The sequence below is a fragment of the Bidens hawaiensis genome, unplaced genomic scaffold (assembly GCF_021521415.1).
Source record: "Bidens hawaiensis isolate Kalapana, Puna unplaced genomic scaffold, B.hawaiensis_p1.1 tig00031165_1, whole genome shotgun sequence".
NCBI classification, from domain to species: Eukaryota; Viridiplantae; Streptophyta; class Magnoliopsida; order Asterales; family Asteraceae; genus Bidens; species Bidens hawaiensis.
The window spans coordinates 150-72,238 of record NW_027495239.1 but is presented as its reverse complement, the minus strand read 5'-3'; the positions used below and the strand labels follow the sequence as shown (position 1 = coordinate 72,238).

The 72,089-nt window shown below is 37.9% G+C and overlaps 2 protein-coding genes and 1 pseudogene across 3 annotated transcripts; 2 read left to right on the top strand and 1 right to left on the bottom strand.

Moving 5' to 3' along the window:
* The first annotated feature begins 35,003 nt into the window (after positions 1-35,003).
* Positions 35,004-35,630, top strand: LOC143581749 (uncharacterized). The gene has a single exon (XM_077064462.1). It carries the CDS (start codon positions 35,004-35,006, stop codon positions 35,628-35,630), a length of 627 nt encoding a protein of 208 aa, XP_076920577.1.
* A 19,457-nt stretch (positions 35,631-55,087) lies between these two features.
* Positions 55,088-55,417, bottom strand: LOC143581753 (indole-3-acetic acid-induced protein ARG7-like). Its single transcript, XM_077064463.1, has one exon. The coding sequence runs from the start codon at positions 55,415-55,417 to the stop codon at positions 55,088-55,090; it is 330 nt and encodes a 109-aa protein (XP_076920578.1).
* A 7,488-nt stretch (positions 55,418-62,905) lies between these two features.
* Positions 62,906-70,196, top strand: LOC143581751 (protein MICRORCHIDIA 7-like; annotated as a pseudogene). The gene is made up of 20 exons (XR_013143880.1): positions 62,906-63,289; positions 64,571-64,645; positions 64,731-64,765; positions 64,853-64,931; positions 65,010-65,102; positions 65,176-65,260; positions 65,369-65,444; positions 65,832-65,960; positions 66,068-66,166; positions 66,255-66,356; positions 67,689-67,850; positions 67,940-68,035; positions 68,125-68,176; positions 68,272-68,383; positions 68,499-68,563; positions 68,640-68,908; positions 68,984-69,060; positions 69,159-69,246; positions 69,479-69,601; positions 69,965-70,196. The product of XR_013143880.1 is annotated as a protein MICRORCHIDIA 7-like (transcript).
* The last annotated feature ends 1,893 nt before the right edge of the window (positions 70,197-72,089 follow it).

Sequence of the window (72,089 nt, the reverse complement as noted above, 5' to 3'; positions counted from 1 at the left end):
TAATAGTTAATATATTATTTATCTGCGGTAGGAAAATTTACTTGGATTAGTAGATAAATAATTAACGAGATATGGGTAATGGACTTGGATTAGAGATGAAGGAAGATAGAACATGGGCTCAAGCCCATGACCCATAATATATAAACCATTTCCTTTCCTTTATTTCATTCATTCACCCATTCCATACACCACCCAAAACACACACTTAACTCTCTCCCATCCTACTTTCTCTCTCTAGCTGATATCACCAAGAAGAATCGATTCCCGACCCGAGGTAATGATAGTATGATATTGTAGAGATCCATACCCGTTAGATCTAGTCGCGAAACGACGAGCCGACACCTTAAACCGTTAAAGTCACGAGATCCGGATGGAATCGGGTATAAACCGATTAAAAGATGAGCTTAAGGATCACCCTAGCTCAGATATGGATCGAACAGGATGAAAAACGATGAAAAAGGTGGTGAAACAAGTGAGATCTCACTTTTACGGCAAGATCCCGGTATTCCGGCTAAGGCAGCGCACAGGTTGAGTCACATCAAAGAATGTCCTGATGTGACATCTGACGAGATGTCAGAATCCTAACCCTAATTCGTTGACGAGAGAATAACGAATTAGCAAGCAATTCGTTATGTCATTCGTTAAGATAGAATAATGAATTAGCTTCACTCGTTAAGTAATTCGTTATGCCCATTCGTTAAAGAGAATAACGAATTAGCAAGCAATTCCTTATGCCATTCGTTAAGAAAGAATAACGAATTAGCTTCACTCGTTAAAGAATTCGTTATGACCATTCGTTAAAGAAAAATAACGAATTAGCAGCAGTTCGTTATAGAGGCCAGTTCGTTATAAAAGATCAGTTCGTTATAAAGAGTCCAGTTCGCTATAAGGGTTAATCCGTTATAAAGGCCAATTCGTTATGTGGCCATTCTTTAAAGACTAGATAACGAATTAGACCTTGATAAAATGAAAGAAAGGCCCCTGGACTTGGAAAGAATGATTTAATTACATATTAGCCTCTGGACTTTAATAATTAATGAAAGATACCTTTTAAAAGTTAACGAGTAACAAGTAACTAACCGGGTAAAGATTCAATGAAGTAAAATCGGCTTAGACGCTTAAGATTAATTAAGTAAAAAATGAGAATGGCTAGAGTAGTATTTAATATTGTTTTTATTAAACAATTAGTCGCACAATTAAAGAAAAGGGATAACCATTAGCGGCGAACATAACCGAGTTCAGGTGAGTTTCTAGACCCATTCCTTGTTATGTTTTAGGGGAAGTGTGCATACTAGATGTGATTAGTTAATACACTTACCTTAAGTAGTAAGTGTATGCCTCGGATGATTACTGTATGAGTGAATGCTTAACAGTGCTTGAACAATATTCGGATATTGCATGTACCGCTAGGTGATAGTTTGAAGATACAATTGTTATGCCAAATATGATTTATGTATGAATGAATGCTTAACGGTGCGTAAACGATCTTCGGATATCGCATGTACCGTCAGGTGATAGTTTGAATATATGATTGTTACATATGATGTGTAAATGATGTATGTATGTATGAAAATTATAATTATGAATATATCGAAACGTATGGTATGGTTGTATGAAATAAAGGGAGACCGGACCCTAAAAATATCCGAGGATGAAGGGTGACCAGACCCTAATAATATCTGAGGATGGAGGGTAACCGGACCCTAATAATATCCGAGGATGGAGGGTGACCGGATCCTAATAATATCCAAGGATGGAGGGTGACCGGACCCTAATAATATCCGAGGATGGAGGTGACCGGACCTTAATAATATCCAAGGATGGAGGAAAACCGGACCCTAATAATATCCGAGGATGGAGGGTGACCGGACCCTAATAATATCCGAGGTATGTAGAGCGAAATGCTCTTTATAATTTAAGGTTAGATATGCATGTATATGGAAGAATAATGAACATGTTAAGTAGGTAATGTGTACCTTCAGGCATGTATATGTGTATGTATTGTAAGCTACCTGATTAACTAGAACTCACTCAACGTAGCTAACTTTTAGTATGCATGCAGGTAAATACTCTTGAAGAGCTAGCATGAGGATGGAACATGGCATGAATTGAACAACTGGCATCTGTTGATGAAAGAAATGGTGTTTTCAATATGATGTTTTATGTTATGGTTTTAACAAAAAGTTTGTATAGCTTGTATGGAATAATTGAAGTTAACGTTTCCGCAAACGGTTTTAATTAACTCTGATTTGTAAGAACTGTGTTTATGAGTAAATCCGACGTTAAAGTAGGGCTACCGGGTCCGGGGCCTTACAAGTTGGTATCAAAGCAAAGTTCGAGGGATTTAAGCATCCTACATGCTTAGACTCGAACAGAGAATGGGATTTAAGTAAGAAGATGCCAGTTCAATATAGCCATGGGTCACTCAAGAAAGCTCGGTAAAGGTAAAGTGTATGATTAAATAGTGTATGATAACGTTAGCTTAATTGTTAAAGAAAGAACATGTAAATGATAGGGATAGGATTTATTGATTGTTTGATTGATTAACTGTTTAGAAGTAGAAACTAGCACAAGTGAAATCATAAAGGGAAGTATGTAGAACTTGAGGAGTAATGCAAATAGTTAATTACACTTGGCCACTATCATTAACTACTTACCTTACGAATCATGTGCTGAATAATTCCTATAGTGATAACGTTTGCGTTTCCTTATAGAATACGTATGGCTAGAGAAAGAAGGTTTGCTGTTCAAGGAGGTCACACGGGACGTTAAGGTAGGCCACGCATTATCCGGGAATCTTCTATAGAACCAGTTACTACCACGAGAGAGGAGAAAAGTGAAACTCTGCAAGGACCAAGCAATGATGAAGGGTATCAACTGAATCATGTTGTTCAATTTGCCATTGCTCAAGCTGTAGCTGCTACAGTGAAGAAATTACGTCCTGGCAAGTCAGCTGAAATGTCATGAAAGGGCCACTGAGAAGGCAAAGGAAGACGGTAAGAAGGCTGATGATAATAAGGGAGGTGCGAAAGGAATCGAAAGATCTACAAATATCGTGGAGTATGCGGGGAATAAGACACCAAAGAATGCAGACAAGGAAACATGCAAAGTGTGCAAGAAGATGCACCTAGGAGAATTCAAGGCTGGTTAAAACTGTGCTACCGATGTGGGGAGAAGGGACACATCTCTCGTGAACGCACCGAGGACCAGAGATGTTAAAAGTGTGGTGAGACGGGTCACATAGCTAGATATTGTGGAAGAGCCATAGTGGTGGAGGAAAGGAAAGATGAGAAATGGGCTACTCCAGCTAAGCGGTCTGGTGATATGGTAACAGCAGCTGATGAGAGAAAGACTAAGGTTGGAAACAAGGCTGCAAGTAAGACGTGTGGGCAAGTGCACCAGGGAGAATGCAAGGCTGGGACGGATAGGTGCTACCGGTGTGGAAAAAGTGACCATTACTCTCGAGAATGCTCTGATCGCCCGAAATGCTTCAAATGCGGTAAAGCTGACCACATGGCTAGGGATTGCAAGGAAACATAGGCGGAAGGTGCGGAAGGGTAATGACTTAAGAAACTGCAGAGAGGAACGCTCAATGTAGGAATAATTGCTTACGTAATAGTTTTATTTCGTTTTAAGTATGATTGCCTAAGAACTTGTTTTGTGTTAAGGTTTAAAACTTATGCTTAATTATGACGTGTGAAATATTTATTTCGGTTACGAATGGTTATTTATGATATGATAAAATTTCGTTTTAGACAATAGTGTTAAATAGTGTGAAACGAAGTCCCTTGGAAAGACGGGACGAGACCTGGTACATCAAGGGCCTCATGGACAAGCTACCTTAATAGCTAAAACACATGAACACCACTCGATGACTGCAAAGTCAGGAGTACGAAGGATAACCTAGAAAGCAAAGACCATCCAAGAAAGTGCGTGAATACGGGAATTTTAAAAGGAATAGCTAGGTTTCGGGTACGAAACCTCTTTAAGGAGGGTAAACTTGTAACATCCCAGAATTTCTAAATAATAGTAAATATATTATTTACCTGCGGTAGGAAAATTTACTTGGATTAGTAGATAAATAATTAACGAGATATGGGTAATGGACTTGGATTATAAAGGAAGGAAGATAGACCATGGGCTCAAGCCCATTACCTATAATATATAAACCATTTCCTTTCCTTTATTTCGTTCATTCACCCATTCCACACACCACCCAAAACACACACTTAGCTCTCTCTCATCCTACTTTCTCTCTCTAGCCGATATCACCAAGAAGAACCGATTCTCGACCCGAGGTAATGATAGTATGATATTGTAGAGATACAAACATGTTAGATCTTGTCGCGAAACGAAGAGCCGACACCTTAGACCGTTAAAGTCACGAGATCCGGATGGAATCGGGTATAAACCGATCAAAAGATAATCTTAGGGATCACCCTAGCTCAGATCTCGCTTTTTCGGCTAGATCCCGGTATTCCGATGACGACGGCGCCGGAGGTTGAGTCACATCAGAGAATGTCCTGATTTGACATCTGGCGAGATGTCAGAACCCTAACCCTAATTCGTTAACGGGATAATAATGAATTAGTAAGTAATTCGTTATGCCATTTGTTAAGAAAGAATAACGAATTAGCTTCACTCGTTAAGTAATCCGGTATGCCCATTCATTAAAGAGAATAACGAATGAGCAAGCAATTCGTTATGTCATTCGTTAAGGAAGAATAAAGAATTAGCTTCACTCGTTAAGTAATTTGTTATGCCCATTCGTTAAAGAGAAATAACGAATTAGCAGCAGTTCGTTATAGAGGCCGGTCCGTTATAAAAGATCAGTTCGTTATAAAGAGTCCAGTTCGCTATAAGGGTTAATCCGTTATAAAGGCCAATTCGTTATGTGGCCATTCGTTAAAGACTAGATAACGAATTAGACCTTGATCAAATGACAGAAAGGCCCCTGGACTTGGAAAGAATGGTTTAATTACATATTAGCCCGTGGGCTTTATTAATTAATGAAAGATACCTTTTAAAATTTAACGAGTAACTAACAGGGTAAAGATTCAATGAAGTAAAACCAGCTTAGACACTTAAGATTAATTAAGTAAACAATGAGAATGGCTAGAGTAGTATTTAATATTGTTTTTATTAAACATTTATTCGCGCACAGTTAAAGAAAGGGATAACCATTAGCGGCGAACGTAACCGAGTTCAGGTGAGTTTCTAGCCCCATTCCTTGTTATGTTTTCGGGGCTGTGTGCATACTAGATGTGATTAGTTAATACACCTACCTTAAGTGGTAAGTGTATGCCTCGTATGATTACTGTATGAGTGAATGCTTGACGGTGCATGAACGGTCTTCGGATATTGCATGTACCTCTAGGTGATAGTTAAAAGATACAATTGTTATGCCATATATGATTTATGTATAAATGAATGCTTAATGGTGCGTGAACGATCTTCGGATATCGCATGTACCGTCAGGTGATAGTTTTAAGATATGATTGTTATATATAATGTGTAAATGATGTATGTATGTATGTATGTATGTATGTATGTATGTATGTATGAAAATTAAAATTATAAATATATAGAAACGTATGGTATGGTTGTGTGAAAGAAAGGGAGACCGGACCCTAAATATATCCGAGGATGGAGGGTAACCGGACCCTAATAATATTCGAGGATTGAGGGTGACCGGACCCTAATAATATCCAAGGATGGAGGGTGACCAGACCCTAATAATATCCTAGGATGGAGGGTGACCGGACCCTAATAATATCCGAGGATGGAGGGTGACCGGACCCTAATAATATCCGAGGATGGAGATATCCGAGGATGGAGGGTGACTGGACACCCTAAAAATATCCGAGGATGGAGTGAAACCAGACCCTAACAATATTCGAGGATGGAGGGTGACCGGACCCTAATAATATCCGAGGTATGTAGGGCGAAATGCTCTTTATAATGCAAGGTTAGATATGAATGTATATGGAAGAATAATGAACATGTTAAGTAGGTAATGCGTACTTTCAGGCACGTATATGTGTATGTATTGTAAGCTACCTGATTAACTAGAACTCACTCAGCATAGTTGACTTTTAGTATGCACGCAGGTAAATACTCTTGAAGAACTAGCATGAGGATGGCATGTGGCATGGATAGAACGGCTGCATCTGTTGATGAAAGAAATGGTGTTTTCAATATGATGTTTTATGTTATGGTTTTAACGAAAAGTTTGTATATCGTGTATCGAATAATCGAAGTGAACGTTTCCGCAAAAGGTTTTAATTAACTCTTATTTGTAAGAACTGTGTTTATGAGTAAATCAGACGTTAAAGTAGAGCTACCGGGTTCGGGACCTTACACAAACCACGGCCTAGGCGTATGACACATATGTTGATACCACATTTGTAAATAAATCAGAGTTACGTGTTTAAAGAGGAACTTATAATTATGTGGATTAAAATATTATATATTTACTTAACAAAAGATGGGATTATAAAATACCTATTAATGTTACAAAGATTACTTGTTTATCAAAAACCATCATTTATATATTTAAGAGTTTAACGAAACAAGTTTTATCCGAGCCATCGGATAACAAAGCACTTCGAGCATTCCAAGCTCCTAATATTGATTACTTGCAAATGTTTAGAAAATACGTCAGCAACACATGCTGGTGAATAAGCTGACACATAAAATATTTTTCTTTACTTGATTACCCCTCGAGACATAACTTAGGTCCGGCCCATCGTGGCTTAGGAATAATCAATGTTTAAAATAAAACACAATTATAAACTTAAGTTTTGGGTCTATACTTGATGGTTTGTACTTAGTTAGGCTTGGTATTGGGTTTTGTATGTAAACCGAGATCCTTATGGATCTCGGTGGGCGTTGGGCTTTTGTTGGGCTAGTATGTTGGCTACCTTATATATAGAATCCATTGTATAGGGTTTAGGGATTGGTTCAATATTGTTGGAAATTTAGTTTGTTGGTGTAACACGAGTATTGTATTGCTTAAGCATCTAACGTAATAAACGTATGTTTTGAAGGATCCCACCGTGTGTTTAAGTATTATTGTTCTTTGTTCTCGAATCATCTTGTGTTGGATTTCCGCACCAACATCAAGTTAGTTGAGATATTATTGAAAGATCCGTCTTTAGACCATACAATTGGTATCAGAGCCTTAGACCTATTCAGGCTCGTTATTGTGATATCAACGGATTCAAGATATAAGGGTTTGGTGGTTTTGTTGATTTCCGGCGAGTTCAATATCGGAGAAGAAGGAAACTATGTTTTGGTCAATGATTTTCTTTTATTTGGAAACAGTTTTAATCCCATAAAATCAGGGACTTAGTTCTTACCAGAATAAGATCATAAAAAGCGGTATTTTTGGGAGTTCTCGGCTGTGTTCCTTAGTTTTCATAGAGTTTTCGGCCAGACTTGAGGGTTCTCGGTCAAAATCCTCAGTCGGTAAAATTATACCAGTTCTCGGTCAACTATAGTGGTTCTCGGTCAACTATACTGGTTCTCGATCAACTATATTGGTTCTCGGTCAACTATACTGGTTCTCGGTCAATTGTCCCTGGTTTTCTGTCCACGTGTTCAATTCTTGGTCAACATTCCTAGTACTCAGTCAGCGCATACAGTGAACTCAGTTGGGCCTAATCCATCAGACTTGGGCTTTTGTATTGGACTTTTAGGGTTGTTAGGACTTAAATTACTTTTGGACTATTTTAATTAAAATGGATCAATTAATCAATAGCAATGTGTCTTCAAATGCTTCACTCCATCAAGAGTTGGATTCCATAATGGGGACCACTACTCGCGTGCCTCGTCTGCTGTCTCATGAGGGTTTTAGCGAGTGGAAGTTTCATTTCGAGAAGTATGTCAAGATGAAAGATGCCAAAATATGGAAAAGCATAGTTAGTGGTCCTCAAGTCATCACTTACCAACGTGAGAACTCTACTGAAGTTGCTGTAAATCCTGTTGCTATGTATGATGATGATGATGATATTGCTAAAATGGAAGAGGATGAGAAGGCACTTTCAACCTTGACTTTGGCACTCTCACCTGAGATTGCCTTGGGTTTTAGAGAACTGCAATCTGCTAAAGAATTGTGGGAAGCATTGATTGAGGTATATGAAGGAAATGAAGACATTAAGAGAAGATCTACTACGACCAAAATTCAATATGTTCAATCATGTTCTAGGAGAGTCGTTAGAAACTCAGCTTCAGATGTTCATAGCTCTTGTGACTGAGATAAGATCTTCCAGCATCAACTTAACAGCTGCTGAGACAAACAACAAGTTGGTGAACTCATTACCTCAAATTTGGGACATGAATGTTGTTGTCATTAAGAAAACGAAGGATCTCAACAAGTTAACAATGTCTGAGGTTATGGCCATCATCAAAGCATGTGACATGGACGACAAACAACATTCCATAAATCATGCAAATTCCTACAACGCAGCTGGTTACAATGTGGCTCCCAATAATGCACTCATCTCACAAGACAACTTCTCCATGTTCAAGACTACTCAGGGACAATAGAAATTTCAACCTCAAGCCAACTTCTCAATGTTCAAGTACTCTCAGGGTCAGGTTCAATATTCTCATGTTTCACCACAACCTGCACAAGTGTTCTTTGCCAAACCTGGTCAATCCTCTAGTGCTAATGCTCAGCTTCAATCGTCTGGTGTCTCTTCCAGTCCGAATTCCAGTCAAACTCCCACTATTTCAAAAGAAATTCAAGAGAACATTGCTCTAACGGCGGATTTATGAATTGTTACAATGCTTTTCTTGCGGGGGATTTGGTCCAACCTGTAGTGGCTGCTGAACTCGATCAAATTCATCCTGATGAAGTAGAGGAAATGGATATCTCTTGGCAAATCACCATGGCAGTGTTTAGGGCCAAGAAATTTACTAAGAGAACCGGAAGAAATAATTGGAATATGCCGAATAATCAGAAGGTGGGTTTTAACAAGGACACTCTGAGGTGTTACAATTATCACGAGCTGGGTCATTTTGCTCATGAGTGCAATAATTTAGCCAAGGAAGGAAATATGGAAAGGGCGCCGGTTCCCGTGGGTAATGCTAGAGAAGTAGCTGGGGGTTGCTCAGGTGATGGTGAAAGGGGTTTGGTTTCTCAACAGTTCTCATGGGTTGATTAGATGGCTGCTCTCAACATAAACAATCAAACTGCCAATTTTGCTCCGGTTGAAGAGTCAGAAGAAGAAAATGCTACTGAGAATCAAGTCAAGGAACTTTAATTTGCATTTATGGCATTCACGTCTCCCAACACTTCTGAGGTAAGTTCTTTTCTATGTTCTCAAGCTTGTATTGATAAATTAGATCTTTACAAATCTCATAACAGTAACTTGATTAGAGAGATGGAAGTAGTAAAATCTGAAAACTTTAAACTTAAGAAAAATGAAAAGGCTTATTTGGGTAAAATAGAGGCACAGAAAAAGGACTTTTCCAAACTAAAATCTGAGTTCAGTTTGAAATTTTTTCACCATCTTGATGCCAAACAGAAAATTGTTGAATTAACTACTGAACTGGAAGCCTCTAAGTTAGAGGTCTTTAATTTAACTAAAAATTTTAAAAAGGGCTGAATTGGACTTTAAAATATTTGATGTTTCCTGTAAGGTAGTTACTTCCATGATTGAAAATCAGTTATGGTGGTAAGAGAATGAGGGTGAGGGTATAGGATATAGTCAGGTACCCCCATCATATAGTGACAGCTATTCAGATCTTCCTTTTACTAAAGAGCAGGAAGAAGAGGTTAAAGATATGAAGTATGGTAAACCTGCTAACAGTGAAAAGATCGATTCAATAGAGACTATTGCATCCACTTCAAAACTGAACAACTCTATTGGGCTTACTTCGTGTGCATAAAAGTAATCGTTGAGGAATGGACTGATGAGGATGATGACTCCAGTGTTTCTTTTAATAAAGATTTTAATTCTGATGTTTCTTTAAAACTACCTGTTTTGAATTCTGTTATTCCAACTGTTTGTGTGGGCTCCGTTTTTAAGAGCAAGGATTCTTGTGTGACTGATTACGTTAAGATTTTGAATTTTGATAATGTGATTTTTAATAAGTTTAAAAATTCAAAAAATTCCAACAAATATGTATCACCTAAGTTTGTTAAACAGGGATGCTCTAATGACAAACAGGGTGGTAAGTTAAATAATGAGAAAAATGGTAAGCAACAATTTAAGAAAACTAGTCCACACAACCAGTCTAGACAAGGAGTTGTCCAAAATAATTTTCTTGTAAAACGTCAAACATGTTTAACTGTGGCACTCCCGGTCATATTGCCAGAAATTGTCCACATCGTCCATATGTTCCCTATTATGGATTTTATCAGAGGAATATACCTTATATGCATCATAATACCTACAGGAAAAAATTAAGGCATAATCAGGCTAATCCCTCTGACGATGATTGGAACATAAACAAATCTGGTGGTTTAGTCCTCATCAGACCAACCCTAACATATTTCGTAAATAGGGTAGAAAAGGTGCTTCGGTTTCAAAAACGAGCACGAGTTCTAAACCAAAGCAAGTGGAAAAGACAAAATCGTCTGTTTCTAACCCTCAACACCGGAGATCAAGTCACATATCCGTAAACATAATGCGAAATCTTACAATGGTAGACATAAATGGTTGTCTAAATCTTCGGTAAAAGAGTCTTTAAACTCAATGTTAGACAATCAAAAGGACATGTCATGGCAACCTGTGACAATCTTAGATGAGTCAGGATCACCCAGTGTAACTATGGACTGGGTACCAAAGTCTAATTAATCTCGCACATTGTGCAGGAACAACTATGGAGGAATATCATCAGACCTTGGTATGTTGATAGTGGATTTCCATGCATATGACAGGAGACATTTCCCAGCTACATGACATTCAAATTTTTAATGGTGGGTATGTGTCCTTTGCGGGAGGAGAAAAGGGGAAGATTACACATAAGGGTAATGTGGTGTTCTAAAATTTGAAAATGTTAATTTTGTTCCAGAGTTGAAGCACAGTTTGTTGAGTGTGTCACAAATTTGTGATAAAGGGTTTTCAACTCATTTTACAAAGAAAGAGTGTTTGATTTTGAAGCCTGGTATCATCATACCAGAAGACTAGATTCTAGTTCGATCACAAAGAAAAGATAATGCTTATGTGATCGACATAAACAAAAATGTTCCTGATGAAATAACCTGCTTGTTTTCAAAAGTGTCAGATCATAATCCCATGCTTTGGCATCGTCGTCTTGGTCATGCTAATATGAAAAACTTAAGCGTGTTGCTAAAAATAATTTGGTACGTGGTTTACCTATTAAAGATTTTGTTACTATTAAAAAATGTGCGGCTTGTGCTTTGGGTAAACATCATCGAAAAAACTCATAAGCAAAAATTGATTAATACCATTTCATCAGTCTTTCAATTGTTGCATATGGACCTTTTCGGTCCGGTTCATGTTCTGAGTCTTTCTCGCAGTTCTTATTGTCTCATTATTACTGATGACTACTCACGTTTTACTTGGGTGTTTTTCTTGTCAAAATAAGAGTGAAACTGCAGAACTGATCAATAGATTTGTGGTTCTTATGGAGAATCAGTTGAATCTGAAGCTGAAAGGAATTCATTATAACAACGGTACGGAATTCAAGAATGCCTCATTGAATTATTTTTGATCAGAAAGGGGGGGTACTTTGTTAGTACAGTATAGCTCACAAACCGCAACAGAATGGTGTGGCTGAAAGGAGAAACAGGACTCTTATCGAGGCAGCAAGGACTATGTTGTGTGACTCTAAGCTACCACTATTTTTCTGGGCAGAAGCGATTAATACGGCATTCTACGTTCAGAATCGGGTGATAATCAACAAGTCTCAAATGAAAACTCCATATGATATTGTTTTATGGTCACAAGCCCACAGTTGCACACTTCAGAGCGTTTGGTTGCCCATGTACTTTACTGAATCTTGAGTCAACTCCAAAATTTGGGGCCAAAGCTGATGACTGTTATTTCGTTGGTTATGCTGGTCATACTGCCTACAGAGTCTCCAATAAGTCAACCAAGCAAATTTTGGAATCGTATGATTTTCGTTGGTTGGAAGAAAATGAGACTGATGCCCGTGTCGGTCCTGACTGGCTGTTCGATTACATGGAACTCTTCAAACTGTTCAATGTATTTCCGGTTATTAACACAGAATTGTCAGGTGATACTACCGTAGATGCTGAGAAAGAAGATCCACATACAATATATCACATATCTCTAATTCTGGATGATGATCTCACAGAGCCACTTGATGTTACTCCGCCCGTCTCCTCAGAAAATGCTCCGACAGTTGAGGGGGAGAGTCCTATTCGTCAAATTTTCGAAAGCACTCCGTTTCCCGATATTATTCCTAATGAATACATTGCCAACACTTCGTACCAACACAACACGACGACTTCTGGATGGAAGAATCCTCTCACTGAAGTTGATGAGAATTTATCAAACCTACCTCCTACCGGAGTTGTTCCCGTGCAACCGATTCCAACAAGAACTCAACGAAATCATCCAATAGAGAATGTCATAGGTCCTCTTGAAATAGGTGTGTCCACCAGAAGTCAGACTGGACACATAAATAGTTGCCTATTCTCTTGTTTTATCTCTCAGATTGAGCCAACGTCGGTAGAAATGGCTCTTCAAGAACCAAGTTGGGTGGATGCTATGCACGAAGAGTTGAATCAGTTTGATAAATTGAAAGTGTAGAGATTTGTTGAATTACCGGAAGGTAAAAAGGCGCTAGGTACGAGATGGGTTTTCCGAAACAAGCAAGATGACACAGGGGTCATTGTTAGAAACAAGGCACGGTTAGCTATTCGTGGTTTTCGTCAGGTTGAAGGTTTAGATAACACCAAAGTATATGCTTCGTAGCTAGACTTGAGGCCATTCGGATTTTTCTGGCTTATGCGTCATTCATGGGTTTCACGGCGTATCAGATGGATGTTAAGACCGTATTTCTGTATGGCGAAGTTAAAGAAGATATTTACGTGGATCATCCACCGGGGTTTGTGGACTCATAGAATCCAAATCATGTCTACAGATTAGATAAAGCTCTGTACGGTCTTCATCAAGCTCCTCGGGCATGGTATGCTACATTGACGGCACATCTTCTGGGTCATGGTTATAGGAGAGGGACCATCGATCAAAATCTGTTCCTTTAAAACATTGGGAAACATTTGATTCTGGTTCTAATTTATGTGGACGATATTATCTTTGGGTCTACTAGTGCTGAGTTATGTTCAGAATTTGAAACGTTTATGAAGAAGAGGTTCGAAATGAGTTCGTTTGGAGAAATGACAACGTTTTTGGGGTTGCAGGTTCGTCAGAGTTCGACAGGAATTTTGCTGCATCAAGGAAAGTATGTTGAAGACATGCTGGCCAAATTTGAATTTCAAAATTCCAAGAGTGCTACTACTCCTATGGTGGAAAGACCTCTCTTGTCGTCTGATTCTGAAGGGAGTCCCGTAGATCAAACACAATATCAATCGATGACCGGGTCCCTAATGTATCTCAGCGCCAGTCGTCCTGACATCATGTTCGCAGTCTGTCAATGTGCTCGTTTCCAGGCTAATCCTAAACTCTCTCATTTAATTGATGTTAAACGTATTTTTAGATAATCGGAAGGGACAACCGAAGTTAGGTCTTTGGTATCCCAAGAACTCAGATTTTGATCTTTATGCTTTTGCTGATAGCAATTATGGTGGAGATGACATTAACAGGAAATCCACATCCGTTGGCTGCCAGTATTTGGGCGATCGTCTCATATCACGGCAATGCAAGAAGCAACAAACGGTATCTACATCAACTACCAAGGCTGAATATGTTGCTGCATCAGCTTGCCGCTCACAGGTTATCTGGATGCAACATCAATTGCTGGATTACGGTTTAAACACTCATATTTTCTGTGATAATGATGTTGCCATTGCAATCATTAAAAATCCGGTTCAACACTCAAAAACCAAGAACATTGATATTAAAATACATTTTATTTGTGACTGTTATGACCGAAAATTGATTCATCTTGAGTAAGTTCACACTGATAATAATGTGGCGGACTTATTTACAAAACCGGTCGGAACAACCAAATTTAATGTGCTTGTGAGTTTTCTTAAAATGCTTCGTTTCGAGGATTGAGTGTTTTTGGGTATAAATTTGTACATATTTTCTAAATTTGTTTTACAAAACCGATCGGAACAACCAAATTTAATGTGCTTGTGAGTTTTCTTAAAATGCTTTGTTTCGAGGATTGAGTCTTTTTGGGTATAAATTTGTACATATTTTCTAAATTTGTACATATTTATGGGGAGAAAAAATCATAAAGTCAAAAATAGTTTGTGTGAGTTTTTTCTATTTTATACAAATTAAAAAAATTCAAAATAGTGTGTGTGTCACTCTCGCTTAAAATTATGTCAGCTGCTCAAGTTTGCGGGACATATACTTGTATATGCTTAGCCCGATCATCTACTTGTAGATTCACAGGATAGCAATTTACCTAAAGACTGAAAGCATCCAGGAAGATTGTGATATGTTTTTGTGTTTTGAATTCTTTAACTTAAAATTATGTTGGTAACTCTAAGTTGGAAGGACATGTATTTTCATACGTGTTTGGTCCTGTTAACCACTTGTAGACGTGATAACCGTTTACCTGAAAACCTAAGAGTGACCGGGGTGACTGAATTTTAAACTGTTTTATGGGAATTGGTATGATTATTCAGTTAACAGCTTTCTGAAGCTTCAAAACATTTTTAAATGAAAATTGATGTAACCTTTGGAAAATGATAGAAAAAATTGTTTTTGTGTGTCTAACGGGTGAAGTTATTAAGCTTAAAAGGCTCTAGAATAGTCATTGATTTGTATGGTAGCTTTCCATGATGCGTAAAAGTAGAAGTGATATAAACTTAATTTGCTAAACTTACTGTGGAGAGTCATTTTGAAGAAATGTGCATGCCTCCATATACATCTCTCCGAATGATAGGCAGAAAAGCAATTACATAGTCATACACGAGCCCGTTAATGTGTTGATCACCAAAATATTGTGCTATCTTACTGTAGTGACCCAGATTCGGGACTTGCAGGTGCTTGTTATTTTAAGTATTTAAAAAAAAAACTGTGATGAATGATGTTGATTAGTTGAGTATGTATATAATTTCTGCTGCTATCTTTCAATAAGCTCAAAGCTCAAAAGTTTTATTGCTTCCTAAAAATTTTGATCAAGCACTAGGGGGTTGGAGTCAAATTAGGGTGATCTAGGAAAGCCAAATACGCTTTGAGAAGAGATAGGAGGCATCACAAGTCCATAAGTGATGTCCATCTAAGCTTTATGTATAACTGAACCTAATCCATATCACTTACGCAATGAAAATCATGCTAAGTTATTATACCTGCTATCAACCTGTCTCTCTATGCCATAATAACGCTGAACATGAATCCTTGTGACATCACCTTAAACAATAAGATTCCATGTTCAGATCTTTTTTATAAAAGGAGGGTTTTTTTTTTATCAAAACTGAAATTTGATCCCAAAATTATATTATATTTCAAGAGGGCTGGTGTTTGTGTTAATTTTTTTTCTTTTTTATTATTTTGTTCACGTTGTTTTCATCTCGAAAATACTCTCCTCGAAATAAGTGTTAATTTTTTTCTTTGATGAGGATAATTTTTTTTTTCATTAGGTTTGCACCTGATTATCTTGTAACTTGGTTTTGGGCCATAGCTTGTAATCTGGGCTCGTTATGGCTGGTCTGGTTGGTTTATTTGTGGGTTCTCGGCCCACAAAGTTTGGAATATAAAAAGGGTTTCTATACATCAATTATTGGCATTGCTTTCAAATTTATTTCTCTGATAAAGCCATCTGGCCGAAGACCCCTTCCTTGCTATACTAATCACACTAAGTTTTAATTGGTGTTCATTTTTGATTCATTCATAGGTACTGAACAAAATCATAGATTGATTGATCTTTACGAGACCAATTGATTCGTGTCCTCATGGATAGATGGATCTTATAGATGATCTATACATTTATTATGGGGTTACGTTAGATCTTTGATTAAAACATCGATTGGGAAAGGGTTAAATATTAGGGGTTCAAGAGTTTGTGGCGGGTCCCGTGGCGATTTCGGCATTTTTGGAGAATACGACACAAATCTCAAGCGAGAATTTTAAGGGGTTTTCTATTTCCAGCTTGTCTGACCGAAAACCAATGGTCAATCAAGGGTTCTCGGTTGACTTTGTTGACCGATATCTCTTGTCCTTGACCGAGAACTCCTGTTCAGTTCTCGGTGGGACTGGACAGAGAACATACCCCATTGACCGAGAACTATCCCTTTTGACCATCCGTGGACAGAAAAAAACCACCTAGGACCGAAATCCATTAAAATACATTATTAAATCTCATTTTGGTCCTTAAAATTTTTTTTGTCACAATTAGTCCTTAATGTTTTAGATAATTAAAATAGTATCCTTAAACTTATGAATATCATTCAAGCTATGTGAATACTTACTAACTTGACTCATTTGTTGCAGTAATGGCTGATCAGGCTCCTTTAAAGTTCGTTGACACTCACAATATAGCTGGATATTTGTTTGATCCTCCTCCAGCACACAAAGAGTTCAAGTCCATGATCGTTGGCCTCAATACTTGCATAATTTCTCACGCCTTACGAGAAAATCCTGTCATTTGCAAGAAAATTATCACGGACTTCTGGAACAATGCTTCGATCAACCAGCAAGGACCAGGTGGAGTTATGTCAATTGACTCCAAAGTGCAAAAGAAATCGGTCGTCATCACAGAGGCCATCATACGGGAGGTTCTTTTATTTAGGGATCAACCTGATTACCCGACGGAATACATAACTGCTGTTGTTTCCTAGGTTCTTACAAGAATGGGCTACGAGGGATCCTACCCTCCTACAATCAATAAGTTATTCCACCCGTACTGGAGATTTTCGATACACACATACTTTACGTGTGTGTCTGGACGAAAAGGAGGTTCTGATGAGATTAGCCACACGCAGATGTTGGTTGTTGTTGCTCTGATCATGGATTGGAATTACAACTATTCCAAGTTCGTTCTCGATGAGATGATGAGCAATCTGAAAGGAAAGAAGAAAGAGATGTTTCTTATGTATCCACAGTTTCTACAGATGATCTTTGATTCACATTACACTGATCTCGTTAGATCTGTTGAGACAATGGATATGAAGTCGATGGGACCCAACACTTTTGGATTAATGAAACAGTCAAGGAAAGGGTCAAAGGTCGTTTATCAGGGCCTTCATGATTTAGTTAAATTTGGCTAGTTTACTGAAACAGAGAATGTACCGGTCATAGCTCAAGTTGCTGAAGAGCATGTGGCGCCAGCTCAAAGGCGTGCTGCTACACTTGAGATCAGTTCAGATGATGAAGATGAAGAGATAGAACACCACAAAACAGATAGTGCTCCGACTACCGAGCAGCTAAAAGATTTTGAGATTTTTAAAGAATTACTACAATAGAATTGCCTTGAAGCCTCCTCAAGCAGCCACTGTGAATGAAGATATCCCGGAAGAACCAGCAGCCGATCTCATTCCACATAAACGAAGGAAGAAAGATCCGATACCTGGCTAGCTGGTCTCTGAAACACCATCAACAATAAGCTAACTACCATAACAACGTGACTCGGAAGTTCCTAAGACTCATGTTGATCCGAGTCAATCCACTGCTGAGCCTCAAACACAGGAACAGATCTTTGATTACATAGCTCAAGAGTTTGACTTTGAGAATGATATTCAACATTTTGCTGAACCTTCGGGATCGTCTGACCCAATTGATTAGGGTCACTCGAGATCGAGTGCTGCTGATAAGATTTCCCATATTCTGGCCATGCAAAACAAATTTCTGCAGAATAAAGGAAAGGGGGTTGTACTGGAAGCTGAACCGGTAGACGTACAAGCTTTGCAACGTCAAGTCTTTGAGCTTGAACAAGAATCAGTTGTCAAAGATATAGTATTCAACAACTTGAAGCGAGTAACACTGATAAAGACTCTAAGATTAAAGAACTTCAATCTGGTAAGGGAGAATTAACTGCTATATATCTCCTTCAACAAAAACTTGTTCAAAAATTTGGAGATGAATTCAAGAGCAGTGATTACGTAACTTCAAGAACACCCGATGTGAATCAAAGTGGCAGTTCCAATGGTCGTCCAATTGCCAACGTAGATGACTCAGAGATGCTGGAACAATATATGTCTGCCCCTCCAATGACAAAAGAGAAATTGGATCGCATTCAGAAGAAGCTCCTTGTAATGAAGAACTCTAATCAAAACGTTGACTTGTCCAATCATCCAGACAAGTTTATCGTCACTTTTGAAATGGGATTCTCTGACAAATATGGTGACCGATCAGGAGTCATATACTGGGGTTTTGACGCTGAAAAGAATATGTGGTGGGTTAAACAAAAGTCGGGGAAGACCGAATACTACAAGAAGATGAAGGACTTCTCTCAGTGACTTGATCAATGCTCCATTCCACAACCCAACTCATGACAAGCGACTGACATCTGGAACTTTCTACGTCGTCAAGTCGATACTGGATTTCCCTATATGAAGACCGTTGATTCATTTTTGAAGAAGGCTAGGGGGTTAGGGATCCACGAACAGGAAAGACCATGGTAAACGTAATGTGGCCTGCCACAAATAAGGCTACTTACATTCCTGTGCCTAAAGCCATTCTAGATGGTAACATGAGGTTCTGGATGTATGATAGTGAGACTGCCACCGTTGTTATACGTTTACAGAAGGGTAAGGGGCAGTTCAGATTTGTTGATCCAAGAGACTTGTTTAAGTTTGGGGAAAGAGATATCAAGACCCTCAGCACTTTTCAGATAATGGTTGACCCAAATTTTGAAGCGGCTGCAAAAGAATACACAAGTATGGCAACTTCTATTATCAGAACTGCTTTTTAGGCAGGTGGTTTGAAGGATGCTGATATTGACTACATGGAGCACGATTAAAGAACGAAGCTACAAACCAAGGGGGAGATTGTTGGGTCTACTTGATGGTTTGTACTTAGTTAGGCTTGGTATTGGGTTTTGTATGTAAACCGAGATCCTTATGGATCTCGGTGGGCTTTGGGCTTTTGTTGGGCTAGTATGTTGGCTACCCTATATATAGAATCCATTGTATAGGGTTTAGGGTTTCGTTCAATATTGTTGGCGATTTAGTTTGTTGGTGTAACACGAGTATTGTATTGCTTTAGCATCTGACGTAATAAACGTATGTTTTGAAGCATCCCACCGTGTGTTTTACGTATTATTGTTCTTTGTTCTTGAATCATCTTGTATTTGATTTCCGTACCAACATCAAGTTAGTTGATATCATATTTAAAGATCTGTCTTTGGACCTTACATTAAGTCACACACAAGACACCCCAACAAACACCGCAGAGTTCGACATTACTTAGGTACCACACGTATACACATAATCACCCTCACTCGGATTTAACTTAGGTCTGGCCCATCGTGACAGAGTCTCATGACCAGGTGTGGCGTGGTGTGCCCACCGACTTTTTACCACATATGTAAGGATCAAAGCAAACGTACACGAAAGCCTGAGGGCTGGTGATTACTTTTGTGTATAATGTTTTGGAGATACGTAATCTCATGTAATACATTTCATTTATTTGACTTGATTAAACAAGTTTATAAAGTTGGGCGTATTCTCCTTTTCTTGAAATGATCATCTTCAATACACTGACCGGTTCTTTCCTTTCTTTGCTATCTCGCACCTATAGTACAAGTATAACCTTTTATTAATACCAAATCTATAATCTGGCTTAATGACGTGAGGTCGAAGACTCACTCAAAAATAAATCGATTACAACTAATTAGATAGTGGTAAGAGGGTATCGAACACAAGGAGTTTGTGAAAAATGTGTTACTAAGTAGCTTTGTAATTAATCTATATTAAACTAAATGCAGAAAATAAACTCAAGTATATTGTTGGTTGATTTGATTAACGAAAAGAACTGAAAGCAATTTATTGTTTTAAAACAATAAGAGAAAATATTCCTTCCCTCGGTTTCAGGTTTCTATGAATGCCAAAGTTAATGTTTAAGACGAGATGAACAATAAATAAAGTTCATGCTTATGTAAACGATTGAGATAATTGAGGATCAAGTACTTGGATTATACAATGCAAGGTAATCACTCAAAAACCAATTAGTTTATCCAACCCCGAATCCCTCCCGATTAATCTCGATTTCTCAAAGCACCAAGAACTGACGGTTTAGAACACGAATTCAATAAACTAACAATCTATAAATCAATTAATAAACACCATAATAATGAAATCAATAAGATCAAACTATTGTCTCAGAAACTGCATAAACATTCAATCAAACATTTATGAATATACCTTACAACCCGAGAGAAAACACAAAGGGATTTAGCCGAGCATGATTCGGTTCATCATTCCTTCAATTAAAGTTTGCATATGAATCAAAATCGAGTCTCTGATGATTACCACACTCATTATAATGTTATTTCACCCCAAAATCGCCTCTAGGTTGCTCTAGGATCAAAAGATATGATAAGGATATCAAAAGCCGCCCAAAAATACAAGTTATAAAGTTTTTACGATTTTCCTCGTCAGGTCCACCGTAAGCTACGGTGGCCACCGTAGCTTACGGTGGCTTCCAAATACCCTACGATGGCTTAAAACTGCCTTATGATGACCATTTTCATCAGGTCCCACCGTAGCTTACGGTGGATACCGTAAGCTACGGTGGCTTTTAACAAAGCCACCTTGTTTTCGTCAATACTTTCTCGTTTCAACTCCGTTTTCTTCACCGTTTTCACCCATGTTCTCGTAATTACATCCTCTATCTTCTCCTACCTGCAATTATATGAGCAACCATAGTCAACTAATTACACAAAATAAACCAATTGTATGCATGGTTATAACGATCTTATATCACTTAAGGGTTGTCCATAGGACCACTCGTCACATTCCCACACTTACCCGTTGCTTGCCCTCAAGCAACTCAAACATTCAAAGTTAAACATTAACTCATTCAACAAAACGTATCTCGATTAAGGTCCCAAGTCATACCCTATTCCCACATGTTTCGTATTTGCACTATTAACGCGTTTATTTATCAAACCTACAAATTCAACCAAACCTAACACGTTTCCTGTTTTTCTTTCACGCAACACACCCCTCTCAAACTTTCCACTCAATACTTTTCTCAAAACTAGCATGATGCGATAGTCCACCCAGATGCATGTGTGCCAATCTACTATAATAAGCTTGTGTAACTATCGAACCTCCACCTAATGAATGCATAGACACTCGTACAAATCAAGAGGGCTTATCATGGTTTGTAACGGGGCCAAGTATTCGGGTACGGAATGGGAATATTGAAATTAGCTCAGGCGATCCGATCCGGCTTATTAAATACATTCTAAGAAAACATAAAAATAAAATAAACAACTATATACACCACTAACTTTTTTTTCTTTTTCTTTTTCTTTTTTTTCTTTTTTTTTCTTTTTTCTTTTTTTTTTGTATCTCCATACTTTGAATAATGAATCTCATTATTTTTTTGAGAACTCTCAACATTCTAACAAACATAATACCAAATACTCATATCAATTATCAACAACAATACAATTACAAAAAATAACCTACTAAGCCAGATCGTCTCGTAAGTGTAACAACGGGGTTGATTGAAAAATAATAGGTCCAACAAATGGCTTCTAAAGGAATCAACCCCCCGCCCCTCTCGTTAACCACGCTCATATGTATAATGTATGGGACCCAACCCCCAAAACCCACACTTGAAACTTTATGACATTTAAGGTGGGTGACTGGCCCACTCCCGTGCAGCCTTCTTGTTATCAGAACGCTCTTTTTCAAGCAACTGTTGCCAGTCTTCCGGCAAACCAGGGTCGGGCTCGAACATCCTCAATATCCGCCCTGGATCATTTAGGTTAGATGGATGTCTCACTTTCTTCTTCCTTGGTCGGCCACCTTTTTCTGTCACCTTCTCAGTCTATTGATGCTCAACTTCTTTCTTCTCAACTAACCTGTCAATCGCAAAACACTCCACTTTCGTGTGATCCTTGCTCAAGGATACACACTTGTTAAAAAAATCCGCCTTCAGGCTTTCCTTGTCAACAAGAGTGTCAATAGTATTTTCAAATAATAATAACCGTTTATCAGGATTCCCAAATTTAATACCCAATGTCCCCTTAGCACATTCAATCATTGCAAGTGAAGTGGTAAGGAAGGGTCTACCCAATATGACTGTGGGTTGCGTGTTAGTTACATTTTTAACATAATCAAGCACTAAAAAGTCAACCGGGTAACAGAAATCCTCCACATGTACCATCACATTATATATCATGCCTCGGGGAAGTGTATGGGTTTGATTAGCTAATACCACGGTGGTGTTTACTTTTTGTAGCGGACCAACCTCATACTGATCATATAAACTACCGGGCATGATACTAATACAAGCTTCAAGATTTAGCAGTGCCCGATCAGTTTAAAATTCACCAATTTGGATTGAAAAAAGGGGCACTCCTGGGTCTTGAAGTTTACTCGGGATAATATTATTATCAACCCTCTCATCCCTTATTTTGGTTAATTTGTCATTTAAACATTTATCACAAGAACAATGTTCACAAAAAAGATGTTTCATTCGGTTGTAATTCAGAGTTATTTGGAAAAATTGTTTCATAATTACCCACATTTTCAATCTCATCACTAATATCTTCCACCACCCTCTCAACAAACTGTGGTGTTGGATCACTTTGAACACTAAAAATTTCAAAATTAGGTAAAAGACTTACCGCGTTGATATGCATGTTGTTCCCCTTCTTTAAGCTTGAGCTGTTTTTCTTCAAATTCGCCACATCGGTTGCAAGTTTACCCATTTGAGTGGTCAAGGATTGGATGGCTTTGTCACGGATTTCATCCTTTTGCATGCACACCTCATCAAGTTGATTTCTCTGTTGCATATCTTGCTGCATCATCTTCAACATGTTCATAACTTCATTTCCACTCGATGAACCTTGACCCGCGGACCCACTTTGACCTTGGAACCCTTGATTATTCCCGACATGAAAATTACCTTGGTTATTATATTGTTGGTGAGAAACATAATTTCCTTGATTTCCTTGAAAGTTCGGGTTGGATTGAGTAGCCGGATTTTCATAACGAAAAGTAGGATGATTTCTCAACCCAGGGTGGTAAGTATTGGAGTTCATGTTGTAATTCCTACCACCTCCCCCTTGAAGTGCATTCACCTCTTCTACTTGTACTTGACCCACCGCACATACCTCCGAAGTATGACCCAACTCGTTACAATTCGTACAAACATCAATTACTTGATTAGTGGTTTGTACCCCTCCTTCTTCCACGGCTTGCACTTGTGGTATACCAATCGCCGGTCTTGCTCTTCTTCCGGTTTGGGCCTTTCTCTTCGATGTAACCGCCATTTTTTCCAAATATGCCCAGTCATCTTGTTCATAATTGGATCCGAATGTACCATTTGTGATCGATCTCAAATCCCGTTCATCTTCCATACTCAACCCCTCATGAAAAGCATTCAACAACTCCCATAAAGCAATACCGTGATGAGGAAAATTTTTAATCATCATGTTAAACATCTCGAATGCTTCATGAAACATCTCACCGGATTGTTGTTGGAAGGTTCTCAAACTCCTTCTTACATCATTGGTCTTTTGGGCCGTGTAGAATTCTTCCAAGAATCTTTGTTGCATCTCGGCCCAAGTATAGATGGATGCGGAAGGCAATGTGTAAAACCATCTCTTTGCCTTGTCTTCCAATGAAAATTGAAATAAGACCAACTTAACCTCATCCGATGTAAAACCTTGACCCCCAATCGTGTTGCAAATAGAGTCATATGCCTCCAAATGAAAGTAAGGTTCCTCCGTTGCTAGACCCTTATACTTAGGTAGACTTTGATGGGAATTGGTTCGCACTTCAAATGTCCTCCCTTGTTAGTTATGAGTAATAACCACCGAAGACGGGTTATTAGTAATTATCGGTCGGAAATGAGCTTCAATACCCCTTACCATCTCTCCTGCATGTCTTCTTGGTAACCCCATTGGTACTCTTGGTTGACCCATTTGCCTATAAACGGGCCTTGGAGGTGCAAATTGTTGAAACTGTGGTTGGGGCATTTGTTGTTTAAACTGTTGATCTTGTTGTTACTCTTGTGGTTGCCTTTGTTGTGGAGCTTATTGTTGAACAACCGGTGGTGGTTGTCTATTAATCTCTTGCAATGGTTCCAGTTGTTGCCATTGACCATAACCAAAATTTCCCGAATTTACCCTTTGCTTCCATCACCTCCCATGTAGTAACTTTCCACTTCATACCCCTCAAATTCACTGTCAAACCCATATCCGTATCCATCACCTTGTGTTCTTAAATGTTGCATGAAAGGTGGGGGTTGAATTTGGTAGCTTGATTGTGATTGTTGAAAGGTTGGTTGTGGGTTTTGTTGAGATGACGATGCACCAAAGGTAGGGAAAAGGTTGGAAATATATGGCAATGTGGATGGTATTGAGTAGGTGTAATGAGCAGCTATGGGTTTGGTTGTGTGAGTTTGGTTAAATTCTCTTGATGCGGTAGGTATGGTAGTAGTGATAGGTGTAGGTGAAACTGGTGGAGGTGTGGATGGTAATGTTTGACTCGAAGTGAGAACTGGTGATTCCATGGTGCTGTTCGATGTAGTTGGAGAACCCAGAAGCTTGTTCTCCCTAAGTAGGACTCAGTTTCTCCGAAGTGTTATGTCAATCTCAGGATCGATAACTAGTGGTGATGACCTGTTAGATCTTCTAGTATGCATACACTTGTATGTACCTGCACACTAACACAACCAGCGTAAATCCGAAAATAACAAACAATAACTACAAAAACTAAAACACGTTGCGCACTACTCCCCGGCAACAGCGCCAAAATTTGACGTGAGGTCGAAGACTCACTCAAAAATAAAACGATTACAACTAATTAGATAGTGGTAAGCGGCTATCAAACACAGGGAGTTTGTGGAAAATGTGTTACTAAGTAGCTTTGTAATTAATCTATATTAAACTAAATGCAGAAAATAAACTCAAGTATTTTGTTGGTTGATTTGATTAACGAAAATAACTGAACGCAATTTAGAGCTTTAAAACAATAAGAGAAAATATGTCTTCCCTCAGTTTCAGGTTTCTATGAATGCCAAAGTTAATGTTTAAACCGATATGAACAATAAATAAAGTTCATGCTTATGTAAACGATTGCGATAATTGAGGATCAAGTACTTGGATTGTACAACGCAAGGTAATCACTCAAAAACCTATTAGTTTATCCAACCCCGAACCCCTCCCGATTAATCTTGATTGCTTAAAGCACCAAGAACTGACGGTTTAGAACACGAATTCAATAAACTAACAATCTATAAATCAATTAATAAACACCATAATAATGAAATCAATAAGATCAAACTATTGTCTCATAAACTGCATAAACATTCAATCAAACATTTATGAATATACCTTACAACCCGAGAGAAAACACAAAGGGATTTAGCCGAGCATGATTCGGTTCATCATTCCTTCAATTAAAGTTTGCATATGAATCAAAATCGAGTCTCTAATGATTACCACACTCATTATAATGTTATTTCACCCCAAAATCGCCTCTAGGTTGCTCTAGGATCAAAAGATATGATAAGGATATCAAAAGCCGCCCAAAAATACAAGTTATAAAGTTTTTACGATTTTCCTCGTCAGGTCCACTGTAAGCTACGGTGGCCACCGTAGCTTACGGTGGCTTCCAAATACCCTACGGTGGCTTAAAACTGCCTTACGATGACCATTTTCATCATGTCCCACCGTAGCTTACGGTGGATACCGTAAGCTACGGTGGCTTTTAACAAAGCCACCTTGTTTTCGTCATAACTTTCTCGTTTCAACTCCGTTTTCTTCACTGTTTTCGCCTACGTTCTCGTAATTACATCCTCTATATTCTCCTACCTACAATTATATGAGTAACCATAGTCAACTAATTACACAAAATAAACCAATTGTATGCATGGTTATTAACGATCTTATATCACTAAGGGTTGTCCAGTGGACCACTCGTCACTAAGACCTCTAGTCACTTTTGTATAATCTTTACCTCGATTATATTTTCTTTTAAACCTTTAGTTTAAATATTCTTATTTTCTTTTATTAGTTAGAAATCTTTGATTTAACTTATTTACTTTTCTCAAACTCCACGTTTCTTCTTCTCGAAGAAACGTATACTTTTAATCATTTATTTATTATTTAAGAAACTGAAATAATAATATTATCAATAACAAAGATATTATTCTTATCACATTTTCTTTACTTATATTTCCTTTGTTATATTTTCTTTATTCATTTGCTCGAGGTATCGAGTATACCCTCGACTTAGGGTTTTAAGCCTTTTAATATTTTATTATCATTATATTCAGGCATTATGCCTACCTTGTTTGGCTTATAACAACAATAGCCACTCGAGCAACACTTCGACGTCTCTTTGTTTTCTTGAGCTCCTTGATCAAGACTTCTCTTGACACGCGAATCGAGGCACGCCATTCTTCATGAATTGTTGGCATGTACTTCGAGGCAGGGTGTCGGCACGTCTCCTTGGTGGCACAAACTTCGAGATATCGTCGTTTGGTATTTGGCAGGAATTACGAGGCATGTTGGGATTGGGCACAAAAATCGAGGAACTTTTGCATATTTTACGAGGTAAGTGTGAGAGAGTGGGATTTCTAGAGAGAGAAGCTGTGAACTTGAGGTGTGAAGAATGCGAGGCTGGTCACCTCTATTTATAGACTGATCCGTGGACCCATCGCGATACGTGATGGCCCCTTGATCAGTCTGTCGCATATCGCTACGTAGGTATGCACTGTCACCCATAGGGTTGCCACGTGGCAGACGCGGTGCCACGTGGTGAGACGTGGCGGACGGTGTGCCACGTTTGGACACGTGGCAGAGCACATGTCACACTTGTCAGACCACGTCATCGCGATACGCAATGACGTTGGTACTTTGGCAATTGCGTATCGCCCACCGCCCATTTCCTTGGTTTCATAAACAGGCCCTTTGCGATACGCGATGGGCTTGCCTTCTGATCCATCGCGTATCGCGATGGTATAGTAAAACAGATTTTTCAGTTTTGGTCCTTGGACTGTTGGAGCTTGGTCTTTTTGATCCAATATTTTCTCGATGTTACAGAAATTTTAGAAGATCGATTTAACTTTGAGACGATGGGATTCAGCGAAGTCGTTAAATTTTGGTTTCATCAGCCGATTCATTTAATTGACATAAAATTTATGGTGAAACTCTATATTTGTTATAGCATATCATGTACACCTCATAGTAATTGCACATAATAATGAAGCAAAACGTTCAAAAAAACTGCATAATTAATAACATGGTCTTTATATTAATTTATGAACTTACATTAATTGGAAAAGAAGGTAAGACTGGAATTAACAAAGTTTGTGATGCAAATTGTATTTTGATATGTCATTTTTATAATTCAGATTACCTCAAATATGTTACTTTTTGTTTGCCTTCAGGTGTGATTGTGGGTTGGCGATTCAGATATATTACAGGTTAGGTTTCGATTGAGCCCTTTACATTCTAATATGCAAAATCGAACCCTGATATGAGAACTCCTACTGTAATAATCATCGAGAAAGGTCGGTCAAACATTGTGGCTCTGCGATTCAGATTACAGGTTCGGAATTCATAATATTGTTTCAGTTTGTTTCAGAACAAGTGTTATGCTTATGTTCGAATGAGAAATTAATTTTTATTCCACATGGGTTTTTTTTTTCAGAATTTACTTTCATATATACGTAGGATTGTGATTGGTACTTTCTTTGAAGAAAGGTTTTTTTACGTACAATATGACAACTACTTCATCAGTTAAGTGGCTTTCAAGGTTATTTACATTTGATGTATTTTCACTCGAAACTTTAAGATTGTGATGAATGCACATTATCTTACCAACAATCAGATTTAAAATTGGCTTGGAATACACATAATTATGTAGGATGGCAATTGGCGACACCATTTGGAACCAATCTTGCAGCGATGTTTCTGACCCTTAAATGATATTCTAATATCTATTAATTATAACATTATTCTCTATTATTATTGTTTTGTTATGGGTTCTTGAGTTTTTTAGTTTTTTTTCTTTATGCATCATATATGCCCTATGATATGTTGCATTAGTAGACGGACATGAATTTAAAAAGAGAATTTGTACTTGATTTTTGATATTTTTCTTTAAAAGAGGGACATGGATTTTAGAGAAGCTTTGTGTTTGGACATATACATCAAAGTTATTTGAAACACAGTAGATACATCTTTATTATCTTCATGATTCATGAACAAACCTTTAATCTTACATTATATAGTTACATTTACTTAGGTGCAGGTGCTCCATAGTTGAGCTGTTGTTGGGCTGCATTCGGTGTGTAATTGTTTTAGGTGTTTTGTTTGGTTAACAAAAGTTGCACAATAGTAGTATGTACATCATTGTTGTTGGTTACTTTCTTATCATGTTTTTATCTTAACTTTTAAAATGACGGTTATCATACCGGCAATATCCAACACAAATCTGGCATATTCTTTGTTAAAAAAATGTGCTATCGTCGCAACGCGCTAGGGCTAAAATTCTAGTTTATCTTATGTAATATAATGTTAAATTTAATTACTAAATAAAGTATGAAATTCAACCTTTTAAACAATATTTAGTTATAAAATTAAAAAAATCTAGAGATAATTATGATTTGCCTCCTTGTGTAATAAGGGTGGAAGGCCCATGGACCACTGAATCTTAAATTGTGCGTAGTATGCACCCTGTGTTAGTTGACCGTTCATTGACGGTTTGTTGATGGTTAGATGGCAAGGGTCATTCAGTATTTAGATAAATAATAACAACAACAACAATAACAACAACAACAGTGATGACGATATCTCATCATCCACCTAATTCAAACATCATCTTCAAATCACAAACATATCATATCATCCAAATTCATCCACGATATCATCCTCATTCATCATCATCATCCTTAACCCAACCCTCTGACTCATATCATCATCATCATCATCCACACACCCTCTTAATCTCATCATTCATCTTCTACGTATTAAACCTAAACCAAACCCTATTTTTCATCACTCAAATCCTCAAATTCTCTCAAACCCCACCACCAATTGCTTCAATAATTGAACCACCTCATCCACCACTCATCCCGATCAAAACCCCTAACCTCCGGCACCACATCTCTGTCACGCCAGCCACCACCGTTGGTGCTAGAAGATAGTGGTGGTGGTGCTCGGCACCACGCCATCGCCGCCATGGATTTTGTAGCAACACACCATTTGGATTGTGTTAAGATCTTGTAACATTGGAAACTTGAAGAAATCTATAGTAGGCCATGGATCTTGCTTTCGAACGTGTCATTTTCCCGGCATGGATTCCAGTGATCCCTCCGCTGTAACATCCGGTGTCATTTCAGAGGACTAGGTTGTCTTAATCGGTAAGAGTAGCTTTAGTGACGTCGCGACTGACGATGTTGGATTCCCAAACGACAGTTTTGATAGAGCCGTTGACGAGGCAGGGTTTTCTTTCGGGAAGGAATGTTATGATGGCCATGGAGTCAGTGGCGCCGGTGACTGTGGGGTTGGTGGCGGAGAGTGATTGGCCCGGCCGAATCTTGGCGCCGGCAGTGGTGATAGAGATGAGGATGGGAGGAGTGGTGGTAGTGGTTTGAAGACGATGAATGATGAGATGCAGATTTTTTTTGTCCTTCTTGTTATTATTTATTTGTATTGTTGTTTTGGGGAAGGTTCATGTACATTTTAATCTTTACATGAGAACATAGGAAATAATACCAATTTATAAAAAAATGATAACGTGAGAAACAATGGAAACTACAATACCAATATACATAAAAAATGATTTGTAATAAAAAAGAAAAAAACCTAAAAATTACAACAAGAGAATAAAAAACCAGAGCAGAATAATAACAGCAAACACCAACAAATACTTATAACAGCAAAAGAAAAAATCTGATAATAACAACAAAATATAAATTAGCAAATACTTATAACGTCTCATAATCGAAAATTAGCAAATACGGACAGAAAATAACATCAAACACTTATAAAAATAAATTTAATAATAACAACAAATTGGTTCTCACTTTTTTCATGTTAAGAATAAAATGTATTTGATCTTGTTTCTTGTTGTTGTTGTTGTTGTTGTTGTTGTTGTTGTTATTATTATCATTAAGAAATGGCATAATGGTAACTTCACCTTATTATACCCATGCACATACAACGTATGGCTCAACCTATCAGAAGAGGACACGTACCCAGGTGGTTACGAGAGCATCTTCTAGAAAGGGACAGCTGGCCCAATCACATTCCCACATCCTTTGGCTATAAATACCCTCTCCATCTCTATGAGGTATTCACATTCACTCCCAAGTATATACTCTCAATACTTTAGTACTTTCTCTCTTAAGAACTGTACTTATTCTCACGCCGAAGAATGGTTACGGAAAGACCCCCCCCCCTCTTGTCCTTCCTGTAACGAGCTCAGGGTGTCTCTTTTGCATGTTTCGGTCACTGGACTTTGGGAATTTGTGCTCATATCGTGTTAGTTGTTGTTGTATCCTACCCGGTTATCTCATTAGATCCAGGACTCTTATAGGGGATCGGATCAGTGTTTCTTCATTGGCGTCATCCGTTTTGGTGTTAGAACTACAAGAATTTTTTTGGTTTTTTGGTTCATACGATATGAGTAAGCTTCCTGAGGGGCCGACAGGAACTCCTGCACCGCTCTTACGTAATAACGATACTGAAGCATTGGGAGGTTTTACCTCGAGTGTTTTTGCTCGTATCACGGCACCTGGAAGTTCCACTCCAGGTGACCTCGAACATATCACGACACCAGCAGTTCCTACTCTTACGGACCTAGGATATGTCACGGTGCCAAGAGGTTCCAAATCTGGTAACCCGGGGCAAATTACGAGAGAAAATCACCGGACTCATTCAGAATTAGGCCTAGAGGATGATTATGATGATTCTGAATCGGCGGGAACTTATCGTCATAGTTCCAAAGCTAAGGGACCCTTGTCTCCGGACGAGTGGTTCCGTCTCCAACAAGAGAAGGTTGTAGCATAGTACGAGCGTTGAGTACGCGAAGAGTGACTCCAAGCTCGAACTCTGAATAATGATGAATCTCCCAGGAAATCTCCTTCTCCTCCTCCAACAGCGAGGAGAAGTCTGATCCGTCACAGCGTTCAGACGGAGAGAGATCCTACGGAAGTTTGGAGGAAGCATGACCGTCCTCGTATGGTCATGTGTGTGCCATCTTACCTTGACGAGTATGATAGTTATGACCCATCATATCATCCAGGTTATATCATTTATTACATCGGTGATAGTTGGCTTTCATTTGTATGAGGGAACTAGCCGTCCACAAGCGGTACTTCGTCAAGCGGTTTATCACAGTGATGCTGAAGAGGATTTTTCCAAGCCATATCGTCCGGCTTCTTTTGCCGAAAAGTCAAAATTCATCGCACGTATCGCGACTGCACCGTTCCCAGTCAACGCGAAAATCCCGACATCTGTAGGGAAGTATGATGGGATGACCGATCCAAGTGATCATTTACTTAATTTTGTGGCTGTGGGAGGAGTCAGTGGTTGGACTCTCCCATACTAGTGTAGCGCGAGAATGGTTCGAGAAGCTTCCGAACGGGCAAATTAAAAGATGGGATGACTTTATAGCCAAATTTTCCCAGCACTTTAGTCAGCAGAGGAAACACACTTATGATCCGTTCAAAATATTAGACGTTTTTAGGCGGAATAATGAGTTTATTGAGGACTTCATTACCCGGTTTAACAACGAAAGTCTTAACATCGGTGGGGTGAGTGAAGACATGTTGCGAGGAGCATTCCGCAAAAATGTGGAGAGTGACGAATTGATTTGGACGTTAACTGGAAGACACGGTTTGCCCACATCTTGGAATGACATTATGTCCGCGACGAAGTTGTTCGCCAGGACTCAAAAGACTTTGGCAACCAATAATCAGAAACTGAATTTGAAAGTTGAATTCTAGACTGCGCGGCCGAACAAGCAGACAAAAAGAACAATTTGGTCTAGACTTCAGCCGTCCGCGGAGGCGTCTTAATCATTTGATGCCAGATCTTTTATTGGCAACAAAAACAAAGCAGGCTCCTCGACTCGAAGCTCAAATAATTGGACTCCACTCTCAAAAACTCCTGTTGAAATTCTCACTACAGAGAACATGAATTTTATAAAACCACAGCCACTCACAAGGAGAGCGTTCCTTGATGCCAAGAAACACTGCTCATTTCATGACGACATCGGTCATAATACGAACGAGTGTGTTGCTTTGAAAAATTAAATTAAGGCGGCTGTGAAATCAGGAAAACTTGGACATTTGGTCAAAGGTGTAAGACTAGGGACTAGTAAGGCTCCCGCGCGAGATAATCAGGGTCCACCCAAAAAGCAATTGAAAGATCTAACTGTTCATATGATTCAAGGTGGACACAAAGTTGACGGAAAGAGGAGAGAATTCATGGATGAAGAGTGGAAAAATGAGCCTGTGATTTTTTCGCGAATCAAAGGAGGTCCATGTAACAAGAATCCTTTGATCACCACCGCTCTTTTTGGCCATTATCGCTCACAATACGTTTTCTTCGACACTGGTTGCACATCGGATATAATGTACGAGCAGTGCTTCGAGCAGTTAAATGAGGAAGATAAGGAGAGGTTGAAGCCTATTCATGCTCCTGTATCTGGATTCGGAGCCGAGGTGATGCACCCGCGTGGGGTGATATCCTTTCCGGTCACTCTTAGTGACGGAATCCATTCAAGAACCGAAGAGGTTGAGTTTTTGGTTTTGCCAACAACTTCAAAGCATGACATCATCCTCGGTAGGGAAGCGATTGGTGACTTTAATGCCCATCCTTCTACAGTACACGTTGCAATGGGAGTTCCGACTCGCACTGGTGTGGTTATCATTCATATTGATCGACATTGCTTCGCGACAAAGAGTTCCAAACCCAGCAAAGTTCCGAAGCAAAATCGGCGGACTGAACCTGAGAAACGGGTATTAAACAAAACGTTCCCAGATCAAACTGTAACAATCGGACCTGCTATCTCTGAGATAGTGAGGACGTTTTTAAAGCAGTTGTTGACAAAAAATGTTGACGTCTTTGCATGGCAGCCTGCGACATGACCGGGGTCCCGAGATAGATTGCAGAGCACATATTGCGAGTAAACCCAGCGTTTACTCCAATGGTGCAGAAGAAAAGTTAGATGGGTCTGGAACAAACCAAAGCAATGAACGAACAAGTTCATGACCTCTTACATGCTGGAACCATCCGACCAATCCAATACCAGACTTGGGTCGCCAATCCAGTCATTGTCCCCAAAAGCAATGGGACATGACAGATGTGCATAGATTTCAAGGATCTGAGCAAGGCGTGTCCCAAGGACTGTTATCAATGAAATCGACCTCAAAGTTGATGTTGTAGCCCCATTCAAGTTTAAATGCTTTCTAGATGCCTACAAAGGCTACCATCAAATCCGCATGGTGGCGGGTGATGAAGACAAGACAGCGTTTCGCACAGAACAAGGCACATTTTGCTACAAGATGATGCCTTTCGGTTTAAAAAACGCGAGTGCCACATATCAATGGTTGATGGATGAGACATTTAAGAAACAGATTGGTCGGAACTTGGAAGTCTATATAGACGATCTCGTAATCAAAAGCATTAAGGAAGATCAAATGCTAAGGGATATCGAAGAGAAATTTGAAACTTTGAGAAGTATCAACATGAAGTTGAATACAGCCAAGTGTTCCTTCAGGACGGAAAAGGGTAAATTTCTAGGAGTGATCATTACTGGCGCGGGTTTTAAGGCTAATCCGGATAAAGTCCAGGCAGTGGCCCGCATGCCTTCCCCTTCGTCCCTTAAGGAGGTACAGACACTCAACGAAAGATTGGTTGCACTAAACAGATTCTTAGCAAATCATGCAGCCAAATCTTACCCGTTCGTTTCAACATTGAGAAATTGCCTGAAGAAGTCACATTTCAGGTGGACCGCGGAGGCTGAGCAAACATTCCTGGAGGTCAAAAAATGCCTAATGGAGTTACCTACCTTAACCTCACCACACGCGGGTGAACCTCTGACATTGAATATGTCAGCTACAGACATCGCCATTGGGGTTGTACTACCAACAGACAGAAAGAATGTCCAAACGCCAATCTATTATGTCAGTAGGACGTTAACAGACCCAGAAACCAGGTACTCAATGCTCGAAAAACTGGTTCTGGCATTGGTCTATGCTTCCAGGCGACTCCGCAGGTATTTTCAGGGTCACCCCATCAATGGGTTGACAGGATACAAACTCAAGAATGTACTAAGAAAACCAGAATTGTCTGGGTGATTGGAAAAATGGGCCATCAAACTGGGTGAACACGCGATTAAGTACAAACCCGGAACAACAATCAAAGGGCAAGTGCTGGCGGACTTCGTCACATAGGTTCCACGGCATAAAGAAAAAGAATGCTTAGTTGAACAGCAACCTCAAACACCTCCGGAACAAGGACAAGCCTAGTCGTTGTTCACGGAAGGAGCATCCAGTAGTGAGGGATCTAGTGCAGGTCTAAGGCTAGTCAGTCCTGAAGGCCATGAGTTTACTTACGTCAGCAAGTTAGACTTTAAGAGTACTAACAATGAGGCAGAGTATGAAGCTTTTTTTACGGGTCTAAGAATAGCAAAGAAACTCAAGGTAAAATACCTTGAGGCACGAGTAACTCCATGTTGATCACGGGACAGATCAACAGGACCTATGAAGATAAAGAACGACATAATGGCTTTTTACGTGTCCCAGGCGAAAGACTTGATCCTCCGGTTCTCTTCTTGTAAAGTCATTCATATAAAGAGAAGCGAGAACAAATCAGCGGATGCCCTTAGCAAGTTGGCTTCAACAAATTTTGAGCACTTTGCTAAAGATATCCTCATCGAAGTCTTAGATCGCCCGTCCGTTCCGCAGCATCAGGTTTTGGTAATTCAGACAAGCGTCGAATCTTGGATGACGCCAATCATGGCTTATCTGTCATTAGGAGCCTTACCGGCTGAAAAAGCCGCGGCTCAAAAAGTAAGGCACAAGGCCTTGAATTACCAGATGAATGACGGTGTTTTATACCGAAGATCCTTCTTGGGCCCATTACTGCGTTGCGTAGACGCGAAAGACACAAACTACCTGATAAAAGAAGTTCATGAAGGTATTTGTGTCTTACACGCGGGCCCAAGGATGGTAGTGGCAAAGCTCATGAATGTTGGGTATTATTGGCCAGGAATGCATTTGGATGTTGTACAGGAAATCAAGAAATGCGATTCTTGTCAGCATCATGCTCCTAATACGTTGCGACCAAGAATGAGCTTGTTCCAGTTACTTACGCTTGGCCATTCCAAAAATGGGCTATTGACATTATGAGACCTTTTCCTGAAGCCTCGGAACGTGTAAAATTTCTAATCGTGGCCAATGATTACTTCACCAAGTAGGTGGAGGCCAAACCAGTCGCATCCATTACGGCATCAAGTGTCAAGAAATTCTTGTGGGAATTCATAATTTGCCGATTTGGTCTTCCACTTGGTCGTTCCAAAAATGGGCTATTGACATTATGGGACCTTTTCCTGAAGCCCCGGGACATGTCAAATTTCTAATCGTGGCCATTGATTACTTCACCAAGTGGGTGGAGGCCAAACCAGTCACATCCATTACGGCATCAAGTGTCAAGAAATTCCTGTGGGAAATCATAACTTGCCGATATGGTCTTCCGCTAGAACTGGTGAGTGACAATGGGACTCAATTTGCGGATAGAGGATTGCAAGAATGGTTGAAAGAGCTTCATGTTACTCTGATTTTCACATCTGTGGCTCATCCGCAAGCAAACGGTCAAGTCGAACGAACTAACCGAACAATCAAAGACGGGATTAAAGCAAGATTAGGTACTAAACGAACCGGCTAGGTCGACGAATTTCCCCTTGTACTTTGGACCTTTCGCACCCAGAACAATTCGAGTAATTCCGAAACGCCTTTCAGTTTAACCTTTGGCACTGAGGCCATGATCCCCGCCGAAATCGGGGTTCCATCCGCACGAACTCTACTGATCGATGATAACGACAAAGAGTTACAAATGAATTTCAACCTTATTAAAGAACGATGGGAATTGGCATCGATCGTGAGCATAACTATAAACGCCAACTGCATAAATATTATGACTCGCGGGTTAAAAAATGCATGTTTGATGGGGGAGACTATGTCTTCCGCGGTAACGAAGCTTCCGGCCAAGAACCCCCAGGAAAGTTGGCCCCAACTTGGGAAGGCCCCTACAAGATTAAACAAGTGTGATCCAAGGGTGCTTACAAGTTAGAGAAGTTGGACGGGACTGAGGTCCCTAGAACTTGGAACGTAGCACAGTTAAAGAAATGCTACATCTAACAAGATATGTTTTTTACTTTTTATTTTTGGCTTGCGCGCCTAATAGACGCGAAGAACATATAATGCCATTTCCTGTAATTTTGTTCGGCTTATGTCTTTTTATGAAGAATCTGTTAATCCCACATTTTAGTTTTGTGTAATGCACATGTTCTGGTCCACGTATCAGATGGGATTCATACGACCATACAGTAGGAATAATGTAATCCTTGATTGACAAAAAGAAGATCCTGCAAGCACTTATATTATGAACAATAAGACAAAGTGTACCAAATGAAACCAACTTCTTATAAATGTGCAAATGGGATTACAAAAGGAGGATAATTACAAAAAAGAAAGAACTATGTGAGCTACAAAAATATAAAATTACAATGTCGCATCTCCTTCTTCTTCGTCTTCCTGATCATCATTAGCGGTTGCAAGGAGTTCCTTCAATCGTTCAATCCCGTCTTCCTTGACTGCAAGTTCGACAATATGACTTTCAATAGCTAACTTCAAACTGTCAAAAATCTTCGTCTTCCTATCAAGGATTTTGGCAGTATCCTTGTCGTGCAAGACGTATTCCTCGAGAAGTTTATTTTCTTCCGCGAATTTGAAACCTTCCCGGACCCCGTCTGACTGCCAGCCTGAGAAGACGCGATCAAAAGTGTGGCGAGGCAGTTACCAAGTTCATCGCCCTCCCGGATATGGGCAATAACCTGTTTAAAAAACAAAGATGAACAACTGTTTCGAATAATTTAAATAAAATTTACAAAGGAATGAGAATTACCTAGGGAACCCCTTCTGCCAGTAGCCATCTTTTGTCCGCTTTGGCTCGGACAAGTTCCATCTTGTGCACAACACACTCCAAAGCTTGCTCCCTATTCTTGGTAGCAAGAGTGGCGAGGCGTTCATCCTTGGCGGCAGACTCAGCCTTCAGGGTCTTTATTAGTTTATCACGCTCATCCAATTGTTGCTGAAGAACAATTTTGGCGTCCTCGATAACAGATCGGCGAGCTTTTTCCGCTTCTAACGCCGTTTTGGCATCCGGCAAACGTCGTTCACCATCATCAGCAGCCAGACGGTTGTCTTTGGCTTCTTTCATAGCCTCAGCGGCCTCTTTTTCTGCCTGGGCTACCTTAATTTTCAACTCCTCCAATTCCTTATTCATACCTAGCCAGTTTCGACATAATTCTTGAGTGGTGGAGACAATAGTGGCTAGGCTATAGGAGTAGGAGTTCAATAATTCTTGGCGCGGACGCTCACGCTGACGTTCCCTTTCCGCAGGAGGAAGAGCTCCATGCAGATACGCCAAGCAAACATCCGCGTCGAAAAAAGTTGAATCCTGGCATAAGGACCAACGCGGACGATGCATTGAGAATTCTTCCTCGTGTTGGGACGAAGACGCTTGAGGGCCACGGCCATAGGCACTAACCCCTCCTTGATCCCTAAAACGATAGGAAGCATAGAGAGGTGAAGAAACGACGGGTTCTTTTGAGTTACCGTCTTTCTTACCCCGTGAAGGAGGGGTATCTGCGATAACAACCGGCTCCTGCACACCTGTTGGCGGAGACGTTGGCGGTGTCGCAGGTGGCGTTGACCCCCTTGGACCCGAAGGATCCTTAGAAGATGTCTCCAGGAATTCTACAAAGCAACATGTCTATATCAGTAACATACTTCACATAAATGAAAAGCAATTATCAATGCTTGGAAATTATTGAGGTTACCTGAAGAAACATCTGTGGATGCAAGTTGTCGAAGACGATACGCCAATTTCTTCTTCTTGAGTTTCTGGGTAATGTCGGGCTTGGTGGCTTGCACCTTCCGTTTCCCAGAAACCTTGGAGGCACCTGCATCGTCAGTTTGATGATCACCTTCATCGACGACATCGTCAGTAGCTCGATGTTCATCTCCGGAGGTGACATTAGCATCTTCATCATCCGCCACCTTAATGGTCATTGGAATCTGATTCCCCTTGCGGGTCAGACCTACAGTTGAATGTAGGATATTTAAAGTGTCAGTAGCACCAACTGATAATCCTTCTTTGCGGGTTGATGACTCCTCGCTAGACGAAAGAAGTACTATCACCCCGCTAAAAGTTGCGGCAGTAATTGGCCGTGGTTTAAGAATTCCCTCACCTTTCATAACGAAGTCCTCACCTTTTGCATACATCGCCTCAGAAACCACGAGTTCCGAGCGAAAGGCGGTGGGGAACAAAAAATTGTTGCAGGTACGTTCAAGGATGGGCGCGTCCTTTGGATCAATAGGATGGCGCACCATTTGACCTTCTTCATGGTTTAGAAGTGTGCTGAAGATGGAGCCCTCACCTGCATATTTTTTTAAAAGAGAAGTCAGAATTTAGACGGAACCCTAAAAAGCAAAAATGGACTTACCTTTATTGGGTTTTTCGTAATATGGCTCCAAGTCAGGAAACAGCCATAGACGGCTTATCATGGCAGCCACCAATGCTCCCTTATGTATCGCATGCATGGGAGTGGGTGTACGGGTTAGAGTCTCGAACCACGAGAGGTTCACCTCTGTAGTAGCGTGGACCACATGAAGCCCTTCTTCGGCTTTGCGATATGTCATCTCGAATGGAATGACGTCCTCCCGGATCCAAAAAAACTTAGGCTTCCACTCGTGGAGACTCTGGTACCACTCAGTACCAATGGGTCCCTTCCCGGCGGTAGACCAACTGTACCACCTGTAAAACCCCGACTTTAAGCGGAATACGCCCGGGTGTAACATACAGATCACTCATAGCTCGTAACACTATTAAAGCGGTAATAATTATATCATTTCATTCCACAACGTAACAAGTACACAATTAAAAATAAAAAGAAACACTTCATCAAAACAATAAATAAGTTCTTTATTCAAATATCCTAAGGTATACTAATGATCTTCATCCTTAGCATGCCATCAATTCAACCTGTAGCACGTTGAAAATAATATATTTGTCAACAAATTAAGTTGGTGAGTTTTCATAAGTTTTTGAGTATACATATATATGAAAGGCGCGATTCAACATTCGTAATGTAATAAATATTTAAGCGTAAAGTAAATGAAATCAATTAATGTCATCCTCCCGTTCCTTTAGCCGTGGCCGTAGTAATAGGGAAATGAGAACCACCTTACGAACAACCGAAGTCGTAACGTTAGACGGCGTAGGTACGTCCCGTCGGACCCTCCCACTATGTGTATGTGTATGCGTTTGCGAAACTTCCACCATAAGAATAGTAAACACGTTGCAAGCATGTTCACGTCTAATCATAAACAATATGCAAGAATAATATTAACATGTACGCTAATTGTGAATCAGTTTATAAATAAGCACACAACTAACGAGATAAAACTTGTGACATGCTACACCCCAAAAATATTAAAAGCGTTAAAACGGGGTTATGAAGTACTCACTTGGAAAAGGGAATACAGTAACTAGAAGATGGTAACGATATAAGGAACTAGATGGTTCCGCGAGAAGTCCCGATGATTTGTCCTAAATAGTAAGGCGTAAACGAAATAAATACTTAACCGATATACGCAAGCAAGACACAAGGTAATGGGTTTATAACGTATTTGGGAAAACGTTAATGGGTTTATTATATTTTATAGAATATTTGATAAAAGTGAAATAATATTTCATTAGTTTAATTATTATAGTAAAAGAAAAAAATCATATTTGTTTATTAAATGAAACTATAAGGTTTAACTATTTAAAATATAATTACCGAATTATATATATATGAAAACATTTTAAGGATGTCTATTTAATGAGTTTAACGAGATTCGGTTTAGTTAAACGAGTGTAAACAATATTTATTTTAATATAGTAAAGTATTTAATAATTAAAAGGGTTTAAAAACAATTAATATTAAAAATATCAACAAAAACCGGGCCTGGGGGAATCGAACCCGAGCCCCAGGCCGGTTCAAGGCTTAACAAAATGTGCACTGGCCATCCAGACCAGTGATTAACTTGTGTAAGATGTGAAACATATAATACTTAACCATAAACCCAAATCGCATTATAACCTTAAGAACCCTAGAATTCAATCAAAGGTCTTACGCCCGGGTGTAACATACAAATCACTCATAGCTCGTAACACTATTAAAGCGGTAATAATTATATCATTTCATTTCATAACGTAACAAGTACACAATTAAAAATAAAAAGAAACACTTCATCAAAATAATAAATAAGTTCTTTATTCAAATATCCTAAGGTATACTAATGATCTTCATCCTTAGCATGTCAACAATTCAACCTGTAGCACGTTGAAAATAATATATTTGTCAACAATTAAGTTGGTGAGTTTTCTTAAGTTTTTGAGTATACATATATATGAAAGGCACGATTCAATATTCGTAATGTAATAAATATTCAAGCGTAAAGTAAATGAAATCAATTAATGTCGTCCTCACGTTCCTTTAGCCGAGGCCGTAGTAATAGGGGAAATGAGAAGCACCTTACGAACAACCGAAGTCGTAACGTTAGACGATGTAGGTACATCCCGTCGGACCCTCCCACTATGTGCATGTGTATGCATTTGCGTAACTTTCACCATAAGAATAGTAAACACGTTGCAAGCAAGTTCACGTATAATCATAAACAATATGCAAGAATAATATTAATATGTAAGCTAATTGTGAATCGGTTTATAAATAAGCACACAACTAACGAGATAAAACTTGTGACATGCTACACCCCAAAAATATTAAAAGCGTTAAAATGGGGTTATGAAGTACTCACTTGGAAAAGGGAATACGGCAACGAGAAGATGGTAACGATATAAGCAACTAGATGGTTCCGCGAGAAGTCCCGACGATTTGTCCTAAATAGTAAGGCGTAAACGAAATAAATACTTAACCGATATATGCAAGCAAGACACAAGGTAATGTGTTTATAACGTATTTGGGAAAACGTTAAAGGGTTTATTAAATTTTATAGAATATTTGATAAAAGTGAAATAATATTTCATTAGTTTAATTATTATAGTAAAAGAAAAAAAAATCATATTTGTTTATTAAATGAAACTATAAGGTTTAACAATTTAAAATATAATTACCGAATTATATATATATGAAAACATTTTAAGGATGTCTATTTTATGAGTTTAATGAGATTCGGTTTAGTTAAACGAGTGTAAACAATATATATTTTAATATAGTAAAGTATTTAATAATTAAAAAGGTTTAAAAACAATTAATATTAAAAGTATCAACAAAAACTGGGCCTGGGGGAATCGAACCCGCTCCCCAGGCTAGTTCAAGGCTTAACAAAATGTGCACTGGCCATCCAGACCACTGATTAACTTGTGTAAGATGTGAAACATATAATACTTAACCATAAACCCAAATCGCATTATAACCTTAAGAACCCTAGAATTCAATCGAGGGTCTTACGCTCTCTGTTAATCAAAATCGACATAGGGATTTTCAAAATGGTTCAAAAACGACCCATAAGCTATATTTAATTACCATAATTGGTTACGAAAGGTAATAGAACGACGAGCTAGGGTTCGCGGACAGAAGACGGATTCAAACGAGATTAATAACGGTTAATTGGCTGCAATCGTCTTAGGGTTTTGCTTCGTGATAGTGAGGTGATGGTGTGGAGCAATTTAATTGAATTTTGGACTCGTGTTTATAGGCTAACGAGGTCGATTTCAGTCCGCGCTCATAATTATTGAAAAAGATTCATATTGATGTGATTAGCTGTCAATTACGCGTTATTACCATACATATGGTTGGCGTGAAGGTTAAGGATCAACGAATTAAACCAAATTCCGGATTTTATGGGTTAATTAGAAGCGAGATATGGAAGGGGGGATGTCGGTGGTGACGGGAAAGGAGGGGGAAGAAGAAGGTATGAATAATATTTGCAACCTAGTCCTCATAATTTGGTTTGGCGATCAAAGTAAACAATATAGTGTATGGGGGCTAAAAGTGCACATAATAGATACTTTAAATAATTAGAAATTATATTATTACGAGTCGTGCGTAAATAAAAACAATAAAGATAAACTAAATAACATAATTAATAATTCAACGCTTTTTATTAAATAGAAAGATCCGATTACAAACGGGTCATAAAACGAGTACAAATACTAGTTCGAATTTGACGAATGTCACACCACCCGTCCCGGTTAGCAATCTTATAAAGATGGCGAACCGGCCTACAGTAGGCTCCATGTTGTGAGCCTGGCAACATAATTCGAAGTGTAGAATTCTCAACATCCCAAAGGGATGGACTTGTGACATGTGGATTCCATAGGCCGTCAAGACGGCCTAAATAAACTTCGTTACGGGCAACCAGAAGTTCCCGGCAGTAAAGTGGTCCGCGTACACGGGCATCTTGATGTGTTGAAAAACACATAGCGTTTTATCCCGTTTTTATGTTGTTTTGTGCATAAACCGTTAACGAATATAACTTGTTCTTGAATGAAATTAAATGTTTGTGAATATGATACATCCCATGTTGAAGAGAGAAAAAACGAGTTTAATAAAGAAAGAATCAGCTCAAACGGGATTCAGATGAAGCCGGTATGCGCGTTTGAAGATAAACGAGTCAGAAAACGAAGAAACGAGCACCCAGGTGAGGCATCCATCCCCGCGCTATGCGACGTCCCACATGTCCCAAAGGCTGCCAATAATGTTCAGGAATCAGCTACCCCATCTATTTTGTCTTCTAGTGGGCCTTGTGGGCTTGTTTTAACCTATTTTATATTAGGAAAGAGGTGTTTAAGCACATATATAAAGGGTTTATACCCTATTAATGATTTGGACATCATATTTCCAGCCACCACACCTGCTCTAGAGGAGAAACCAATGAGGACAAGCTTACGGTTCTATATTTTATCTTTCGGTTGTCGGTTTTGACTACTTTAACGTTTGTGAGTTCGTTTTTTATTTTTTAATCATTTAAACCTTTTGTAATCAGATTTTTATGAACATGTTTATCATTTATATCTATTTTATCTAGTTTTCATTAATTATAATTGGCTAAACGTCTTTGTTCTACCTAGGTTAGATGATTATTGTTAGGTTTTAGTAAGTAATATGGATTGTTAATCATCATGACTTGAATTGTTGATGAAAGATTGGTTTAATATTGAATTAGGTTATGTTTAGTGGTTGTGATTTGATTAATTATACTCATATACCTCTTGCTTTTATTGATTGAATCGGTTTTGATTGATTTTAGCTTGTTTGAACTCTTTACTTTGTGTTTAGAGATTGTTTGCAGGGTGATCAACCGTAGGATTTAGTTGGGTATGTTAATTAGTTAAATTCAGAGGGTAGACACCTTCTTAGAGACCGAGATGTGATAGGAAGTAAACTCGTCTCATAGCTTTTACTTGTTAGGATTAGGATCGCGCGAGAGCGGGTTCGGTTCTTGTCGGGTTTGGGTTTGTGAGCGATTAGTTGACCTGGTTTAAGTTAAAACAAATGGTTCCTCTATCCTTGGTTGCGTAGTATTCGTTTCCATTAGGGTCGTGTGTCGGTGAGACCGAGAGGAGAGTTGGCATTATAACACTTTAACAATTCGTTTCCCGGTTTTGTTCTTAAAATCAACTAAGTGTAAGTTAGGGTTTGTTAGTGAGACCGAGAGGTGATCTAGCTTTCTTGAGTGAACCTTAGTTGTGTCATCCTTAGATACCGATGTCGTGAGATTATCCAATCCATTAGCTCATTAGACCTTCAATATGATTCTTACCTAGGTAGACGTTTTCTCCATTGTTAAATTTCATTCTTAAAGTTTCGTTAAGTTAAGTTTAGTTAATTAATTTAGTTAAAGTAAGTTAGGTTAAGTAGTTAATTATTAAAAATCATTTAAATATTCTTAGGTGAGTCTTTGTTAGGGTTAGGTATTAAAAACGTTTTCACGTGTCCTTGTGTTCGATACTCGGACTTCCTTAGTTCTATACTATTAGTGATCGGTACACTTGCCGGTTTTGTGTGGTTTCTTTAGGAGTCTTGTTTATAAATTTAAAGCTTAGTTGTGAGTTACTTAAAAAGAGAATCATTAGACACACATCACATCTTCTTTGCCGGAGGGTTAGTGGCAACTGACCCTTCTGCCGGATACTTGGGTTCCCACTCAGGCGCTAGGCCATACACGTTGACGATATCATCGTAATCCTTTCTCTTCCAACGGAGAACAATGTTGTCTATTGAAGCATCACTATTCTTTTCTTTACCCATTTTAGATAGACGGAAATTTAAAACTTGAGAGAAAATGATAGTTTCAGATCTGGAATAAGAGAGAAACAAAAGAAATAGAATATGTGAATGAACGAAAGGGGGAAGCGCCTTATTTATATGCATCGCAATTAATGCAATGGATGGGATGCTAGTGGAGAGAGAAAAGTATAATCCAATTAACAGTTGACACGTTAGGCGGGAAAGACGAAAAATCACAACGGACTATGGAAAGGTGTCAGACACATCTTCTCAACTGTACTGCATTATTTCTCTTTCCACCACATCATCATTTCTCTCCCACTTGCAAAATTCAAAAATGGATGTTTCGAAAATATCTCTAAGATATTATCCTAGTGCGAAACAATACAAAACTCGCAAGAAGACAAAAAGATTTCATTTCATTCATGATCGGAAAATAATTACAAAATATGGAAGGAAATTACAAACCTAAATCTAATCTAAAGGTCTTAAGCGGACGTATCCTCAGGAGGCATAGGCGGTTTGTCTTCCATCCCTTCCCCAAGGTATTACTTTAATTGCTCCACGCCGTCGCTGGCCACTGCAAATTCCGGGAGCATGTTCTCCAAGGGAAATGCTAAGTTGTCGTACTCATTAAGGCGCATATCATACTCTTGGGCAACATTTCGTCCATGCAGCGGGTGCTCTTTAAAAGGACGACTGGCCTGGGCATAACCCATTCCCTCGTTAAAGCCTAACACGCGGCCAGGGTTAGAAGAAGCAGCGAGCAAGAAAGCCAAGCTATCTGTCAATTTCATTCCCTCCTTGATATGCTTGAGGACCTATAAGCAAAAAATAGGTTCAGTAATGACGGTTAAACACAAAAATTATCGGTAACAGCGGAAGAATGGGATAACATACCGCGTGAAGACCTTGGCCCAGTAGCCAACGTCGTTCCCTCTCCACCCGCTCTGCCCTCTCCTGAAGTTAACGAAACTCGTCAGCTATCTTCTGTTTTTCATTTAGAGAATCAGCTGAACGGGCTTCCACTTCATCGCGGGCCTGCAGAAAAGATTCGTAGGCGACTTGCATATCATCAGCTCTTTTTTAATTAAGTGTCGCCCGCTCCTTTTGCACCTTCGATTCGGCCTCGAGCTCCTGGATAAGAACACCTTGACGGGCCACTTGCTCTTCTAACGCCGAATTGGCCTCAAGTGCCTTAGCCAAGTCGTCCTACTTTTTCTGAGTTTCAGCTTGGGCAGCTTGAAGAATAGTGTTTTGCTTCTTGCAGGCTTCTTCCCATTGACGGGCAGCAGCCGTATGCCTATCCTTCTCATTTCTGAGAGCGCTTTCAGCATCAGACTGCTTCCACTTGGTAGTATTGTCAGCCTGGCGTTGCTCATGAGCTTCCTTCTTCGCTTCCTCAGAAGATTGAATTAGCTCACCCCATCGCTCCCCCATCGATCGCCCCTCACGTAAAATTTCCTACCCACATGCCATAGTGTTGGCTAAGGACGAGGAATAGTCATTATAAAGATCTTGGCGAGGGCAACCGCGCTGATGCATCCGCTCCGTTGTCGGGACACATTGGTTGACAAATGTCACACAAGTATCCGGATCAGTAAAGCGAGACCCTTTCACGGTTTTCCAGTTCGGGATAAACTTCTCGTTATCTTCCCCTGGATTAGACTTCCCATAATAGTCGAAGTGTGACGTTTGGGGACGCACCACATCTTCAACGTCTGTTGCAAAAGGGAGGGAGTTGTCAGGAACCCTAGCGGAGTTGGCGGTGGAGATTTCTGCGTTTTGGACGCCTCCTCGTTCACAACTTGGTCTTTTCCTGCAGAGCTGGAGGCATTTCCAGTCTCAAACAGGTAAGCCAAGGGATCTTTGATTTCCGGCGGAGGGAGCAAATCCTCTGGATTCTCCTCAGACGGAGGAGTGGGTGGTTTGCCATCCTTCTCCAGTGGCGGAGATGGTAGCTTCTCACTTCCAGGCGTCGGGGACGGAAGTTTATCATCTTCCGCTGGTGGAGTCGCTGGTTTCTTGAAAATATTTTCACCACCGTCAGCCAAATCTGCAAACAACAAAATCGAATTTAAGTATTAAGGAAAATATTAAAGGGAGAGGTATAGTTTAAACATCGACTTACCAGCCATCCCCTTCATACGGGCAACAAGGCTGACTCTCTGCTTCCTCGGGCACTGAGTCCGCTGCTTCTTCGTTGCCGGACCTTCTTCGGTATAAGCGTGACTAGCACCCGCTTCGCTCGACTGGGCGGTTTGGAAATTCCTCTTCCGCTCCGACTCTGCCAACAGATACGTGACAAATGAAATGTTAAAAGCATCATCAGAGTCGCCTCCTTCTTGGGATAGTTCGTCACTCGAAGAAAGAATGACAACCACCCCATCAGAAGTGAGAGCATCGAGCGGACGAGGATTAAGAGTATACGCGCCTGTCTGGAAGATATATTCCGAGAATACCGGCTTAGCATATACTTTCGTTGGAAAAAGGAATCGGCTCTATGTCCTCTCTAAAACAGGAATCTCTTTGTCATCACGGATGCGCTTTCCTGTGCAACCCCTACTCTCAAAAAGGGCATTCAACATGGGCCCTTCACCTGAAAAGAACATACGAAATCAATAACAAACATTTTCATATGAAATAAAAGAGAGGAAAGGAAATGCAACTTACGTTCGTTCACGCCCATGAAGACAGGCTCTAAACCAGGATATGGCCACAGGCGGCTCATTCCCGCCCATACTAGAGCTTCCTCAGACAAAACTCGCATGGGGGATGGTTCCGAAACCAAGGCGTGGAACCATCCTTGACCTTGATGGGGAGCCGTGACAAATTTTGGGAGAGCCTCATTGGCCGGACGACGAGCCATAGTATCAGGAACACCGTCCTCTGAAATCCAGAAGAACTTGTGGGGCCAATCCTTCGAACCGCCCTCGGGCACGATGCCGATAATCCTGTCAGCTATTGGATTGTACTTAAACCACCCACCACGATTGGTCATCCGGTAGAACACAGGGAATCCGTCAACACGAGGCAACATTCCCTTCACCGTATACAAGAATTCGAAATGGAGAATTTGCATAAGTGCAAGGGGATGCAACTGGAATAAATGGATCCCATATGCACTTAATACCTTCATGAGAAATTTGGTTATCGGAAACCAAAAATTCTCATACTCAAAGTAGTCAGAATACACCGCCATCGTGCCATTGGGAGGCAAACTCGCTACAGATCCGGCAGTGGGAAACTCCGGTTCCCACTCCGATGGAATACCGTAGATACGAAGCAACGTTTCGTATTCGGCGTGATTCCAACCGATTTCTACAGTATTGATGTCCGGTATCAATGATCTTGTATCGCTAGCCATTGATTTATTAGAAAACGGGAAACAACGAGCAATCTTGAGATGGAATCGAACGATTAATCAAAATATTGGCTAGTGAATTGAGAGAAAACAAAGAAGAAAGATGAAAATCAAAGGCGATAAAACTTCGTAAGGAAGTTAACCTCCATTATTTATACCATCGCAATTAATGCGATGGGATATGAACAGTAGAGAGAGAAATTCATCGCCCACTCATCAAACGCCACGTCATGCGGGAAATTCGAAAAAGAGAAAAAGTGCATAGTCGGGTACAGTGACAGCCGGCATAAACGTCCCATCACCTGTTCACATACCTGCAACTGGTCAACTTTTCATTTTTCATAGTTATCCACATCACCAACAAAAGATATTTCTACCAAACTCCAAAAACTCTAAAACCCCCAAATATATCTTAAGCCCAAAATTTCACCCGCATAAAACTTCACGCGGAAGAAACACTAGAATGGGGGGACTTATAGAGGTATGGTACCAAAAAGACCCAAATACCTTTAAATGATACCCGCGGGTAAGAAGAACGCTCCTCACAAGACACCCGCCGGACATTTGGATCACCCGCATAACTGTGTAAAGGAAGAGCATCCTTATACCACACGCGGAAGCATCCAGACACCCTCATACGTCATCCGCGTGATAGAACATCTACCTGCCAAGATGACCGGAAGACAATACCAACAGGACAGCTATAAATAACTGCTTGCTTTCTAGAAGATTTACCAAGATGCTTTCTTGGGCAATACATGATCTCTCAACCAATATATAAAGGATACCTGGCCAGGTTGTTATAACCGTGCACATGGCCAGGAGTTAACTCGTCCTATCATAGAACAACGCATGTCCAGGTTGTTATACCCATGCACATGCAACGTATAGCTCAAGCCTATCAGAAGAGGACACGTACCCAGGTGGTTACGAGAGCATCTTCTAGAGGGACAGCTGGCCCAATCACATTCCTACATCCTTCGGCTATAAATACCCTCTCCATCTCTATGAGGTATTCACATTCTCTCCCAAGTATCTACTCTCAATACTTTAGTACTTTCTCTCTTAAGAACTGTACTTATTCTCACGCCGGGGGGTGGTTATGAGAAGACACCCCCCCTTCTTGTCCTTCTCGTAACGAGCTCACGGTGTGTGTTTTGCAGGTTCCAGTCACTGGACTTTGGGAAGTTGTGCTCATACCGTGTTAGTTGTTGTTGTATCCTACCCGGTTGACTCATTGGATCCAAGACCCGTATAGGGGATCGGATCAGTGTTTTCAGAATGAAATCATCCATTACACATTAAATCTCACTCCATCAAAACCATTCCTTCCCACCCCCCCCCCCCCTTATTTTTTTCATTCCATTCCTCCCTCACCCTACTTTCTCAGCACCACCACCACCTAACAACAACCGTCGCCATTTCAAATTTATTTTTTTTTTTTGTAAAAAATATATATATTGGGATAGGAATATTTTTATTATTTCTATTTCATTCCTACAATTTATTTTTTTTTGGATACCAAACAACGTAAAGTAATTATTAATTTCATTCCCATAGGTTAACCAAACAAGAAAAAGGAATGGTAATGATCCATTACATTCCCTTGTTCATCCATTCTTGCTCTCATTCTATTCCCTCTTCATTCCATTGCTTCCAACCAAACATACCCTAAGGATTACGTTTACTATAAGAATCATCTAGACTAGTTATAGCAATGTTATTAATAATTAATTATATTAATAAAAGGATCAAATTACAATAGAGGAGTGAATAAGCGGGCAACAAGCTGGCAATGTTATTGATTTTGGTCAAGAGATTTTTCAACTAATTTATGAATGTTGTTAGATTATTTGTAAGGCCCCGGTCCCGGTGCCCTACTTTGGCGTTGGATTTACTCATAAACACAGTTCTAAATATCAGAGTTAATTAAAACTTTCGCGGAAATAATAAAATTCAACCATTCATTACAAACATTCAATACTTGTCTTTAAAACATAACATAAAGCAGGTTATTAAAACATCATGAAAAATGTTCTTTGGATGTCAGTCCCTTCAAATCATGCCATGTGTCCCTCTCTTAAGCCAGCTGCTTCAATCTATTTACCTACGTGCATACTAAAAGTCAGCTACGCTGAGTGAGTTCTAATTAATCAAGTGACATACAGTACATTCACATACTTATACATACGCATCCGAAGATACATATTATATAACCTACTTACCTTTCTTTCATACATACATGATTATATACTTCCTTTCTTTCTTTCATTCTCTCTTTTCTTTCATACTTTTATATTTAATCTAATTTTACATACTTCTACGTTTTAAAGAGCATTACGCCCTACTGCTTCGAGTATTATTAGGGTCCGGCTCCCTTTTTGCCTCGAGTATTATTAGGGCTGGGTTCCCTTTTCTGCCAAGTATTATTAGGGCTCGGTTCCCTCTTCTTCCTCGAGTATTATTAGGGCTTGGTTCTCTTTCTGCCTCGGATATTTGTAGGGCCCAGTCCCTTCTCCTGTACCTTTTCATTATTTTATATTTATTCGTAACTTTCATATATAACACACAAATATTATCCATACACCATATATAAACAATCATATCTTCAACCTATCACCTGGCGGTACATGTAATATCCAAAAATCGTTCACGCACCGTCAAGCATTAAATCATACATAAATCATATAAGACATACACTTACCACTTAAGGTAAGTGTATTAACTAGGGATGAGATCGAGAGCGTACCGGTGCCGACCGGTCCCGATCCCGAAAGTCGCGGATTCTTGGTATCGGTACCGGTACCGAAATATTCGGTTAGGTACCGGTACCAGTACGGGATCGGGACGGTACTGGTATTTAAGGTAAAATTTCGGGAAAATTCGGGAAATACCGGTCCCGTACCGTTACCTAAACTCAAAACGTTGGTACCGATTCGGTACCGACGGTACCAAATCGGTACCGATTTCGGTACCGATTTCGGTACCGGTACCAGTCCCGAATTTGCCCATCCCTAGTATTAACTAATCACATCGAGTATGCACACAACCCCAAAAACATAACAAGGAAATGGGGCTAGAAACTCACCTGTAGACGATTCTTCTCGGAGTTTACTGTTATGCCCTTCTTAAGCTTTGCTCGGCTAACTGTGCATTAATCATAGTATCAATTAACTACTTCTAGCTATACCATACTCCTAAGTCATTGTAACCCCTAGATACGGGGGTCCGGGGGCAGCGCCCCTGGCAGCGGGGTTCTAGGGGCGGTAGCTTCTAGCGGGGTCCAAGGGGCAGAGCCCCTGGCTGGGGTTAAGTTGTTTAAAAATTTTATTTCCATTAATAAGTCTTTACTAAAAACCTCATCACAAAATCTAAGTTCAATTATTTAATCAATTCAAATCTTTATTTTAAACGTTACCTTTCATTGTTAATTATTTCATATTTCATACAAGTCCATATCTATCGTTTACGTCATATGCGTTGTTTATCATTCGATTACTTTGGGAAATCACTTAGGTTCGTATAAGTATAAATCCATACCAGCGTATAAGTCATTCCCGTATAAGTTAGCACGTATAAGTCATTTCAAGCATATAACTATTCTGGCGTATAAGCATACACGGCGTATATACTTACATGTTGGTTCCACTTACACACTGCATACTTACACGACCATTACACTTACACGCTCTATACATATACGTTGTTATACATATACGGTGCATCTTTCTTATACGCTGCTAAACATATATGCTGCTTTACATATACGGGCGTATATACTTATACGCCGTATAAGTACTGTTCAGCGTTCGTTTAAGGTTTTTGGGGTTTTTTTCGATTCCGGCGCCGTCAGCCGCCGTCAACCACCATGGTTGATTGGGGTTTGATCGTTTATAGTCTAAGTAGCTTCGAGTGTCCAGATCTGAGATAAGGTGATCCTTAAGCTCGTTTTTGGTTGATTAAACGCCCGAGCAAAGCTAGTTTTAGATCTAAACGACTCATACGGCATCCCGAGGCTGCGGTGTCGGGTTCTAATGTATTGGTACAGCTGAGATAAATCATTTCTTACATTCGGTTGGTCTCGGATCGTTGAAAGGATTAGTGTAGAGAGTATTTGGCTTAAGTGTGTGTTTTCGATGGTGTAGGCTATGGTGTAGAGATGGATGGAAATGGAAAGGATTAGGGTTTAAGGGGTATTTATACGGGAGAGGCTCATGAGAGAACTTCATTGTATTGAGAGAACTAGAGAACTAATAATAAAGTATTTTTAATTTAATTAAAAAAGTATTTTTAAATTTTTTTTTCTTTTATCCTCTTATATGTTGTTATTCTTTACCACAAAAAAATATAAAAATTTTAAAAAAAAAACCGTTGTAATGCATCTATGCAATACATCGACCTTTTTTATCATGCATATGTGCAATAGTGTGCATTTTGATATTTGAAATAGTGTTGAATACCATATGTATAGTTGTTTGTATTGTATATTTGCAATAGTTTTATATTATATACAAAAATTAAAAAAATCGATATAGTGCATATGTTCATTAGTGTTTTATTATATATGGGGAAAGTGAATACGGTGCTGTCAGCCATATAACCTTACACGGAAAACCAATCAAAACTACGTAGTTTTGATTAAGTTTAGCCTTTTTCGGCCGAAAATTTGAGCCCGACCCCCCGTCTTTTGTGAAATTGTGTATACATTTTTAGCTCGCCCCCCCCCCCCCCCCCCTCTCGTTGCCTCAGTCTAAGCTTCGTCACTACCAACCAAAAAAAAGTGTAAAATATTCTCAATTGCTACTAATCGATCCTAAATAAACATCTTTTTAATAAAATGACACGTAACAGTTGCTACTATTCGTGAATTATTTTTATAAAAGTAGAGTAATGGACTACCTCCAATAAGAGAAGTAGGAAATCCTATGCAACTAAAAAAAGGTAACGCAATAATTCCCCACTAAACAATCAATCACCCTTAACTTTACCAAAAGTAACACTATTACCGGAAGAAACTTAGAAAAGAAAAAAAAACATATGTTATTGAAAACCCACTAAATTAAACCTCCTTTCCTTCCCTATATATTCCACCATCACCATTGCTCTATGTTCAGCCATATGAAACTAGAATACAAATATAACCATATATAAAACAACCCTTTTTCAAATCTTTCTTTAGGAGATTTGTTTCTTGTTCTTAAAACACATAAAGAATGGATCCTTTGAGGATACATGCTTACAAGAATCAAGAAATTAAGAAGCATAAGGCACAACAATTGTTAAATGATTTTATCTTGTATTCTTTGACTGCATTAGCATGTACCTCATTTTGTTCTAGCCCTTTATGGTATCCTCCGTTTTGTGCAACCTTCAATGTCTTTTTCTTCTTCTCTCCCCCGAAGATAACTTCGTGTTTTTTCACCAGTAAGGTGTTGTTATCGTGGGCAACCTCATTGTCATCTTCCTATTGGGAGAATCAAACTTTTTTGCATCTATGTATAAGGCTTACAATGATATTTGTCATGACAAATGCAAATGCAAACGCATGGATCAACTTCAAGTTGTTGGTCCATCACAACATACGCTAGTGGAGATATTTGAATCGAAAGCTTGTGAAGAAAACGAACACGAGGAGTTTTTTGAAATATGTAATGAAGAGGAAAGTTGTGAATCTGGTATTGTTCAAATGGTTGAATCGTGTGGGGATGATGTGGACAAATTGGGTTGTTTGGAAAAAGAGAAAAAAGTAGTTGAGGAGTTGAACAAGTTGGTTGAGGATTTTATTGCTAAAATCAACAGGCAAAGAAGGCTTGAAGCTGAATTCGGTAGGGGTTAAAACTTAAAACCATAAAGATGATGATCATGAATTCATGATGATGAAATCGGATATGGTGTAATTTTAGATGTACTTGAGAGGATGCAAGATATGATGCATTGTTAGAAATAAATATGAAACAATATAATTAGTCTCAAGATTTTGGACCAAAAATAAAACAAACATACACGGTGATTAGACAAAATACCAAAATGCAAGTCAAATTAAAGTAAATAGAATATTCATTTGATCAACCGTTTTTATAAAATTAACTTCAAATTCTGACGAGAATTTTAACCAACATAATTCAACCACGTATAAAAGAGAATCTTGACGGAAGCAAAAAAAAAATTCTGCCAGAAGACAAAATAAAACTTGTCAAAAGTAACCGGAAGCCAAAAGTATCTCGTTGGAAGACAGAGAGAATCACATCGGAACGCTTAAAAATTCCTCTTCATTTTTTTTTTTGTAAAATTCGAACGAATCAATGGGATATTGACATGTGACGTGAGTTGATTGGTTAAAAAATTCAACCGGATGATAATTATTAAGTAAACATGTCAACTGGACTTGAGATATACATTTTAGAAAAACCCAATCTAAATGAACAAAATATTTATTTTATTATCATGAACATTTTTATATATTCCCATGATTTAGTGGTCGTCCATTAAAACATGTGATTGTACAAATGGGTCTTGGTTTGCTTGCTATAGTAGTAGGTGGTGACTTGTATACACCATTTTAATAAAAACTAAGTTTTAAAATCAAATATAGCTTGACATTGGTTAAAGTGTCACTAAGGAGACCGATTTGTGATAGTTTGAAAAATCCAATTTACTCCGTCTATACATATATATCATTTTCTAACCCAAATATTTTCAATGCTTTGTATAAATAATAAGCATCAGCAAGTTTCTTTTAAACAATTACATAATGCCTCACTAAAACTCCTATAATATTAATTCTATAAAAAAGTTGACTATTTTAAACATTAAATACATATACGTAGAAAATAATATTTGAGCAAAATTATTATATAGATCTGAATTATAAACAATTGAACAAAGCTAAAAAGAATTGGACACCATGCATGTACAAACTTAATTCATCTTAACCAACCGTGACGATGTAAGAACTCCATAACCACCATACCCTTTGCCCATCCGACTTCCGCCAACCGCCGACTAGGATTAAACGAGCTACACGACTCATATCCAAACCTGAACCCACGAGGCTCCATTTCCTTAGCTTCCATCTCTGCCAAAACCCTATAAAAAAGATCCACTAGACATGGAAGCAATATAGGGCCAGGTGTATTATACCCGTATTCGATTTCAGCATCTTGTAAAAGCATCTGAAACAGCGGATGATTAGCATACTTCGCCTTGACCACGAACCACTGTTTCTCCGGTCCAACATACACCGGTGCTACCATTTTCTTGCAGGGGTCGGTAGAGGATCGATACCGATCCCATGTCCTGATTAGAAAGTTTTTCTTTCCTGATCGAAACTTAACGGGTGAGTCCATAAAAGTATATATGATTGATTAATATGGTATTTAAGGAGATTGATGAAAGGAGAAATATTTTGTTAAAAGTCTCTTTTGTGGACACGACGGGTATGCTTGGGTGGGTTACAGAGGTGTCAAATGGATTGGGTTGGGTCGAACAAGTCATGGGTTGAAATGAGTCATTGGTCAAAACGAGTATAGGTCAAAATGAGTTTGGGTCAAAACGGGTCAATTAAAAAAATGGTCGTTTTGGTTTGGGTCGAAATAGGTTATGGTCGAACCGGGTTTTGAGTTTTTTTTTTTTTTTTGTGAACGAGAATAACGGCGGAAGCATTTTAGTTTTTTTAGGTTTTTCGTATTTTATTTATATTTTAAGTTATGATTTTTTTTATAATTTTTTTTTAAAAATTTTTTTAGGGGTTTTCTATTAAGATCAAAAACCCTCAAAAAAATATTCAAAATAATAATAAAAAATTATAACTCAAAATATAAATCATAAAAAAAATAAAAACACTAAAATGTTTCATACGTTGTCCTCGTTCCATTAAAAAAACACCTAGAATCGAACCGAAACTGAAAGAATCGACGAAAATGAAACAAATAAACAAAAAGCCAAAAACCGGACCACATCAATCGAAATCGAAAAATCAATCAAAACAAAACTATAAGAATTCAAACCGAACAAAAACAAAACTGAAAAAACGAACAAAAACGAGTCCGGAATCAACCAGAAAGAAACAAAAGAAACCAAAACCCAACACGTCACGGGTGAAAACTCGTGTTGGCTTAAAACCTGAACCGAACTCGTTCCAATCTGAAACCCGTTTCGTGCCGAAACCTGTCTTGTACGAAAACCCGTTCCGATCCGAAACCTGTCACATTTCCTTATGACACTAACCCGCATCGACTCATTTTGACCTGAAAATAAAATGATGGAATTTCAAATGACTCATTTTGACCCATTTAGTTAAAACATTTTACCCAAACCAACTCATTTAACTTTTAAAACAACTCAAATTGACTCATTTAAAAAGGTTTGGGTCAAAATTATCACCTCTAGTGGGTTATTATGCTCATGTTTTAAGCTATTATGTTGTTAAATAAGGGTTTGAATTTGGACATATTAGTGTGTGATTGAAGAAAAGTGATTTCTTTGTTTTGTTAGTGTAGTTTTTGAAATTCAATCATGAAACTTAAATATTCGTAAATTCTGAAAAGTTCAAGAAATATTGTGTATTATTTGAGAGGTGATGTGATTTGATGGGTAACACATATATTGCGTAGCATGTTAATTTTTTAATTAAAAAAAGTAAAACAATGTCATTATTAAATCAGAGATAATGAAATACTCATTGTATTGGTGTAACTATTTTCTTAAAAAAATAACGTATCAATAAGTTATGAATTTTCACAACCGACCCCTCTTGACACGATTTGTGAGGCATCAGATCCTTTGATTGGACTTATGATTAGTGATTTCATCGGGCTTGAACACACAAGCTCCTACTTGGGAACCTGAGTGGACTAGTTATAGATCTATCAGCTACAACCATGGGCTTCGCAAAATTAATGGTTGTTAATACGATTATGTATATATACACATTTAATAACACAAGTATATAGGATTTATGATCAAGCATATATTTAAACACGTTGCACGTAAAACAACGAATATTGCATGTTTTCCACCCCATGAATAAAAACATTTAAAAGGGGGCTATATGAACTCATCTTGATCGTTTGATGAACACGAACACAAGTAAGAAGTACTTGAACCAATTGAGGGATGCCCTAGATTAAGTTATGTGATTAATTAAATTAATTATGTGTATATCAGATAAAAAGTGTCGTATATAGTAATCTTTTAAACCAAGAGCATGACGTCTAGCAAGTTGATTCCCAGGTAAGAGTGACGAGTCTTTACTTAGGGATTAAACACCACTCTAGCCTTAGGCAAAATCGTTTGCTTATCAAATACACACATACCTGGCTTATAGTTCTGTATGTATAGTAACTCGGATTGAAGATTTTAGTTAATTAGGAAAGTAAAAAGACCAAAGTGTAAAATATAGTTTAGGGTGTGTGTGATTTGCCAAATTTCATAGTACGAGAGCTATAGTGTATATATTAAATTTTAGTATGTGATTTAATTTTATTTTTTTTAAATATAGGGAGTAATATGTAAAATATAGCTCTTTGTAGTATTTATGGTATATTTAACAAATCCTGTGTAATACACGGATTCAAAAGCTGGTTTAATTAATACAAATATATCATGTAATTAATACAAAGATATCATTTTATTACTCATGATAATATAACTTATGTGGCATAATTAAATATGTTTCATGATTAAAAACAACTATCTTGGCATTCCTTGTTTAGCGTGTATATTTATGATTACACGTGTAATTGATAAATTAAAATTAGAACCACCAATTTCACAAAGGAATTTAGTATTACGTACAATAAATGATTGATATATGATACATTTCACATGAAAAAATAGTAATACGTTAATGAATAATGTGCACATATTATTAAATACGATCATACGATAACAAAATGACTAATGAATCAAACACTTGGAATTTTTCATGAATGTTACATTGTCACAACTCATCACATGTGACTTAACGTAATATAATGTGACATGCCGTAACATAACAAACATAACAATACCATCACAACATTACTACCATTCTAATGGGTATTTGCATGGCTCACCGACCTTCCCTATGTTTACACGTACAAGGTTTGCCAACCCTCTCTATGTTTACACATAATCTTACATAACTCATCCATAACCGTTACATGCATTTACTTAATCACTTTACGTGTCACTTGTCATAAAATGTTAATATTCATTAATGCTTACATATTTGTTCTTAAAAGTCGTTGGCTAGAAGTCAAATTCATTATCTTTTTAAAATTCCTTTCGTTAGTATGTACACTGCCTTAAAACATAACATAAAAAGGGGGATTAAAAACTCACCTGATAAAGACAAATCTTAATACGAGTATCTTCCTTTGTTGAATCAAGCACTAGAACAACTGTACAAGGTTCACATTCTAATCTCATTGAATTCCAATAAAATTTCGAGTTATTTCCCTATCATAGTTCTTTATTTTAACTTAGATCGTATTCTAAATTAGTTATCACCCCTGCTTAGTTTTCACTGAAACAATGTCATCGCCTTAACAAATTTATCTTGAAACTTGGTTCTTGCTTTTATCCAAGTTATTGCATAGTCTTGCTAAGTTGTAGCAAAGTCAAGTTATCACTTGGCAGATGTAATAACTATTATCTACACATGAACTAAATTGTATTAAGCGTTAACTTAGATAAAGGCGTTTACAAAGTTAATAAGCTATAACATGGCCAAAGTGATAACTTGGCACCCATGCAACGACTATGTCAATGCAATAACTAAGCCTATTGATGTTGGATGCGATAACTATGCCAAAAATGCAAACTAAGCTCGGTGTGATACCTACAAGTATTAGTGAAAACTTAGGGATCTAGCGACAACTTACCAGGCTAGCGAGAACTCTATATTTGAGTACTAAATTACAGATTTGAACGTCTGATCCTTGAAACTGATTCAAGGTACCAACTTTATGAATCCTTGATGCTTGAATATCATTCCCTTGTCATTTCATGTAACTCCAAACACAAAATCATAACCTTTATGAAGAAATCATACCTTTTTGTCCAATCAAATACTCGAACAAAATTTTGATGTTTTGAACTTTAAATCAAACGTTTCCTTTGATGGAATGCTATAAAATCTACTATCAACTCCTTTCAACCACAAATCGGAAAGTTGGGTTCTTGGCCGTCAACCGAGCTTTCTCTCTCTACCTCTTCCTAGCCGAATATTTAGAGGTGAAGAAATGGAATGTTTTGTGACAATTAGGGTTATCCCTTAATTACCAACTAACCATGTTTCACCTAGCCTCTTGCACTTTTCAATTCTATAAAAATTCCAAAGTAATAATAAATCAATAAACTTTTATTTATCCAACTAAAATTTGGGATGTTAATAACCGTTCCGATATCAACCGAACCAGTACCATCCAAACACAATTTGTACCGGTACTAGTACTAGCCAAAAATGGAAAGGCTCATGGGTGAAGAAATGATATGTTTTGTGACATGGACTAGGATTATCCGTTAAACACCACCTGACCAAGTGTCACTTAGCCTCTTGCACTTTCCAATTCTATTAAAATTCCAAAGAAAACAAACAAACTTTTGTTTTATCCAACTAAAATTCCACATCTTACAACCGGTACGAGGATAACAAAACTAGTACATGTACTAGTATCGGTACATGTATTACCTTTTCATGTTTTAAGTATCGGTACCTTTCGGCTTTATACTTTTTAGAAATTTCAATGACAACCATACCAGATAATTTCAATTTACAATAATTGATATACGGCTTTAGTTGTTTTTATCCGGACTTTCAACTTTAACCGGAGGTAGACCAGTAAAAGGCAGTGTTTTGAAACCCGGGGCAGCCGGTCTGACCGGACCCGGTACCTATACCAGGTTGGGTCATTGATGTCTATATTAATCAAACATAAATTTTACATATTTAAAAAGCAATGTATAAAACTAGAGGTGGCAACCTTGACCCAAACCATTTCAAATGGGTTAATTTGGGTTGTTTTAAAATTTAAATGGGTTGATTTGGGTCATATGTTTTAATTTAACTAGCTGGGTGCCCGGGCAATGCAGCGGGGCGCACGCGCAACTTTATATTGAATGAATAGTCCATGTCGGTACGTACATCACCTGATGACAGTGCGCACGTAGCCTGAAATTGGGCGCGTAACTCGTGCAAAGCCAGTTGCGTGTAATCAAAGATTGAACACACGTAACCAGACGTGAATGCACGTTATCAACATTAAAACATGCTTAACCAACAACACGCGTGTAACTCATGACGATTAACGGTGTAGGGTGCTGGGTTGATCGTTTACCAAGATTGGGTTATGTGCGTTACGTGGTGCTGGACTTCATTGGATCGGGTACATGTAAACAACGGTATCCGTGTAGCTTGTAATGAAAATAACAAGGAAAACCTGAAATATACAGTAATTTGGAATAAATCACTTTTTTAAACCAACTCGTTTTGGCCCCAAACCCATTCTGATTCGACAACGTTCTGACATGACCCCTTTCTACTCGAACCCGAACCAAATTAACCATTTTTTTGTATCGACTCAATCCGACCCTAATGTACTTTTACAAATGACCCAAGCTCGCCTGACTCGACCTATTATTCGGTTCTAAATGGTAAGTGCGCAACATGCTAACTTTTTAAAACTAAAAAAAACTATAACAATATTATAATCAAATTAAAGAGAATAAAATGCTCGTTTTTATGATGTATTTTTTTAAGAATATTAACGTGTGAAAAATTATGACCGTTAAAAAAGTCATGGGGTAGTTAGTTTTGAATTAGGGGCCATATGTGTAACTATTATTAAACTTTACAAAAAGGTAGTGAAGTTGAGGGACTAAAGTTTTAATTATATTTTGAAAGAATGAAAGTTACGTAACATATTTGTGAGTAAAGACCTTACTACCCCTAATTTCTAAATTTTTGATGCATTATATGTTGTATATAAAGCAATGGGTTTGGTACCTCTTAAAATTTAAGAGGTCCCTAACTCATGCTTTATATATAGTATAGATGGGTCACTTGAAATTTCACATTCTTATTTTCGGGTCAAAATGGGTTGACAAATTTAACTATATGGGTCGATGTGGGTTAGTGTATTAAGGAAAAATGACATGCTCGGTTGAAACGAGTTTTAGATTGGAAGTAGTTCGGTTTAGGTTTCGGCTCTAATCAGGTTTCGTGCCGACACGAGTTTTAGCACTTGACGGGTTGGGTTTCGGTTTCTTTCAAGTTTTCGCACTAGAGGGTCGATTTTGGTTTTTGTTTCGTTTTCTTCGACTTTTCAGTTCCGGTTAATTTGTTGGGTTTTTTTTTAAATGAACGAGGACAACGGCGAAAACATTTTTGTTTTTATACTTTTTTCGTTTTTTATTTATATTTTGAGTTATTATTTTTTTATTGTTTTTTTAAAAAAAATTTTTTTGTGGGGTTTTTTTATCTTAATAAATACTTAAAAAAAATTCAAAAAAACTAATAAAAAAATCATAACTCAAAATATAAAACAAAAACAAAAAAAGTAAAAAAATTAAAACGTTTCGTCCGTTGTCTTCGTTAAAAAAATCGACAAATTAGCCGAAACTGAAAAGTCGGCGAAAACGTAACAAAAACGTGTTGAAACAAGCTGTTAGGTGTTGAAACGAATTGAAAAATCCCTTAAACGAGATGTTCGATGCTGAAACGAACTGAAAAAACGCTTAAACGAGCTGTTAGGTGCTGAAACGATCTGAAAAATCGCTTAAACGAGCTGTAAAATCGATTAAACGACCTGTTAGGTGCTGAAACGAACTAAAAAATCGCTTAAACGAGCTGTTCAGTGCTGAAACGAACTGAAAAATCGCTTAAACGAGCTGTTACGTGCTGAAACGAATTGAAAAATCGCTTAAACGAGCTTTTGCTGTTAAAACGAGCTGTAACGTGTTGAAAACGCGCTGATTCATTGGTAAAAAAAAAAAACTAACCCGAAACCCGTTCCGACCTTGACCCGTTCTAACCCGAACCGGTTGACCCTAACCCGTTCCGACCCGAACCAAAACAACCATTTTTTTAAGTGACCCGTTCCGATCCATAACCCGTTTCGACTCAACCCAACCCATTTGCCACCTATATATAAAACATAGATAAACATTAAAGTTTGTTATTATTATTATTTTTGGTTATCATTATTTTTTAGATGTATATGAATTATATATATATGGGAGAGGGTTATTATCAAAACAAGTAGTTTTCTAGGAAGACTAAGAATAAATCATAGCCATTGGATCATATCAATCAATGGATGAGATTTAAAATTACCAAAAACCGTCATAGTTTCCTAGAATTACTCTTTAATCATTATAACCGACATAGTTTCCTAGAATTATTATATCATCATAGGTTTTAATGCAAAGTGTCAAAAATATATTGGTTCTTACCATTCATAGGAAACTACTTCTTTTTATTTGAACCATTTTATATATATATATATATGCAATTATATATTTAAATTATTTATAACGTCATCCGGGTCAAACACCGTCCGGCCCTCCCGAGTCGATCCTGCCTTTGACCTGGTAAGACGTCCGGGTCGACTTTAACATTGGTACAAGGAGGGGTAGGAGCAACACTTCACAATTTTCTGACACTCTTTGCGGGAACACCACATTGCACGGAAACAAAGGCGACTGATTCGCCGTCATTTCCGGCTTCCTTCATACCGGAGGTAAGTCAGTCACTCACTTACCGCACAAATCTGCCGTCATGGAACCAATTCGAGTCAAGCAAGAAATCATACAACAACAACAACAATTAACTAATAACAACAACAACAAAAGCAATGCTGAAGAATCCTCTAAACGTAAGAAGAAGAAGAAGAAGAAGTCAGAGGCTCCGGTCATTGACCTCGATAACTCCGACGACGAAGACGATTCTTTCAGTTCCGGTAACAATAAGAGGTCTAGGGTTTCCGATGATGATACGAGGAAGAAATCCAACAACGACGTTATTCTGCCAGCTGGGTTTCTTGATCCATTGCCGCCCAAGGATGCTGCGCCGAGCTGTCGGAATTTTTGGAAAGCTGGTGATTTCGATGAGGCTTCTGATGCTAATTGGGATACGTCCTCTGGTGAGTAATAATAATAATAATAATAATAATAATAATAATAATAATAATAATAATAATAATAATAATAATAATAATAATGTGGATTCAATTGAACATTTGTGTGTTATTATTAATCACAATCATTACAATTTTAAGATGTTACATAGTGAATATATGATGATCACACTAGCTACTTCTGATTTTGAGTGTTTCTAGGGTTTCTAAGATGCTTTGCTTTGCTTTAAACCCTTTCATTTTTATCTTAATATTCATATTTTCCTCAATTGTTTTTCTAGGGCTGTCATAACAGGGGATTCGACACGATAAAACACGATAACCTGTTGTGCTAAACACGAACACGGCACGATAACTAATCGTGTCATTTTTTTCCAAACACAAACACGAAACTGTTTAGTAACAGGTTAATTTGTTAAGACCTGCTTAAAGACACAATGAATAATACACGTGTAACGAAGCTAAAATTAACAAAATGAGCATAAAAGTCTTGATTAACAGATAATTCATAACGTATTTGAAACAAAAACCACAAATCCATAACATACTTGAAACAAAAGACGACAAAATCCATAACATACTTTAAACGAAAAACCATATAAGTAAATCACAACATCCATAAAAAAATATAATATCGGGTTCGGGCATTAGTGAAATGTCGTTTGTAAGTATGACTTTAGGTTAAGACTTTAGGAGTGTATATGCATTTATTTTTTTAAAATAGAAATATACACAGGTTACTAACATGTTAACAGGTTTAACCTGTTAGGACACGGACACGAAACTTGTTAAACTCAAACCCAAACCTCCGTGTCGTGTTAACAGGTTCGTGTCATAGATTGACAGCCCTAGTTTTTTCACACTTTGTTGCCCGTTTACCTGCCACTTTTATTGTAATTATTTTGAGTTTAGCAATGAAAACTGGGCTTTAAGAAAAAGAAATTAAAAAATTAAACCTTGAATTTTCATGTTAATTTCCATATTTCCCCCAATTTCTTTTGCGTGTTGTAGCTTTTGTCTGATGAGTAACAATATGGGTTGAACTTACGTTTAAAGCTTATAACCTGGAATCGTGTTATAGTTAATGGCAATCATAAGAATTAAAGATGTTACAAGTGAATATATGAGGATCACAGTATTCATTTCCGATAACTGGTTCCGGTTTTAGTAGAACTTTATTCGATTTTGAGTGTTTTCAGGGTTTCATAACGAAAAGTGAAAGGTTAAATATGCTTTGATATAAACCTTTAGTTTTCATATGCTAAATCTGTAGTTTTCATATGACAGGTGGCATGGATCATGTAAGGGTTCATCCTAGGTTTCTACATTCTAATGCAACTAGCCATAAATGGGTTCTTGGTGGTATGTTGGATACTTGGTGTATATTTTTTTATTTACTTTCATAGTTTACAGACTTATGGATTGTTGTGTTTGTATGTTCGTCTAGCTTTTGCGGAACTTTTGGATAATTCTCTTGACGAGGTAAATTTCGGAATTCTGTTTATTATACTCATTACTCAAACTCGATTGAATTCTTGATACACGTTACGTGTATGTTATTCTTTTCAGTGTTGTAATGGTGCTACTTATGTCAACATTGATATGCTTAGAAACAAGAAGGATGGAAATAGAACGTTGCTAATTGAAGGTATCGGTGTTAAATATATGTTATTATGGCTGACCTTATTTCTTTGGTGTTTATTATTTGTGCTGCTATTTACAATAGATAATGGTGGTGGGATGGACCCTGATAAGATGAGACAATGTATGTCACTCGGATATTCTTTGAAAAGCAAGGTTGCCGACACTATTGGACAATGTAAGTGACATTATCCTAAATTTGATTAAAAGAAGCGCACTGGCGTTTATGTTTATATAAATATGTTTTGTAGATGGTAATGGTTTCAAGACAAGTTCCATGAGGCTTGGGGCTGATGTTATTGTTTTTTCACGATGCGCTGCAAAAGATGGAAAAAGGTTGGTAATTTCTGTATATTATAAATGAATAATATATTTTAAATATCACTAATTTATAGTTACCAAAATCATGAATACACATTCTTAACAGTTTTATTTATCTTGCAGGTCTACACAGAGCATTGGACTCTTGTAGTACACATTTTTAAGAAGCACAGGAAAAGAAGATATAGTAGTTCCCATGGTAATTTTGTTAAATAGCCTAAATTTGTTTTTTTATAGCTAAATTGTAAAAATACAGAGATTATTAATTCTTGGTATAAATTGATGCTCCAAGAAAGGTAAACTGGTTGCAACTTAAAATAAATATTAGCAATTTGATGTTGTTGTAAGCCTGTAAACAAACCAAACGTTCTGTAAATCGTTCGGCTGGAAGTTCGTTAATTTAATAATCATGTTAGATTGGTGGTTTGGTCAAAGTTAAATGGACGGACACGAACATGCCCCGTTTCTGTTTGGTTTTTTTAACAGGCCTTGATGTTAAGTCTTATTCAACTACAATTTTGGAACATATATCATCCATCTTTTTAACCATCGGCTCATCTTATTTCCGTTGATTGCAATTTAAAAGCTTGATTATGTAAAAGATGGCGGTGAATGGAAGAAAATCATTCGGTCATCACCTGGTGACTGGAATATGAATCTTGAGGCAGTCACTCATTGGTCTCCATTTTTAAGTGAAGCAGATCTTCTGAAACAGGTAAATAATATTCTTTATTTTCTGTGTTTTTTTTGCTTTGTTCAGTCAACATGTAAATTTGTTAATATCTTATATGTTATTAATTTTTTTTACCTTTTCATTTGTAGTTTGACAATATGAAGGGTCAGGGCACGCGCATAATCATTTACAATCTATGGGAAGATGATCAAGGACAGTTGGAACTTGATTTTGATGCTGATGAAGAAGTTTGACTTTCTATATTTTGTTAATAGTACATTGTTTATTTTTTAGTCGTATTAATTTACATTAAATATTTAATGCATTGTTATGCAGGATATTCAAATAAGAGGTGTTAATCGAGATGAGAAGAATATACAAATGGCCCAGAAGTACCCAAACTCTAGACACTTTCTTACATATCGTCATTCACTGAGAGTAAGTTTTTACAGCTGCTAATAATTATATTCATTAATCCACGTGCAGTTTTTTGGTTATGTAAACAAGCCGAACGTTTAGTGAACTGTTTGGTATGCAGTTAATATCAACGATATATAGGTGGGATATCGGTGATATATCGGTTATCAGTCCCCAAGCAAAATATCGGTTAGAATAGATATACGGCGATATTGACCAATATTTTGGATGCCTTGGTTGATGTGGACTCGGAGGAAGATTTCACGGCTTAAAATTAGATCATGTTTCAAATATTGACACTTTTTGAGTTTTTACTTTTGATATTACTATTAATGTTATATATGTTTACCTTTTTATACATGTATATATATAAATTCTGCATGTTATTAAAATTATCGATATCCCACCGCGATAACCAATATCTCAAATATCGGTCCTTGACCGATATACGATATACAAGTTTTTATCGCATTAACTGTATTTGTTTATTTAATAAACGGACAAATATTCTTGTTCATGTAGTTAAATGTACCAACATGAACACATGTCTCGTCCGTTCGTGAACCTTCGTTCATTTATGGTGGATCATTTAAATGCATTAATGTTTGTTAGGTTATGCTTATTTAAGTTATTTCGTTTACGTTGGTTTATATGATCATCTAAACTGTTTAGGTCCATTACGATTTGGTTAGTTTTATGATTTATGAATATAAAGTATCGCCTCTTAACATATAGTCTTGTTTTATTATCATTGTGGCGCCACATGTTGACATTTATGTTTACTTGTAATTGGTGCTCACTTGGTTATGTTTATTTAAATATTTGTTCGTTTGTGTTCGTTACGTTTGTGAACCGTTTGTATTAACAAATGAACATAATGAACACACTCAATTCTTTAACAAGTGTACATCAACAACCTTGTTCATTTAACTGTTCGTGTTCGTTTGTTTATTCCATTAAAGTTAAACAAACAAACTACGGTACATTTACAAGCCTGTGAGTAACGGGTCAAAATGGGTTTGTCAGAATATGTAATTGTTAAGAAGTTAAAATGGGTCAGGTTGAGTCGACTCGGTGAACAGTTTTTAGTTCTTTTTCTTTTTTGACAAATAATTAATGCATTAAACATCATTGCAAAAACTGTATTACTTAACTATCAATATATTTATTTTGGATAAAGTGATAAGAGGCTGGAAGAGCCAACTTTAATGTATGCACAAAGATTTCCACCGTTCTCATCTAAAATGAGCTTATTATTAAAGTATTAAAGTAAATATTTGTACTCTTTTGATTACAACCATCATGAATCCGGATTTTAGTTTAATTATGAACCCATTATACTTTCCTTTTCAGAGTTACGCATCCATTCTTTATTTAAGAATTCCACCTGGATTCCGGATGATTCTTCATGGAAAAGACATTCAGCATCACAATATAGTAAATGATATGATGATGACAACCGAGGTCACATATCGTCCCCAGCCCGGTGTGGATAAACTTCCTCAAAATTCAAGTGTAATGTTTTCTTCTTGTTTAATAAACAAGTTTGTTGCTTATGCATTATATTATTTTTTATAATTAGTGTCTGGTGTTGTAATTAACAGATAGTTGCAGTTGTTACCATGGGATTCGTCAAAGATGCTAAATCTCATATTGATGTTCAAGGATACAATGTTTATCATAAAAATCGGCTAATTAAGGTTTGAATGTTTTTTCTTCTAATGGGTCACTCAAGTTTTCTGGCCACAAATATTAAAACTACGTTACACTGCTTATTTTTATTTTACAGCCATTTTGGAGACTCTGGAATAGTACTGGAAGTGATGGTCGTGGAGTAATAGGTCAGATTTTTTTCCTAATTTGGTGGCTTTATGATATAAGAAACATCTGTTATTTTGTGATTTTTATTTTATTTTATTTTTATGTTGTCAATTAGGTGTGTTGGAGGCTAATTTTGTGGAACCAGCTCATGATAAACAAGGTTTTGAACGCACCATTGTTCTTTCAAGACTTGAAGCACGTCTTATTCAGATGCAAAAGACATACTGGTATGCTATATATTATTATGCACATTTGTAATGTTTTATCTCTACCGGGTCAGACGCCTTTTTTGCCACCTTTAACAATATGAAACCAACAATACGTTATCGCTTTTTGATTCAGGCGTACCTACTGCCATAAAATTGGATATGCTCCACGAGTCGGTAAAAACAGCATGGATGATAGAGGTACATGATAATTTAGATTCATTTTCAATATTTTAAAATCAGTTTCTCGCTCTTTATATTTTTTTTGTTGTTACAGAAACTTCTCCCGACTTTTCCCGTGAAACTTCTAGAAAGAAGAAAACTGCATCATCACCACCAGCTTCTGTTTCCAATAAGCATCAGAAACCAGGACCAAGTTTACAAAAGTCAACACCTTTTACTGGGAATCTCCATGATGATGACCTGCAAACTACCTCAAATTTGAGACATACAGATAACAGTTTTTATAAAGAGAAATCAGCTAATACTTTTACCCCAAAAGATCTTTCTTCTAATATGCAAATTGTCACACACACTCAGTCAAGGGTAATTTTGTCACTTCATTTCAGAGGGTAGGGTGTAAACAAGCCTATTGATTATATAGTTTTATTTGATTGGTAGTTTCAGAATGTTTTTGAAGGTGCAAGCACACCTGATTTAAATCAGTTGTTGGAAGAAAACCGCCAATTAAAAGAGAAGTATGTCACTTTTATTCTAATACATATGTACATAATAAAAAATATATTGTAAGCATCTATAATCTAATTTATAAATTTATTCTTTTTATTCTTGTTAGGTTGGAAATGTCGGATGAAGATATCTTAGGCGATCTTCTTCATGATTTAGAAAGAGAAAGAAATCGTCGCAAGGATCTTGAAGCTCAGGTATTTCATTAAAAGATAAACCTTTTTATTACAGTATAATAGGAGTAACATAAATTTTACCTATTTTGGCTATTTATCCTTTGATTAACATAGTCTATGAGATCTTAATTTCAATTTACAAAATGCCTCCTTATTTTTGTACAAAAGGTCAATTTTTTGTCATGTGACATCACAAATTACGTTACCTAGGTATATTTCGATCAAACTTAGTTTAGTTATGATTTTTAATCAGATTGAGGAATTAAAGGGAAAATGTGAGAATCTCAACAAAGAACAAGAAATTGCAATAGACACATTTGCAGCGCAAAGAGAGAGACGCGATATCGAGGAAGAGGCTTTAAGAAAGAAGTTGAAGGTATGCTCTTCTGCAATGATGATGTGGCTATACCAACTCGTTTATGTATCGTTTATAAACAAGTTGATTAAGACATGTAGTTGAGGTTCAAACAGGTATAATGAGAAAAGCCAGCTAAAAAGAAAACGAGTTAAATGGTTCATGTTTCACAAAGTTGCTTATAGAAAATAAAGGTGTAAACAAGCCGAGCCAGTGCGCTCAGCTCGTTTAACTTACGAGACACACTGTTTCAAGCTTTATCTTTTAAAGCTCAAGCTGGGCTCGTTTAACTTACGAGGCGCACTGTTTCGAGCTTTATATTTTAGCTTAAGCTTGGCTCGTATATTAATTATTAATGTAATGTAATTATAAATTTATTTGCAGGAGGCAACAACTGTGATCCAAGATTTAGTTGAACGAGTGAAACAATTAGAGTTAGAGAAGGTGAAAAGCCGCAACTGGAGGGCAATCTAAAAAAGTGACTGACTGTTTGTTGCTAGATTTGGTTATATAATCGTAAATATAATTGTTTTCGGATAATTAGGATGATAATTTGGTGTTGGTGCCAAGTTTTGGATTTAGAATAAGAGGGTTTATCTGGATGTAGATATATACTTTTTAATTAAGCAAAGGCTTAGTATATCAAAGTTTAACAAAAGGTTGGAATTTTTGTTTGTTAGTTATTTTTTTAATCATCAGGCCAAGTTGGGTTAATAACCTGGGAATTGATTAAAAAGAGGGAGGTTTGTTTTTTACCACATGACTTGTTAAGAGGGTGCACTCTGTTTAACTCATAAAGTAGAGGTTACTCAAATTCATATGATGAATTAATCTACGACCCAAGTTTTCTTTAACAAGGTTCACCATACCTAAGATAACATAAAATGTCCTCACCTATAAACGTACTCCCATATAAGTTCCCCGAGAGCATGAACTTACAAAACTAGGTGCGTTGTGGCTATCAAAGAGCCTTCGGCCTAGTGGTATTCATAAGTTGTGTAAAATGGTGTTCCTTCCTAAGAGGTTGGGCCGTGTGGGTTCAAGTCCTGGCGTGAATATCGAAATAACATTAAAAGTTGATTATATTGTTGTTCAAAAGAAATACATGTGTGGGCTGAGGGAAACATACAACCTACTGACCTAGGTTAGAGCGCATACTAACCAAAGAGGACCTTCACATTAACTAAGTTCCTTCTATCCGAGGTGAGTCGGACCTAAAAGGCAACATGTAAACTTTCGTAAAAGATACTTCAAACCTTTAAGCTCGGCTCCTTACATCAACATATGAAAGGTAATATAAGTACTCCATCAAACACTTACTCATTGAATCTACATTCATATTCACTACTATCCTATACTTCATGTTAAACAACACTTCTTGCTAACGAGCTTCTGCAATGAAACTCCTCCTATATCAACAATTCCTGTATAATCTGACCTTGGATAAACTATTGTGATCTACCGACCATCTCATATCCTTTGGATTTACTTTTATGCTTTATACATGATCATCTTCTTTTGAAATATTTATGTGTTGCAGCTTGAATTCAAATGTAGCATCATTTCTTACTCTCATATATTTCCATCTATGGCCCTAGATGACCAACATAAAGAAAGAAGATGTGGCCAAACCGGTTTTTGACTCCATAGATGCAACACTAACATGTGAATTATGAACATAAAGAGAAAATATAATCAATCAATACCATGTACATGAGCTAAGAATGGCAACACAAAACAATGATTTCGAAGTAATACAACAAACATCATCTAAATGAAGTAATATAATGTGGGAGACGTCATTGAACATCATTCTACGGTGGTGTGACGTCACTAGTGTCATGGGCGACACCAATAGTATAGGTGGTTAGCTCACACCCCAAAGATCAAGATATCAAAAATATCTTGCAAACACATCAATAATACAATTAAGATGGTATCTCAAAGGAACCAAACAATAGTGAATTATCACAACAAAGAGGAATGAATCATATTCAAATGTCATACTTTTACTACTAATGATCCAGAAAGAAGACAATATCTACGACAGATGACCAACAAAACATATCATGTGAATTAAGAAAACATGGAATCGCAATCTACAAGATGAAATACTATAACACAATACGAACTACAAGGTGTGCATGTTTAATCCTAATTGTCCATATGTGAAAGGATTTAATAATTTGTAATTGTGTTGATCTAGCATGGTTGTATGCCTTAGGATAAATGTTTTTCTAGTTGTTTAATGTTCCTACTAATTAGTAATTATAAGAGTTTTGTGTTTGTTTATTAACTAGTTGGTTGTCGCCGCGCGTTGCATTGGAAGGCCCTTACTCCAACCTACAATGTTGCTTTATTGTTAGTGTCCAAGGATTTCTATTGTTGAAGAGCATTTGACTTACCTCTAATCCCGCAATCAATTGAAACTACCATATGTAAATGCAAAACATATAACTTTGGGTACATAATTTGAAGGTTCTTGACTAATTTCTGAACCTGAACAATT

Excerpts from the sequence above, each read along its gene's own strand:
- LOC143581753 (XM_077064463.1), bottom strand. The coding sequence starts at position 55,417 with ATGGTAGCACCGGTGTATGTTGGACCGGAGAAACAGTGGTTCGTGGTC.
- LOC143581749 (XM_077064462.1), top strand. The coding sequence starts at position 35,004 with ATGGCTTTTTACGTGTCCCAGGCGAAAGACTTGATCCTCCGGTTCTCT.